Source organism: Lynx canadensis, chromosome D1 (assembly GCF_007474595.2).
Source record: "Lynx canadensis isolate LIC74 chromosome D1, mLynCan4.pri.v2, whole genome shotgun sequence".
NCBI classification, from domain to species: domain Eukaryota; kingdom Metazoa; phylum Chordata; class Mammalia; order Carnivora; family Felidae; genus Lynx; species Lynx canadensis.
Genome location: NC_044312.2, coordinates 82,504,466 through 82,576,554, shown reverse-complemented (window position 1 = coordinate 82,576,554; position 72,089 = coordinate 82,504,466). Strand labels below are relative to the sequence as shown.

Below are 72,089 nucleotides of genomic sequence, written 5' to 3'. Positions count from 1 at the left end.
GGATAAAAGGAGAAGTTTAATTCCAAGTCATGTAACAAAATTACATTAAGCTTCTATTATCTGCCAGCCATGGTGTAGGGGGTGGGGGGGAGCAGTATAGTTCATTGAGACTAGCGTTTTGCAATACTCAAACACACAGTAGACAGCAAAAAATCAATCACAGATGTATTAAGGGAGGGAGAAGAAAAGGAGGGATAAATGCAACCTTAAAATCATGAGCTTTGGAATCTGAAAATCTTGAGTTTTCATCCTTACCCTACCACTTACAAGCTGTTTGACTTTGGGAAAGTTAGTTCACCTCTTCATAACTTTGTTATAATAGTCACATTATTGAAAGGATTAAACAGAAAGATGTAGGTAATGTCCTAAACACAAGGTCTGGCTAAGATAGTCCCCAATAGATGGTAGCTATCATTTTAACTGGTCTCCCAATGTGGTTCTTGATCCTCCCCATCCCTCCCTTACATTATACATCTGCTTTTCCTCCAGTGTTCTTCACTCAGTAAATGATTTCTTCAACCATGCCATTGCTCATGCCAGAAACTTTTGTCATTCTCATTCAACATGAACCCATCACCAGGTCCTTTGATTTACCTTCCAAACAGATCTCATATCCGCCTTTCTAAGTGTAAGCCTCTAGCTGTAATTGACTCTTACCTGGACTCTATACCTAGACCCTCCTAATACGGTCTTCACAGGGCATCCAGAGTAATCATTTAAAAATACAAAGTTAATCATGTAACTTCTTCCATTTAATGGGTTCCCAAAGCCCTGAGGATAAAAATCCAAAATGTTCCATAGGCCCTGCATGGTCTAATCCACATGCTCACTTCTCCAGCCTCATCTTGTACTCTTCTCTCCCTCTTTCACTATGCCCCAGTTGCGTTGCTCTTTTTGGTGCCAAGTTAGACAGTTTAACATTTTCCCCACCTGTGGTAGTTTTAAAATACATTATAAATTTCTTTGACAATCCTCCATTTCATAGGTGAATTCCAATTTTCTTCTCTTTGCATGTAGGCCAGACGTAGTGACTCACTTCTAACACAGAGAATGCGGCAGGAGTAAAGCTATATGATTTCTGAGACTAGGTTATAAAAAGGTTGGTTTCTGCCTGCTTCTCTATTTCTTGGATTGTGGGCTCTAGGGGAAGCCAGCTGCCATATTATAAGGACATTCAAGCAGCTTCTGGGGAGGTCAATGTGGGGAGGAATTGCACCAACAAATAGCAGCAATTTTCTGTTTATGTGAATAGCTGGGAAATGGATCAACCCCCCCTGCATCTGCACCCTGTTTCTATCAAGTCTTCAGATGATTGCAGCCCTAGCTGAAATCTTGACTGCAACATCACAAGAGACCTTCCCTGTACTGCCCCCTGAGCCAGAGCCTCCCAGCTAAGTATTCCAGACTCACAGAAAATATGGATGTAATAAATGTTTATTTTCATTTTAAGCTACTAAATTTTGGCGTGATTTGTGACACAGCAGTAACTAACTAAAGCATCACCTCAGGAGCTTCACAGAGGCTACTTTTTCTTCTTGCAACACTCATTCCTCTTCTGTTCCTCAGGCTAACCCTTACAGAGGATTCAGGGGAGGGCAGAGTAGTATGAAAGTGAGGATAGGCAACCCTTTGCTGTCTTGATAGAGGGAGAGGCAGTTAGAGATAACAGCATACATATGAGCATCATATAGCTCTGAGGGGAAGCTAGAGAGAAGTGCCTCCTTCTCTTACCTGCTTCCCTGAATTATTGACCACTCACAACAGCCTGAGGCCACTTAAAGCAGTGGGCCTAGAGCAATTCCTGCCAAAGTCTGTCTAATCGAAAAGACATAGACCTGAAAATGAATTTTGACAGAAAACTAGAGTTCTGAGTTAACTCATGGTATGACTGATATTTTCCAGATAGTTCACTGGGGAATTTTCAAAGTTTCTGGAAAGTATATATTCTCTAATACCAAATGGACAAAACTACATGATTATCCACTCTAAAAGCTGTATATTTTCCTGCTGTAAAATGATGGCGTTGACTAGAGTGACGTACGAGTCCTTCCATCTCCAAGCTTCAGGTATCAGATGAAGACGTTAAGATCTCATATGCAAAGTCATGGACAACGCTTTTTCTATGAACTAAAAAAGAAAAAGAAAGAAAGAAACGAAGAAGAAAGAAAGAAAGAAAGAAAGAAAGAAAGAAAGAAAGAAAGAGGGAGGGAGGGAAGGAGGGAGGGAGGGAGGGAGAGAGAGAGATTGAGAGAAGAAAGAAAGAAAGAAGAAAGAAAGAAAGAAAGAAAGAAAGAAAGAAAGAAAGAAAGAATGTTTTCCAGGATTGATGAAGAGGAAAAAAGAAACTTAGAGGAAGAGTCCTGTGTGTTGTAACTGCTTATTTACATTTCTTTGCTGAACTGATGGAAAAAGTACCATTTTGGGGTTGAAGAGCAAGCAGAAATGTGATGTGTTACAGAAGCAGAGTCCTTGAGCCTGGGGAATGTTGGTAAAGTTCACTGTGTGCTATGAGTGCAGGACTTCCACAGGATTAATAAATGCCTGTTTTAGAATGTTCTCAATGAAGAAATAGATAAGGTCCTCCCTGTCTCTTCATTTTAGGTCTCTCACTTATTTCCTGATCAAAATCCATTGTTCACCCCTCCTTTTTTGACTACTTAAATTTTGCCAGTAGGAACACTGCTAACTGAGGGCCTTTAGAAAAGCTACAGCCATTCTTCTAGCCTTCATTCTGTGCCAGAATCTTTCTACTCTTGTTTCCATAAGGCACTCTTGTCGCATCCTATTACTTCCACTACTTTTAGAATGATATCACCTCAGTGAGGTACCATCTTTTCTCTCCTTACAAAAGAAAACAGACCTAGTTTCTTTAACCTTTCAGCAGAAGCAAATTCCCCAAATCCCTCTGTCATTCTGGTTGCCTTCTGCTATGCCTTCTCTAGTTCCAAAATATCCTATTTATAGAAAGAAACCCAGAATGAGCTCAGGACTTATAATATGACCTAACCAATCCTCTTTACATGACTAGAATAATTTTCCTGACTTCTTTTCAGTTTTGCAATGTGCCCAATATATTCCAAGCCAATTCACTTTCCTTTTATTTCAATACATATAAAAAGACTAACATTTAAACTATGGCCAATGTTATTTATAATAAGAAGTTGATGTTCATTGTGTTCAGGAACTTTCTACACCTAATGGGTTCAAGAGCAAGTTCAAGTTTGTGGTTTGTGTAACATTAGGGTTAAAAGAAGAGGTCTATTACTTGAATTATTTCTTGTTATTTGGCAATCACTTCAGTAAATAAAGTGATTAGCTAGTTTTCAACAAAGACCATAATCCAAATGATACCATGGGTTGGAGGAGTATGTGCAACGTGTGGTCCAACCCCATCACCTGGGAATTTGTTAAAAATCCCAAATCTTAGGCGCCTGGGTGGCTCAGGCAGTTGAGCGTCCAACTCTTGGTTTCAGTTCACGTCATGATCTAGTTCATGGGTTCAAGTCCCATGTCGGGCCCTACACTGGCAGCACAGAGCCTGCTTGGGATTCTTTCTCTCCCTCTCTCTCTGCTCCTCCCTGCTTGCTCTGTATCTCTCTGTCTCAAAATAAATAAATAAAACTTAAAAACAAAAACAAAAAGCCAAATCTTGGTCCTCACCCTGGATACAGAATCAAAGCTACCCAGGTCAGGTGCCTGGCTGGCCCAGTTGGTAGAGCAGGGTTGTGAGTTCAAGCTCCACAATGGAGATAGAGTTTACTGAAGAAAAGAAAGAAAGAAAGAAAGAAAGAAAGAAAGAAGAAAGAAAGAAAGAAAGAAAGAAAGAGGAAAGAAAGAAAGAAGAAAGAAAGAAAGAAAGAAAGAAAGAAGAAAACTATGCAGGAAATTCATGTGCCCATTAAACTATTTGGGGGAAAAAAAAGCAGGTTTAGCACCTGTGAAAGTGTCCCTCCAGATGTTTTAGGCAGATTAAACCTCAAACATACCCTGTTAGGCCCCACCATGATACAGAATCTATTAGTTTTCATTTGCCTTTTCATGATCCTAAGTTGTTTGACTCCTTGGGGATTTGCTCTCTCATTTTATTCAATTTCTAATATCTTACATTCAGCTAAGTATATTTTCTTACAAGCCCTGACCTGACATGTTCTTGACCTGTCTTAATCTCCTATCAGTTTTTCATATTAACAACGTCACTTCTCCCCTACTTGCCACCCATACTTCCTCTTATTCATCTCTTGTCTGTTTAGAAAAAGTCATTCAGTTCTTCCTCAATATTCCACATGGTCTTGCTTCAGTCTCATTATGGGGTTGTCTGGTTTTCCTGAAATTGAGTTAAGTCATGATCAGATCTTCTGTCTCATGCTTACTTGTCAGGCTCAAGAATGCACAGGGGTAACCGCAACTAAACCATAATGTTTCCAAGGTTTTCTCTTGCTTGATTCTTTCTGATGCTCTGATTGTTTCTTTACTAACTAAACTAGGTTTGTAACTGGAAGATTCCTTGGGTTCTTTTTAAATATGAGCTCAACATCAGGTTCTTGGCAATCATTGCCTATTCTTGTTTTCAGAAAGCTTTCCAAATTGTGCATCGTGATTCTTCGCCTCTCCTTCTATTGCCTGTGGAGAACCATTAAAGATCAGGAAGTGACTAAGGGAGCCAATCTTTCTTCCTACCTGGTCAGAATCACTTCTTATATCATAAACAGAACTCTTTTGCTGTTTTTTTCTTTTTTTTTTTTTTTGTTTTTTTTTTTTTTTTCCTCCAAGACAGCAATTATGCCACCATCTGAAGCTTCTCTATCTATGAACACTGTTCTTCATTGGTTATAACAAGTGATCCTGATGTAATGACTGGGGAAAGGCAGGGTTGGCATCTTGGCAATGATTAGCAAACACTCTTCCACTGTGTCATCTTCACCTAACTCTCCAACTCTTCATGGAATAGATCTTGGGTTTGTGAGACTCTGAGACTCTTTAGGGTGGGGAATTATTAATCTGTGGATAACCAGTCCCTATGAAGTTCCTAGCATAGGGTAAATACTGAAAGGGAAGAAGTAGAAGCAGGAGTAAGAGAGAAGAAAGGAACTAACCTATCTAACACAAGGTGAGATGGAGCACTTGGCAATTAATTACAATCAAATAGATTTGAAAAAAAAAAGTTGGAAAGAAAGAATGGAAGTATTGTCTCATCACTTCTGCCTTGATATGGGGGACAGAGGACCCAAACCATTCTTTTTAATGTGCTATGCTGAATTTCCTCCTAGAAATCAGGAGAAAAGAAGGTCTCAAGAGATATTCCAAGTGTCTGTTAATTCCTAAGAAAAAGGAATACTCTTTCATTTCTGATTGGGGAGACTCCTATTTTGTTACTCTTTTCCACTAATTCTGAGACTTATCACACATCTTTTTAATGATATTCTTCTGCCTCCTAGTCCAGATAAGTCCCTTCTTCTTAATTTTTACACTCATCTTCACAAAGGTACAGGCAGAGAATAGATTTTACAACTATGGCTTTGGCAGAAAACCACATGTGAACATGAAACAATTCACCTATAAGGAACACAATGTTCATGGTTTGAAAGCAAAAATCCTTTCTTCTGGGTTATATTAATACACTTGGCTTTAAATCTGGCTACCTTGTGAAGTAGTGATCTTTAAGGAACGAGATTTATTTACTGTTGAGTTTGAATTGCTCTTACCATTACTAAAAATGAATGGGGTCAGATGAACGTCGAGAAGTGTGATATTCATATCACAGCTGACTAGGGTTGTACAGGGAAAATGAGGTGACCTCAGGAATAAGATTAACACTGTGGCAGGTATGGTGCTTGGCATATGTCTTAACAAATGACATTACTGCCATCTTTGCTAATATTAGAAACTGGATTTTTGCAGATGGAAGAAAAAGGAAAATACGTAAGTGAGTGGAAGGAGACAAAAAGGTAGAGAGCTGATAATGCACCAAAAGAAGAGAATTCTCCATCAGATCACTGGGAAATCAAGGGAAGAAGAAAAATAGTATGTGTTAAATCTACTTCTCTTCAATCTACTCTACCATCTCTTCACTCCTCGCCCCAACTCTCTATAATAACTCACATTATATAGCAACTCTTGTTTCTCACCTTGGTCCATGACTTGTAGGTTTTAGTAATGACTCTGAGAAAGAAAGGCAATGGCCAAAAATATTCCTTGGAAAATATCTTCAGTACAATTATGTGTTGTCTAAATCACTTCAAACGACTTAATCATTCATGTTTTCAATCCCCGGGCACCCAAGCTAACAATTCAGGGTACCCTACTATAAAATACGGCATTTGTTTTCAGAATGAAGATCCATCAGGCAAATATCTGATAGTCTACAAACTACAAACTGCTGACAAAGAAGTCAAATAAATATATCACATGGATGACAATGGGAATAATTATGCTCCTATAGTGATCATCTCCTTGTGTTATTTCAAGATTTGAGCTCTGTACTAGAGTCACTGAATAGGCAGGGGAACTTAATCATAGCATTATGAATTGCATTCTCAGGAAACCAGTTTTGTCCACAAAACCTGTACCCCCAGACCTCTGAGGATGGTCTGTGCCAGCTGTTCCAGTCTTAGGGCAGCATCTGCTGGCTAATTCATGGATCGACAAAAAGTGGCAGTTTGTGGTCAATCTGAGCAGTCCTTTCAGTTGGAGGGAACTGATGCATTGATGATTGTGAGGGTGTCTGGCATCCTTTAATCATGACCTACCTCAGGTGTCCAGAAGCCTGTTAAGTCTAGAACTGTCCCTAATGAGGTCTAGCCAGCGTCTGTATGTTTGTACCTTGGCTGGAGCCTAGGATAAACTGGGTTGGCTCTGAAAGCATCTCTAGAGTGATATCAACTCAACACTGGACTTACTTATAGTAATAATAATCCGGTACCAATGGGGATTCCAATGAGCACAAGTCCATATACAGAATTAGAAATTAAAGCCTATTTTCCAAAAGGAAGGCATTTCTGGGATGGGAGGGGGAGGGGAGTAGAACCTTGAATGAAGCAGCCACTAAATGCTAATGTTCTGTTGCCTCTAATTCTATCGTGTCACTGAGGCTTTTACACATAAGAAAGCACGAATGACAGTCAAATGCAGCACTTTTGATTGGCATACAGAAAGTGGGGACTGGAAAGAGCTGGGTGGTCTGAGACTTAAGAGCCACCCACCATCTTCTGCAGCACCTCTCTTGCCTCACCCCTGCAGTCAATAGCGCCGCGGCCAGGGCCTGTGAGGCCGTTGATGGGCTCCCCTTCGTGGGAACTCTGGGTGGAAAGTAAAATCGTGGTGTTGGTGCCAAAACGACGAAACCTGAAATCCTTCTGGGGACTTCCCGGGGCACATGCGCTCCTCAGAGCGACCGACATCTCCATAACAACTGGTTTACATTCCTCCTCGGTTCTTCAGCTCTGCTGGCAGGCACCGGCTGGGGGAAGGCAAAGGGCAGCTTCAGTGGAAAGATACCTTGGGTTAGAGCCTCCCTTAGCTGGGGGACGTCGCCAAAGATCGAGTTATAGCTTGTTGCCCGAGATTTCCCGAGTTCAATCCCAGTCTTCAGAAGAGAGCGGTGCCCTGTCTCCCACCTCTCCCTTTATTTTACACCCGGTTCGGGGGGGCGGGGGTAAGGGAGTGGGAAGGTGGTTTGTTTTATTGTGCTTTTTTTTTATTTCCTCCTTTTTCTTCTCCTTGAAGTTCATCCTTTCCTTTCTAAGTTACTTTCCGCCGACACGTGACCTCTCCACTTCCCTGCCTGCGCAGCCACCGGTGAGGAAGCGCGGGTCTAAACCGCGGGGCTTCCTGGGAGAGACCCCTCCCACTGCTCGCAATCCAAGCCCAGGCTCCCCCGGCGCGCGGCTCCGCTCCCCCGCCGCGCTCACTCTAGCACCCTGCGGGCGCAGGGCCCCCCACCCCTGGATGGCGGAAGCGGCTCCGGGGAAGAAGCACCAAGCGTACGCAGAGCGCCGAGCCGCGGAGGTGGCACCCTTCTCTGCCTTTGCCCGCGGCTCCACACTCCGCTGCGCGCCATGCCGACCTAGCTGCGCACCGGGGCTCTTAACTCACATTTGAGAAGCCATAACCTATTAGAGCAAACGCAGTTATAACTTCATTCAACTCAGCCGCTCGAGAGCCCGGTTTACACAGGCTCCTGTGGGCAACTAGTGGCTCGCCCCGGTGCCTCTCGCCTAGTCATCAGTCCCTGAGAGGGAAAGGAAAAGTTGTCGGGCTGATGCGCGCTTCGACGCATGCAGTCGTTCCCAAGGACAAGTCACTCGCCCACACCTCCCGCCGCCTAGCCCCCAACCCCCCGCGTGATCATCACTCACGACCTCATCAGCTGGAGACCCTTAGTCATGATGGGGAAGGGGGAGGGGCACGAACTTTTCTAAGAAGTTTCCTTTCCACCAAGGGAGTCACAGCGAGTTGGTCACGTAAACAGCACGGATAGTCGTTGCTGCCGCCCCCTCCCCCTCCCCCTGCGCTCTTCTGGTATTATTATTAAAGCGGTAGCTTGCTGGCGCTGATAAGCAACAAGTTCCCCAGCGGTCTTCCCGCCCTAGCCTGACAAGGCGAAGGTTTTCTTACCTGGCGACCGAGAAATCTCCCGAGCCGAGCTCAGCTTTGCCAGAGCTCCAGGTGTGACCTGAGCAGTGGGCAAGGGAGCGGTGTGCAAGCTGGGTTATTTTTATGAGGGTACCCTGAAACTCCTCACTTTCCCCGGGAACTTTCTGTGCGAGGACTCAGTGACGGGCGGTTGGAAGGCAGCCCCAGGAACCACCCGATATATAGCAGGGCAGTTGGGCAGTCATTGGTAACCTCGCTCATTCATTAGAATCACGTTAGAACTCTAGAGAAAACGTGTCTCTCGGAGTGAGGGCGTTTGCGTAAATCTATAGGTTTTTCAACATCGATGCCAGTTGCTTTGTCTTCTGTAGTCGCCAAGGTGGTTGAGAGTTTAAGCTTGCGGATATTGCAAAGGGTTATTAGATTCATAAGTCACACCAAGTGGTGGGCGATCCACTGAGCAAAGCCGAACTTCTCACATGATGACTTCAAACAAGACACATTACCTTCCAGCATCTGTTGGGGAGACGGGATTTTAAGACACTTGAGTCTCCAGGACAGCAAAGGCACAATGGTGAGTAGCAATAAACCCTGCATTATAATTGAAAAATCTTGACATGTTGCTTAACAACGGGCATATCACAGCTCTTCCTGGCACTTCACACGCCAAAGAACAGCAGCTACTCAGGCCAGGAGAATCGGGTTTTTACATAGTGCAACTTTAATTGGAATCATTTGAGATTTAACACAGCAATGTGGAACTGCGTGGAACAAACTTGGAGCTGGAGGGGGGGTGTGTGTTATATTGGCCGTTCAAGGCTGATGCTTTTCTCCCAGCCTTCTTGCATTCCATTCTTTTCCTCTATGTGTGTGGTGTATGAGCGTATTCTATGATTTATACGTGGGCATGTAATTGACATTCACTAGGGGGTTAATTTTCATCTAAAAACAATAATGCTACTAGAGGTTGGGGTTAGGGGGTGGAGGGGGGTAAGGATGGGTTAGAGACTGGGAGTTTGGGTGCGGATGGGGGTGGGGTTGGTGGGGGAGAAATAAGTCAGAAGTGCATATCACCAGTAATGAAATGGGTAATCCTCTCATGGAAGAAAAGGGTCTCATCAACATGTGATCAACTATTAACAGGATGGCTTTGGCAAAGCCATCCACACGTGACAAAACGTAAGGAAGTGGAAGAAACCGTCTAGAGCAATATCAAGTATCACTGAATTAGAGATTTTTTAGCCTTTTCCTCCTGCTGCGCCGGGTGTGTAATTGGGAGAGCGGAGTCCATTCAGCACCTTGGACAGCGCCAACGGATGTGTCCGAGGTGGTGGTACCCTAGGTAGCCGTCTTAGCCCCGCAGTAAAGCCAGCTCCGTGTCGCCCTTAAGAAGCGTCTTTTCTGAGGTTCGGCTCACACCGAGATCGGCTGGAGAGAGTCAGATTTTGGAGCGGAGCGTTTGGAAAGCGAGCCCCAGTTTGGTCCCCTCATTGAGCTCGCTGAAGTTGGCTTCCTAGCGGTGTAGGCTGGAATAGACTCTTGGCAAGCTCCGGGTTGGTATACTGGGTTAACTTTGGGAAATGCAAGTGTTTATCTCCAGGATCTAGCCACCGGGGTGGTGTAAGCCGCAAAGAAGGTAAGCATCGGGGCGGGGACCCCCTGCAACCCCAATTCTTGAGCTATTTTGATACTCGATCTTCCCGAGAGGACTCGTGGTGAAGGGGAGGAGGTAGAAGGAGAGCATGAGAGGGGGGTTGTTTCCTGGTATTTGCCCAGTTTGGATTGCCCTAGGTGAGAGCCTTGGGGTAAAGCGAAAAGGAAAAAAAAAAAAAAAAAAAAGAAAAAAAAAGAAAGAGGAAGAAAGAAAGAAAAGAAAAGAAAGAAAGAAAGAAAAAATGCCCAGTCCTCCTGCGGATATAATGAGTTTAGTTAACTTAGACCTGCAAATGTCTGATTCAAATGTAAGATTTCTCTTTTTCTCCCCTTCACCTCCTTCTTTTCCGTTCTCTTTGCCGGTGTGTGTGTGTGTGTGTGTGTGTGTGTGTACAGTAGATTCATTACTAATTATGAAGCTTTTACACAACATTCGATTTCCCAAATTTTGACTATGTATCATTTAGAATCAGGCGGTGGAGGTGTTGTACTGTGAGGAAAGGGGAGGTGGAGGTTGGGAAGAGGTTAGGAGGTAACGCTAAATCTCCAACACAAAATGAATCAAGGTAATTTCAGCTCTTCTAGTGAGAAGGATTCATTCTCTATGTATCTCACCCCCCTCCCTCCCTCTCTCTCCCCCTCCCTCCCTCCTTCCCGCCCCCCCATCGTTCTACCCCGCCCCCTCCTCCTGCCTCCATCCCTCCCTCATTCTATCTCTTCCCCTCCGTCGCCCTCGCGCCTCGCTGGATGTTTCTTTCTTTTTTCTTCCCTCCCCCCTCCCTACGAGTTTCGGGCGCTGGCTTAGAGGGCTCCCGCTTTCTCAAGGGAAGGGGAGCCGCCGAGACCGCGCTCCGCTCCCCCGCCGGGCCGGATGCCTCACTGAGCCCAGGTCCGAGTCAGTCGGGGTAACTAAGGAAAGGGGGGCCTCTGCTTGGGAGGAGAAGGTCCTTTCTGGGCCGAAGAGCCAGGGAGCGGGCCGGGGGAGGGGGCCTGGGCGGCTGGAGTGGTGGAGAAGAACACTCGCGGATCCGTGCGGCGGCTGGACAGAGCCACCAATCAGCTGGGGCTGACTGCCTAACCTCCGCGAGGTTGCACCCTGAGGCGCGGGTGGAGGGCGGCCGGCTCGCCGCGGGGCTGCGGCCGCCGCCGGGGTGGGCCTGGAGGAGGGGAAGATCGACGCTGCTCAGAGCCTCCCAGCCTTCCGTTCCACCTCCCCCGCCTCCGCCCCGGGGGGACCCCGAGCGGCCAGAGCCGGCGGCAACACTGTCCTCCTGCCTCTCCTCTAGGAGTCCAGGGAGTTGCGCGCCCCTGCGCGGGGGCCACCACCCTTTCCACACTCCTACAAACCTCAACCCACCCCCTTCCTGGACCCTTTGTTCCGGCCGCGGAGCCAAACCCAATGGCAGTTTTCGCCCCAGGGCTTGGGCGTTCTGGACTCCTCCTTCCTGGATCTGCCCTTCTTAATTAAGAGTCTAGGGCTTGGGGTGGGGGCGGGGGTAGCGTAGGGGAAAACCTATTTCCGAAACTCAACACTTGACTGTTCTAGCGAACGAAAGGATCCCCACTCTGCTCAGGTGGAAGGGATGGATTCATAGGCAATGCGAGGATATTGTGGCGATTTAGAAGAAAAAAAAAAAAAAAAAAAACAGGCACTAGGATCAGATGACGGTGATAGGCTGCTCCGCACACAAAGGGAGCGTAGGGCAGGGTTTACGGAGCAAGTCTGCAGCAGCGAATGGGGCACAGATTGTTCCGAGATCCAGTCGTTTTCTCAGTCAGATCTACGCGAAAGGAGGAGAGGGGAGGGGCTGGGAGGGGAGCGAGGCGGGAGGGGCTGGTCTTGGGGGCGGGGGGATTTCTGATCAGTCTGATGCAATTCCAAGCGTGCTGCAAAGGAACTCCAAGGAGTCCGCATCACCATCGCCACCCACCCTTCCCAGATGGTGCTGTTTTAAATACGGATCTGCAGGGCTGAACGCAGAACTGGGAGATTTATTGCAAAATCCCGAGAAGGGAGGGGGGAACGGGAATGGATGGGCAGAATTTAAAGGTGCAACGCTTGCTTTTCCCCACTCAAGCGGCAACCGGTCGGATTTTTTTTTCCCCCTGTCTGCCTGTCTGGATTCTAATTCACCAAGGAAGAGGTGTAAATATTGTGACATTTTGAGGCGGCTTGATGGATGAGAAAAAAATCATCTGTCACTCTAAATTGCAGAGTTCCCTTTCCGCGAGATGTCTTGCTAGCGAATACTCACTGCTGCCTAATACAGTTGCTAGGGCTTCAGATGAAGGCATCGTTAAGGGAATATTATCCTTTTAGTCGACTTGCCAATTTATCTGACAGTCGATTCGAGAAAATTGTAGATTTCACGTCTCTGGGAGACAAGGTGGGAAAACGCTTAACAGTCTAATTCTTGTAACCTCGAGATCTTTAACCACTTAAACCTGCAAAGTGTCACGTCATCCTCTCTCACATACACATCCTGGACTTAAGAGATAGAATGGTTTCGCCTTAAGTGCCGTGGAAATGTCACTTTAAGAATGGTGCACCTGATATTCACTGTTTATGTGTATTTACATAGAGTTTCTCAGCAGGAAGGCAAGAAATTTCAGTTGTCCTGTTTGAAATCAGGCGGAAGATTAGAAGGTGATAAAGAGAGGTGAAGAAAGGAGGGGTATTTTTAACCTTAAAAATTAACAATATTCTAGCCTACTTTTGTATCCCCAGTCTTGCATATTAATATTTCTGTGTGTGAGATTTTTAGCTTGGTCTAGCTCCCCCAATGGAATATATCAGTATTGATTCAGATGAAAATATATTCATCCTGTCTGTAGCTTTTTCAGTGTCATTGATAGTAAGACCTACAACACAGCAATTTTTGCAGGATAGGGGGAAAAAAATGTCTGAAAGCGTTTTGCAAACTGGGAAGCAGACTCTCCATAAATGGGAGCTATCACTATGACATTCTTTTTGCATACAGCATTTTAATTTAATGGAACCAGGATACTAGTTATTTTCAGATAATCATCTAATCTGTATGGTCAAGGCAATAAGTGGGGGTTTTAAAAGCAAGTTTTTTGCTGGCTTACAAAATATTATTTGTTAATTGCTTATTAATGTAAATTGGAAAGGAGGCCTTTAAGCTATCTAAAATCAACCTACATAAACGTCTTCATTTATTTGCCAGACTCTTTTCCTATCAAGTCTCTAATCTAAATTTTTAATAAGAGAATCTAGTGAATTAGTTTCTTTTCTTTTCCTGGCCTGTCCTCTAGGGGAAGCATTAGTAAGAAACAACATCCCCAAATCAGGCAATGTGAGAGGCAAGGCCTGGATGACCACAAAATAGATAATCAGCCAAAACAACCAGCAAATAGAAATGAAGAAAAATCAGCAGTGAGGCATGACTTAAAAAGGATTTTTATTTTTAATTATATGACTTGGGGACCAGGCTCCAACTTGCTCAGATAACATTCACCCAATCAAATTGCCTACAATCTGTCAGAATGATGTCTAACTGAACATTTTTTTTTTATTAAATACACTTATACCAAAGGCCAGTAAAGCTATTCTTTTCTTTTAATTAGGACAAACTAATGTAACCATTTAAGTGATTCTAATGAATATGAACTGATATCATCTGATTTTAAAATTCTGCTTAAAACTAAATTTTTTTCTGAAAAGCACTGACTTGCCAGAAAAATATCTATTTTTGTGGCTTTCTTTTCACTCTATGGATAATTTAATGAGTTGCCTATTTTAATTTTACAACTGCTACCTCAGAAGTATCTCAAATTATCTTTCTTTGGCTCGTGTCTTTCTCTGCTGATCTGCTACTGCTGTGTGTGTACGTGTGTGTGCGTGCGTGCGTCTGTGTGTGTGTGTGTGTGTGTGTGTGTGTGTGCACCCGCACGCATGCGCGCGTGTGTTTGTCTCTGTTTTCTGGTGAATTTAACAAGCAATGAATTTCTTAAATTTACATGCCATAATCCATGTAAGGAACAGAGTGTGGCACTTAATAAAAATAAATATTAACATTTACTGAGAGCTTGCTATTATTGAATCCTATGGAAAAGGGGGGGGACAGTGCCTTTAAGAAGACAAAGATTAGGGGCGCCTGGGTGGCGCAGTCGGTTAAGCGTCCGACTTCAGCCAGGTCACGATCTCGCGGTCCGTGAGTTCGAGCCCCACGTCAGGCTCTGGGCTGATGGCTCAGAGCCTGGAGCCTGTTTCCGATTCTGTGTCTCCCTCTCTCTCTGCCCTTCCCCCGTTCATGCTCTGTCTCTCTCTGTCCCAAAAATAAATAAACGTTGAAAAAACAAAAAAAATTAAGAAGACAAAGATTACATTCTTAACCAATAAAAAGAAAGTTTTCTCTCCCTTTTGACTTAAGAATGGTTATACTTTCAAAAATAGGAGATATTTCTTTCTTTCTTTTTTTTTTTCACTTTGGAAGTTAAAGCTACTGCCTAAACAAGTGTGTCTTGAGGAGGACACAATGTTCCATGAAGACTAGTACTCCAAAACAGCGTGGTGCAGAGATCAGAATGTTAAATTCTTTATCCCTGTCTCCATTTTCATTTGGCAATTTTTGGAGTGTTGATTCTGAGTTTTAAAAGTTTAGGCAGGCTTTTTTTTTTTTTTTTTTTTTTTTTACTTCTTTTCTTTCTTCCTAGTATTCTAAAGGAGTCATAAATAATTCTGCTATAATGCAGACTTTATTTACATTTCCTAGTAATAGTATTTTGTATGCATATAGTGCTTTGATAGCTTTTTACAGGTTTCCTTATTTGGTCTCTTCAGCAATTGTGTAGGGTAGAAGTTATCAGTCACCTTCTTACAGATGAGGAAATTCAGATTCAGAGTTTCCCAAGACCATATTGACAGTAAGATGTGAAGACTGACTCTGTCTATTTCTTCAAATTTCAAGGATTGTGCTTGTTCCTCTCCAGATCATCCTGCCTCAAATCCCACTTAGGGACTGCATGCATTATTTCCTCCTATTTTGATTTCTTTGATTAAAAAAATTATCTACAAACAGTTTCCAAAATTCTGCTATGATCTTTTCCTAAGCCATTTCACTCTCCCACAATTGTAGGATCAAAGAAGGCAGGAATCTTCATATAGCTGACATACCATCTAAGTCCCCCCAAAACCAACACAGATAATAGGAAGAGCCAATGCCAAGAAGCACTTTACTTTTACTTGTGAGTCATACAATCTGAGGTCTGGGAATGTTCTCAGAGGTCACTTAAGCCCAGCCCATATCTGATGCATGAATTCATGCTGGCTTATTTTCTTCTAAGCCTCTAGAATTTCATCCCAGTCTTGGATTTCCTGGGATCTTGCTTGTCTTGGTAGATATTCTGATACTTATGGGAATCATGAGCTTGACTGGCCATTTCCTACCTTAGCCCAAAAGGTGTACTTTCTATAGAAACTCTAGTAATTTTATGCTATAATTTTATGCTGACAACCTATTATGTTTAAACTCTGCTGGAGTCTGGAGATTCAGCAATAAGGAAGACTAAAGGGTACCTATCTTGGTGGAGCTTATAGTTTAGAGACATGACTAGTTCTTTAATTTGCTCTAATCCCTGGAAGGGAACAAACTGCTGGATTCTTACCTTTTCCAAGAAAACACAGTGAACCAAATTAAAAGCCTGAGTTCAAGCTTCACTCCCAACTAGTTGTCAGTAGCTGAAAAAATCAACTAGTCCTTGATCTCTATTTTCTCACACATAAAACAAGGAGGATGTTCTCAGGATAAACTCTAAATTCCAATTTAGCTCCACGTTTGAGTGATCTAATGGATAACTCTTTTTTTGTGGAAGGTATGGCCTAAGTCACCCTAACATTTGGCGACTTACAATTTTGGGTGCCAACAGGTTTTTACCTTGTTTGTTAAGTACATTATGAGAAATCAAGGCAACTTATTTAAACCCAGCATAGAAAGAATCTACATATTGAACATATTATTTTCTGAGAAATGATGACTTGGAGAATTTGAACAATAATCTCAAACTCCTACAGATTGTTTTTTAAAGATAGGGGATGATGAGAGAGACTCACTATCAAATTAAATACTTTCTTTGTGCAAGAAGTTCTAATTTTTTAGGTCATTTCCTTTTAAAATCAAAGATATTACGTCCTGAAATTGTTTGGGCCTCATGAATAATGCATTCTATACACATGATAATAGATAATTAGATGGACCAGCTAGGAAAAACATGAAAGGGAGCTGGTAGCCCAAGGATTGCAGAAGGTGTGTGGGCATTTTGACATCCAGGAAATGCTATAGATCTGTCCTTAGCTAACTCAGCCTGGTGGAGATAATTAAGAAAAAATGTGGGTGTAGAAAGGCTGCAAGCCATTCCCTGGGATTGGCTAGCTTGCTGCAGTAGTTCAAAAACAATTGGCACAGCCACCCACACTGGACATGATTGCCCTTTGATGAGGCAGCTATTGACTTTTATAAAGATGCCATATTTAAAATAACTTCTGATGCACTAGGGATGACAGATATCATTCTTGAATTCTATTTTCGACAAATGGCAAAATATATTCCAAAGTATTAATTTAAAAATTAAAAAAAAAAGGAAACTTTAAAATCTAGTTTCGAAGACCCAACAGTTTAGCAACATGTGACCTCTGAATTTAACAGTTCATTCTGAAGCGAGGAGGAAACATGTGGCCTATATGAGACATTTTGGTCAGTTGTAAGCATTTTCTGGACCACCACAGGAGTTCGAAAGTACTTTGCTGATGTTTTTAACCTTTGAGTAAACGTTAAATGCACTGATTAAAAAAAAAAAAAAAATCCCCACACTGGGAAAAAGAAATCCATTCAATCGCCCTAAACAGCAGAAGAAACTGCTCTGAGATCTTTGTGCTCAGACTGCATGTTATAATGTTATGGAATCTAGAAATTCCTTCAGAATATGCCCAGTCCCATACTTACCAGCACTAAAAGGAGTTGGAATTGATTTATCTCATATACAGCTTCAAGGAAAATATCAACTCTACCTACTCCATAGGTAATAAGGTGACCGTGGGCAGAAATACCTTTATAGAAAGGCTTCATAAAGGTCTAAAGCCTTGGGACAGGACACTGCAGGTGAGTGAATAGAAAGGAGAAGCATGAAGAAAATTGAGCCAGAAGGGGAAGCCAAAACAGGATTAGTATCAAATAGGGATCTAGAAGTATCCCTCTGTGAGTGTTCTTTAAGGCCATTTGTCCAGTGAGACTGATGTCCACCATCCATGCTCATTATTCTGGTTACTTTGGTAGGAAACCATTTCTTCTGCTTTTACCTTCCTCCTTCAGGGAGGGCTTCTTTCTCCTCAGCAACTTCCATTACCAATGTTGGAAAATGGCCTTGTTATTGTTTCTCCTTAGAATATGTTGGATTAACATGAGCTTTGTAACCACTTTTGTGCCATGGACTCCACTCCTGACAGTCTGGCCAAGCCTACGTAAATAAAATTAATGTTCTAAATAAATAAAATTGCAAAAAAATATATAATATTACAAAGGAAGCCAATTACATTTAATACAGTTATAAAAATATATTAAGAAACAGTATATTGTGTGATATAGTAATGTGTTTTTTTAATGCACTAGATGAGATCTAACAGTATGTAGATGCTAAAATTTTGTAGTGATGAGCCTCATGTCTGTAGCAACTGACCAGTGAAATGGAGGTATCTGTGATTTCTTTTGGTGACAAAGTCTGCAAGCACTACTGTGTAGCATTTCACAAACATATTTGACAACACAACACTTGTTGGGGGTTGCTTATTAGGTTAGCATAGATTCAGAAATGCTAATCTAGTCTCTTGCTCTCTTACAGTATTAGCCATTAAGTTTTTCTCCTTGGCAAAAGGAAACAGGCCTTTGGGGGAAACTTTTAAAATATACTTTTGCCATTAGACAAGTTGCCAAGTGGAGGAAGAGCCAACTGATGAGATTGTTAGGGTCTAATGACACATTTCTATGGACTGAGTTTGCTATTACTCTAAAGTTCATCCTTAGTACCACTCTAGAAATCCATCCCTATATTGAAAAAGAGAAAAAGTTCAGACTCGGGTCACTAACTCAGTGAGCATTGCCTTGGACACCTGGTGTGACTTTACTAACCTCAACAAACTATAGAACTTCCATTTTTTGTCACTACCACACTATGGGAAACTACATGCAAATTATGATGGGCTGAGATAACATTTACTTTCCATTTATTCAGTGCTAAATTCTTTGCTTTGCATTTGGTGATACTATTTAACCCTCAAAGCAACTCTGAGTTGGGTTATATTCTAATGGTACAAATAAGGACAGTGGAGCTCACGGATCTTAAGTGATTCACCCAAAATTATATAGCAGATCTTAAGTGGAAAAGCTAAAATTCAAACCTAAAGTTTTCTGGTTCCAAAATCCATTGTAAAATTATGTCTCCCTACCTAATAGCTACCACCCAGATTTGATTTGGGTCTCCCATTTTCAGGTTTGCACATACATCTTGTTAAGAGATCTTCACCACATCCTTTGAGATGGCTGAGAATCTCAAAATTAGTGGCCACAAGTGCTGGTCTAGATTTTATTGAATATTTGCTAACTAATGACAGACTTTCAAACCACTCGTTGACACCTATTCTTTTTGACGCCCCGTTTTTACAATCACAAAATGGAGACAGTGATCATACTTAGAGTTTTGTGGGGATCAAATAAATTAATGCAATCGAAATTTATTTTCACTGTAGTGAGTACTCTACATTCCCATAGTTAATTGAATCCTCACAACAATCTTTCTAGGCAAAGGTTATTATTATTATTCGTATTTTAAAGGTAAGGAAACTGAGGCATCAGTTCATTAATTAGCTGTCCTAAATTAGCAGAGACAATAAGTGGCAACGCTTGACTCAAAGCCAGGTCAGTCTCATCCCAAAGTCCTTTCTTTCACTCAGTAAACTAATCTGCAAATCCCTTAGCTGTTATTATTACAATTGTTGTCATGTTTAAAACACTAGCAAGAAAGAGAATTTCCAGAAATAAGTATATAGTCACAGAAGAGAAAGAAGAGTATCTGGAACTCTTCACCTGCCTGTTCTTCCTTCCACTTACTTTAGTTTATTAACCCAGTGGATGATGTCTAACTCCTTTCTTAACTTATTCAGGGCAGCTCCAACTTAGCCGACTTGCAAGAGTTATTGAGTAAGAAATTTATAAATTGTTTAGATTAGGACTTAGCGTGTTTAGAAGCCATTTCATAAATTTGCCGTTTCGAACTATTAGTGGCTATAGCACTGCAGATGCTGTGATGAGGCATGCCCTCTCCAAAAACACAGTGGATGACAAATATCCAAAGCTAACATGTTGTTTACAGATATGGAGAAGAAAAGGATGGACAGGCACAATCCTGAGTGTAATTACAAGGCTTACAGCCCCTGTTAGGGACTAAAATGTTTATTGGCTTTCCTTGTGCAATTCAATATTCTTCCTCCAAAGGCTCCACTCCAAACTTGGAATTTCTCTGGAAATAGCATCTCATTTGGAAGAATGCCAAAAATTGGTGTCTGGGTCCTTTGTGTCTTTGCACCAACTCAGAATTCAGAACACCAGCTCTAGAAATTGGCTGGAAGGTAGTCCAAGTAAGGCAGTTATACATGTACTTGGGCATCTTCCTGATAAAATTCATTCATCTTCCTCTTGAAAAGCAACTCCTAGAAAGGTGTGGCTTTTTTTTTTAATGTTTATTTATTTTTTTTGAGAGACAGAAAGAGAGGGATGGGGGGAAGGACAGAAAGAGGGGGAGAGAGAATCCCAAGCAGGCTCCACACTGCAAATGCAGAGCCTGACTTGGGGCTCAAACTCATGAACTATGAGATCATGACCTGAGCTGAAACCAAGAGTCAGATCCTTAACCAACTGAGCCACCCAGTCACCTCGAAAGATGTGGCTTTAAATGAGGGATTGGATACGTACTGGTAAGGCTTAGCATGAGTCATTGATATCTGCAGAACTGTCAAAATTATGTAAAGAATCAAAGACGGGGAGACCTCATCCTGCCTCTACTCTGATTTATGCAAGAAAGTATGGCCTGAACTCATAATGTATTTGTTTTGTCCCTGAGCTCAGAAACCATTCCAGCAGGAAAGGATGATATTAAAGGGCATTTTAATGTGTGAAAAAGTCCACCTAAAGCCTTGTCAGAGGTAACTATATGCTATAAGAGTATGAATCCTTACCTTGGTTCAGGGCTCTAACCTGAGGGGAAATAATTAGATGAGTTTCAAGTTTAGTTTATCAAATGATATACAGTTCCTGAAAGAAGTCTGAATATAGAAGGAAAAAAAGTACCTTAAAGATCTAGTTCAGTAGTTATCTCTAGAGCACTGAAACCACCCTTTTATGCTCTTTCTGAGCTAAGGTCTGAATGTGCTGCCAGGCCTGACAGCCATGACTTACAGCCCACTGCCCTTGTTTTATTGATCAGGCAAGGGAGGTGTACCTAGTGAAGATCTCTTGCTCAACAAACGTTTCTATGAAACTTAGAGTACCCATTTGGGCTAGTGAAGTGACTTACCCAAGTTACATGGCCAGAATGTGATGAAGTTTAAACTAGGACCCAAAATCTCTTGACTATTATATGGGCCTTAAAATTATATCATGTGGCAATGATATTTCTTCTATTTTCCAATAATAAAAACATAAGAAAACAATGGATAGTCTGTGTAAAATTTTAATTACCTTGGTTTTCAAAATGAAGTGTTTCATATATAACTCAGATTAATTGCCAAAATATAAGCATAATTAACAAGATTGATAGCATGCCAATAAGTCCTTATTAATTTTAAGTGGATAGGACAAAAATAATTATTATTTTAAACTTCTTCAACACTCCACAGTTATTTTATGATTATTGAGACACTAGCTAAGACAAGATGAATGGAAAGTTCAAGCTTTCATTGATTTCTATATTATTCCCTGAGTTTTCATTACTTCATTTGGTTCTAAATTCTTATCTGAGATTTGACAACAACTTTATTTGGTTTTCAGTGACAGAATTTTTGTAGCTTTCTCCCTCTTCCCCCTAGGAAAACAAAACAAAACAAAAAATTGATTATCTCCCTTAAGTGATCAAAAATAAGAGGGGACTTCTAATATTAATTGTATTTATCAAAATCCTTAATCTTAAAAATGTTAGGAAATGTTTACTAATTTAAATTTTATATTTTTAACCCACATCATTTTCCAAAGAAATAATCTTTGTTGTTGTTGTTGTTGTTGTTTTTGGTAAGCGCTATGCCCAACATGGGGCTTGAACTCATGACCCTGAGATCAAGATTTGCATGCTCCATTGAATAAGACAGCCAGGCACCCCTTAAATAAATACTCTTTAAGGCTGTTTCTTTGTTCTTCATATGACATCCATATACATAATTCCACTTTTGTGATTAATTTCTATTATTAAGTACTGTTCTGCAGTTGTGTTCTTATAAAAATTAATTAATTGAAGGGTAAATTAGATATTTATAAATTCTTCCTAAAATGAAAAATGCAATTACATAAATAACAATAATATGAATTATCAAAAACACAATAACAAAAAGTAATATTAAAAACGCTAATTAGTCAAGCAAATAGTCAAGAATATGTCAAACTTCTATATATTTTTTGAGACAAATTGGCATCATGTAGGTTAGCATGATTCTTTTTTATGGAATTCAACTTATTTTTACTCACTTTAATTAGTTTTTGTGTGCAGATAAAATGGAAGGCAATGGAAATTTGGCTTGCAAAGTAGTTCTAAGATGATCTACATCCACAATCTGGTTGTAATGCCATAAGAATATGTTTATTATGTGAGAATGGTAATTCAAATTAGCATTCAGTATAGACATAAAGCAATGAGCAATGCAAGCTAACTTCAGTTATTTATCCTGGGAACTTTTTCTTTTTTTAAATTAAAAAGGTCAGAATATATAATAGTATTGGCTCATTCTTCCCAAGTACTCCAGGAAAACATGTCTATGAAATAAAAGATCCTCAATGCTACACATTTTACTGCATTTGGGAGAGGCATGGAATTTGGTATTAAAGTTCTGGGTCTTCATTTTTCTAATTCAGCAGAGAGGCTATCTTGAGGAAAGCTGACTGTGGTCTGAATTTGCATCCCAGAAGTATATTTAATTTGTATCATGGAATCAATGTCTGACTTCCACAATTGTATATATAGCCATATACTCCCTTACATCACATACACTACCCACTTTTCCCAGGTCATAACTACCATCCAGGCAGAGAAAAATGGGTTTCTTTGAGCGTACATATAGCAATGACTGACGAAAAAAAAATCAATTAAGGCATCTTGGAATTTAAATGTGTGCCTCTACTTTCCCCCCATTCTTTCCCCATTCTATTCCATCTCCCTGTACTCAACGTTTATGAAACATTATATTTGTCCTGTCCATCTGCATCATCACCCTTTCTTAGATCCAACTAGACTTATCACTTCTTGGTGCCCTGCAATGATAGACCAAGGCTTAAGAAGTGCCTACTTACAGCAAACATTCTTAGCAGTCTTCATTTGGTCACAGAGTCCCTTAACAACTTCTCAAAATTATATTATGAAGGGGAAATAAATGTTCTCCTCTCCCCTTCAGTTTCTTTTTCGAGTGTTGACTTCATCCCATGTCTGCCCTAATTTCTTCTTGGGACTACTAGATTGATGTTGTAGTCACCATTGAATGCCCTAAGCATGACCTAAAGAGACAGCCATGAGTAGTGGGAATGGTATTTCTGCTGATCCCATGCTCTTCATTTGATCTATAAAGAATGAGAAGGCCCAAAATATTTGGTCACACTGAATTGTGAGATCATAACAGAGATAGAAACGACAAGTGAATAATCAGTTAAACTTTATTCTAGGTGTCATGTAGGTTAACATGATTCTTTTTTATGGACTTCAATTTCGTTTTACTCTATTCTAATTAGGCTTTATATACAGACAAAATGAAAAGATATGGTTCAAATTAGGAGAAAGTTGAAGCTTTAAAAGTAGTGTAGTGTTTCATAGTCCTTACCCTTTGAGAGAAATTTTATCAAAATAAACATTTGAGAGTATGCAAGCACTATCCCACTTTAACAGATAAAGGCCCATAACGTGGGGGTATTAAGTGGAGTACAGAAAAATCACTTGTTCTTAAACAATTTTGTTGAGAAGAAAAGAAGTAAAAACTAAAGGCCCGGTTCAAGATCTGTTTCTTTTGAGAAGTGCTTCATCTGAAAATGAAGGATAGAAGATACAGCTTTGACATGAAGGCTCATCTTTTTATGAAACACACCACTTCTATCTCTAAGTTGCAAGGGAAGGATTTGTCAATCTAATTGAATCTCCCCTTTAGTTTTTTCCCAACAGCTGTGTTCAGATAATTCATGACTCCCATGTTTCCTGAGCCCTGGATAATTTCACACACATGTCTAGTTTGGGGCTCCACATTTTCAGAAGAATATGGAGATCTTGGAGGAGGTCCAGGGTAGACCGAGGGAAATGATTAATGGATTGGAAGTTGGAGTTTATGAAGAAAGGTTGTGAGATCTGATTTCTTGCTATGAGAAAAGTCTGAGTGGTGACTTAATAACACAAGGAGGTTAGTAAGCAGCTGTTCTCCATCTTCACTAAGGTTGGATGAAATGAAATAAGATATAAATTGCAACAAGAACCGTAATGTGTTATAAATGGGGACTTCCAAGCACTAGAATTTTTGGATCCTTAGAAAGGTCCTCAGAAGAGAGATGTGGAATCTCCTTTATTGGTCTGTAATGGTAGGCCTATGAGCAGTGAGGAAGACAAGATAGTCTCTTAAGATCCCTTCTGTGTCTATCTTTTGATAAATCTGCCTAATCATATTTAGAAAAATTATTTGCCTGAACTATGCCTCATTTCCTTCCTACCACTACTTACATCCATGACCCCTTACCCTTTTTCTACCGTTTGTAAAATGCTGCCAACCAAGAGTAGATAGGGCACCGATCAATCATGGTGGGTCCTCCCCAGCTGCTAGGTGCCCTTCCAGTTTTGGGAACAAGTTTCTTGTCCATCACTACTATCACCTGGCCACTGGCAGCCTGCTGATGTCATCTTTCCATACACCAAACCCATGACAAGGGAAAACAAAACCAAACATAATTTCCTACCCTTAACTAATTCTCAAGTGACCCAATGGATTAAAAGACAAAGCTTATATTCCAGAATTTGAGCATCTTAAAGAGCTGAAATATGTTTTATTCATCTTCCTTTAACATAGTTCATAGAGTTGGGGCACCTGACTGTCTCAGTCAGTGGAACATGTGACTCTTGAACTCACGTGGTGAGTTTGAGCCCCATGTTGGATGTAGAGATTACTGAAAAAAATAAAATCTTAAAACAAAACAAAACATAGTCCATACAGCAATGTCTGGCAGTAGGTATTCAGCAAGTTTTCATCAACTGAATGAATGTAACCATGATGTGAAGATAATAAACTGAAGATGAACTAAAAGTTGAGAAAAGTCAAGAGTTTCTTAGGTTTCCAAATGATTCTGTATGCTAGACAAATCAAAAGCCTAACCCTTGGTTGCCACATGTGTAGCCCTGAGGATTGTATTCTTACCATGCCTACACTATGCTGGAGGATTTTGACAAAAGAGCCACTTGCACATCCTGCTTTGGTCCTTTGTCAAAGAGACCATTCAAGATAGGCACTGTGTAGACTCAGAATCACACAAAAACAGGCCAAATTCTTAGTGTGATTTTTTTTTATGTGACTTTAGGAAGTTCAGTGATTTTTTTTTTTAAATTATCTTTTTGTATATGTTTCTGACTTTCTCCATGAAGAATATGAAATTTAGCAGTAGAAAATCTCTCACCCCCATCATCTCACACAGCCTAAATAGTTAGGTGTCCAAAATAAGGTAATCTGTTTCTTACAATTTGATTCAACGTCCTGAAACCCTTTGGTTTAAATTTGCTAATTCTTCTCATGGCACTTCTCCCAATAAAACTAACAAAATACCACAGGCAGCTCACTGTCAGTTCTAACTTGTTCTAAGTCTACAATCGCATCCTTTTTGACCATGCTTACAGAAACGTTACAATGAGCAAACCGATTTATTCTTCACTACTCAGTTTTAAATGTTCTCCAGGAAAATATGGTAACTCATAGGGTTACGAGTTGATGACTCTCATATGTTTAGGGGTCAGTCTCAGTTATTTCATAATGGTTTTGGTGCCGTTTTTCTTGATCCAACTAAATATTATTCCCAGATGGGATTGGTTTTTGACCTTCTTGCTCTATTCTCCTAATTTTTGCCCTTCTAACATTTTCACACTGTGGTTCCTTTCTTTTGTTTGTTTGCCACTAACGGCCATGCCTGGTTACATAATTCTTTTAACAGGTGTCGGCCAATTTGGACACATCTGTTCATAAAAAGCTTACAGAGAAGAAGTATACCTCATATAAAGGTACCATCTAATGAACAGGGATATTATTTCTTCTGCAAGATTTTTCTCAGGACAGGTCTTACTCAATAATTTGTAGGATTATTTGTGACATAGTTCAATGCTGGATTGGGCCTTTGAAAGTCATGCAGCATGACTTTGAAAATACCTTTGCCACTCTGCTAAGCAGGAGAGTTTTCTGTTTACTTATTATTTTCCCTATGCTAATTACTAAGATTTTCAGCAGTTTTTGAGGTCAATTCATTTGATTCTAGACAACTATTTTTTTTTTTCGCAAGGAGGATTGAAGGCAGGAGTAACTAGGAAACTTAAATAAACATAATTAAACATAAAATGCTTGTAATGATCGTGGAATTGACCTCAGCCAATTAAAATTATTAATAGAAAAAATATGTTGATGTCAAATCTGAGCCTACTGCCTCTGTTCCCACTTGAGTAATGAGGATTAGTTTATATTTCCTGACAAGAGTAGATGGGAATTCACATTTCTTCCTGACCTTTGTCTTTCTAGAACATTGGGTTAGAATAGAATTAGTCCATAACCAAAAATAAATATTTTAACTAATTCAAAATTAATTTTGAAGTTCCCCCCCCCCAATTAAATAAGGAGCATTTTCTTTTCAAGCTCTAGTTTTTCCTCCTTTGGGTGATTGAGAAAATGTTCAGCTCATAAACTTGGGAACTTTGTTTCTAACCTATCAATCATGTGAGAGACTAACGCTCTATATTCTCAGCATCGTCCCTGATCACAATAGGGAAATAATTTTGTAAAAAGTTTGGTCTTAGACTTCTAATACTGTCTCCATATGCTACCTGAACTAAACAAATAAAAAAATTATTCAGAATTCCATGCAACGTACCAGTACAACTTTAGTTTATCTTAGCTTCATTGTTTCTGAATGTAAGGTGTATCTTTAAGGCAAATAAGCTAGTATCATAAGTCTGATCTTTTACTTTTTCTGTAATACTGTAATCACAAATCAGAAAGTTTCAAAATGCTCAGAAATGTCAAGAGGTCTGATTCATCAAAGGGTTTATCTGAATTGGCATTTGATCTTCTTCTATTTTGAAATATTCCTGCCATTGCCATTTCTGACTCCTCTGCCTTTTCCTCAGTAAAACTGCACCACACACTGGAAAGGAGAGATACAAACATTTATTTATTCAAGGGAGAGTAGAAATAAGAAGACTGGCCACAGACACAATCAGAGTCTGTCTCGTAAAGGAGAACACTTTTTCCTTCAGCAAAATGCTGATTTGGCAATGTGAATTTAGCAGGTAGAAGATTTGCCATAATCTCTGAGCACCACTGAGAATGGTAAGATTCTTGACTCTCACTTGGTAGGTATTTTTCCCCCCGAAGGAAGCAATTTACGATTGAGCTTTAAAAGCTAAGGAAATAACTCATTTTTGAGCAAATTTACAGTTGGAAACAAAGCATGGGTTTGAAGTTAGCATAAAGCTATTTAGAAAAAAAAAAGTTTAGAGTAGAGCTCTTCCAGTGCTTTATAAAATAGTACAAGGTTTCGTTTGTATGTTTTTAAATTTATAAATCTAGCCTCTGAAATGGTTTTGCAGTATTAAAAGAAATTTTATCTGCGTTCAGACTACACCCCTGGGTTATCAATACAGAGGTACTTTGAGGTGGCCAAGCCCAGCTTCATGCCCTGGGTCCTTTATTGCTGCGGGCTAGCCTGCATGTTTCAAATGCATTAAATATTCCACAATAAACTTCATCCTCTGTGCTCTAGGGTAGTTTACATCGGTCTTGTGTTCTGTCAGGTTGATAGAAGTGCAAGCTAAATGTGTGACACTCAAAGAATATGCACATTTTTGAACAATTTGACTATTCAGCCCAGCAATTTGCAAAATACTTCCGGATAACACTTCCAAAGAACAGATAGCTTTATTTATATTGAGGTGGGGGGAGGCAGGGATATTTCTACCTAGAGTTCCTGAGTTCATTCAAGTTTTGTCTTTGGCATTTAGCTGTGTGAATTTGGGCGAATTATTTCGTGGCACTGAGTCTCAGGTTCTTTATATATAAAATAATAATCGTTTCTGTCACTAGTCTTTACAAGCTCTAAAACAGCTAATGTAAGTGAACTCATTTTGTTAACTCTAAACCCTTAGATAAACTGAACCGAGTATATAACTCAGTTCAACCAGCACATTCTTGATAACCACAAGAGGGTCCAGGAAAGGAAACTGTTTATAAATCTTTCCCTTTCCCCAAATTAATGTTGGAGTGTTTAAGGAAATTCTTACAGCAATGAGTCTTAGCAATTATTAGGTCAACCCCTATGAGATTACAGAAAAATGTACATACACATAAAACTGCCCACCAAATTTGTTGGGGGGGGGGGCTGATGGGAGATTCCTCTGACACCCATTTATGCAGCCCTTAAGAAAGTGTTTCTCAGAGTGTGACCTCAGATTTTCTGCATCCGAATTGCCTGAGGGGCTTGTTAAAATGCTAATCCCTGGACCCTGCCCCACCCCTACTAAATCACAAATTCCGGAGGAGAAATCTGCTTTTTAGTAGGCACCCAAGATGATATTTGTACACTTGCGGGAAGTCCAAGGCTTACAAATTAGGTACTGCTGTCTTGTTCCTTATTCTGTATTTTAAGGTCTTTCCCAGTAGCGTAAGAATCGTTTGAACTAATGGGAAGAAAAATCAGCTTTAAAGCAGGAACCTAGGTAGACGGTTAACAGCGTTCTTCCAATGGCAAATTGAAAATAGTCCTCAGGACCCTACCCACTTCGGTTCTCTCCAAGGGTCTTGGCTACCCGCGCCCGAAAGTCTGTTTGCTCTTCGCTGGGTGGGGGAGGGGCGCGAGGAGAGGATTAACTGAGCCAATTGCCCCCTCACCCCCACCCCCACACGTAGGTAAAAAACAGAAGGCTTTTTATTTATCTTTGCTGCCCAGGTTCATTATTAAAAGGATTGGTTTATGTGTGAAGTTTGCTAGGGAGGGAAGTGAAAACATCTGCAAAACCATGCAATGCCCTGGAACGGAACTCTTCTAATAAAAGATGTATCATTTTAAATGCGCTGAATTTTGATTCTGGTAATTCGTGCACTAGAGTGTCTATTTCGAGGCAGCGGAGGTATCATATGACACCGCACGTCAAGGCACCGTGGAGCCCTCTCGTGGACTCCCACCCACTTTCCCATTCACCGCGGAGAGGGCTGCTCGCGCTGCCGCTCCCCCTGGCGAGCTAGCATGAAATCTCCCTGCCCCTGCCGAGATCAAATGGAGCTCCTCGCTCAGGGGGTGCGAGTATTACCTCCGCCATGCAATTTCCACTATCAATAATTTAACTTCTTTGCTGCAGAACAGAAGGAGTACATACCGGGCACCAAAGACTCGCACCCCCCACTTCTTTTTAACCAAAGGGAACGTGAAAAAAATAATAGAGTCTGGGAGTTTTGGGGCCGAAGTCTTCCCCAGAGCAGCTGCCTTGATGTTTACTTTGACAAGTAGTGACTGAAAAGGTGGGTTTCTTTTCTTTCTTTCTCTTTCCGTTTTTCTCTGTTTGGTCGGCTGGAAAGCGTGTGGCTTTAGTGAGGTCTGTCATTGCCTCGGCTTCCTGGCTGGAGCAAGTAACTTGGTGTAACGTTATCTGGGGGCGTTCATTAATAAAAAATGCCGTTATTATCTTGATTGAATTCCTATTAGGCAAACTCTGGAGAGGTCAGTGCACGAACTCTGTTTAAGCCGGAGTGTTTAAGACAGCGGAGTAAACCAATAGCCCCCATGCTCCGTGCGATTTCATTGTGTGCTCGCGTTTGCAGCTCCGTCGTGCGGGAAGGTGCGGGAAGGTGTGTCTTGTGGCCGGGGAAACGCACGCCCTCTCCTGCAGAACTTGGGTGCTGGGATGGGGCGGAGGGAGTTGCCAGGGAGGGGAGCAAGACCCCGGGGACGCCCGATTTCCACTGGCTCCTTCCCGCCCCGGCGCGGATAGCCGGGGTTTCCGCGGAGGGCGCGGACGCGGGGTTCCCCCGGGCGGGGGTAGGTCGCCCCTCGAAGCGGCGGGCGCGGCGCGTGCGTCCTGCCCAGGCGACCCGGACGGGCGCGAGGTTCGCGGGGCCACGTCGCGGGACCGCAGGGACTGGGAGCGAGGGGCGCGCGGGCCCCGGGAGTCCCGGGAGTCCCGGGGGCTGAGCGGAGTGAGGAAAAGGCGCGGCGTTCCCTTTAAGCGGCCGCCCCGCACGGGTATCGGTGGCGCGGGCGAGCCGGGGGAGGGGGGCGGGGGGCGGCGCCGTTTGACCAATCGAAGCTCAACCGAAGAGCTAAATAATGTCTGACCCGAGCTCGAGGCGCAGGCTGGAGCTCCCGGTCCCCGCCGCCGCTGCCGCCGCCGCGCCCGGGCGCACCCGCCCGCTCGCCGTCCCGCGTCCCCCGTCGCGCCGCGGGCTCCCGGGCGGGGCCGAGGAGCCGGCCCGGCGCGCCCCCCGCCTCCTCCTCCTCGGGAAGCTTTGATGAGACGCTTGAATTGCAGTTGCCACCGCTGCTGTGGGGCCGGCGGCCAGCGGCTCCGCGACGGGGATCGGGGCTGGGCACAGGGGCCAGGAGCGACATAACGATGTGACTCCTCCGCAAGGGACCCGTGAGCTTTGTGTGGACCCGGAGGTAGGCGAGCAGCAGGCGTGGGGCTTGGCGCGGGAGCCGCCCGTCCGCGGGGGAAAGTTGGCTGGGGGGGCCCCGAAGTTGTGGGAAGAGGTCGAAACGCCTTTCCTCCCCTCCTGGAGAAGGGGGACTTGGAGTTGCCCTGGCGGAGCTTTCTCCTCGCATCCCTTGGTCCAGAGGGCAGCCAGGACCTCCGAGGGAGAGGGACCCTGGGCAGCCCTTAAGTGGGGGAGAAAAAGCCTAGAGGAGACGCGGAGCTGCGCGGTGGGAACGGAGACGGCGCCCTGGCGATCCCCCGAAACCCTCCCCTAGCAGAGGCGGGGTCGTGGGAGAGATTTAGGGCGCCAGCTGTCGGGGGCCCTGACTGCGGTGCCTGTATCCGAGCTGGGATAGGAATCTTTCCTCTGAGCTGGGCGGTCCCCGCGCAGATTTGGGGCGGGGGGGGGGGGGGCTCTTGCTCCTTCAGCCCACACCACCGCACCCCCGGGGCTCCAGCCGGGCTGCACTCGGTCACCTGCGGACTCAACACAGGTCCAGTGCCAATATATCTTGGAAAGCTTGAGACACTCCTGCAGCTCGGACCTGAAAGGGGCTGCAGGACTCCGGAGCTAGCTGCGCCCACACGTCTCCCCATCCCGCGCCCCTCCCTTGGGGCACCTTCTAGGGAAGTACAGAAGTTTTAACTTTCGGGGGCAGCGTGGGGTGTCCTGACTCGCGTGGGTCTCTGGGGATGCAAAGCCGGGGGAAAAAGAATGGGTGAGCTGTGCCTGGAAAGAAAGAGTTGAGGCTTGGGGGTTTATGCCCGACGGGCTGATTAGGGAAATTGCAGAGTGGGGGCACCCCCAGGGGAGATAAGCCTCGGGGCTGCTGGAGTAAACTGGAGTCGCGGTCGGAGAATGCAGTGTTTATGTGGGGGTGGAGCGGGGTGGAAGGCCAGGGGTTGGGGGCGAGGAGGAGTGGGGCAGGGAGATTGGTGCTAGGGAAGGTAGAGGGTGCCCTCTGCCGGCCCAGATACCCAGAGCAGCTGCTGGGGCCGAGAGGCTGGGGGTGGGGAAGTGGTAAGGGATGGCTTTTCGGGATCCCTTCGGGAGCTGGTAGGAGGGACTTGTTGACTTGTTGAATGATGCTCAGACTCCCGATTCGGATGTATTTTGACTGGTTGCCTCTCTTTGGCTCCAGTGCAAGTTTTCCTCGCGCTGGGGGAGTTATGATGGGCTACGGTTGGTGTGTTAATGCTTCCTCGATCTAATTTTAGGGTCCTTCAGGTATCTTAACACTCTTCAGTGTCAGCAGTAGCTAGTGAATATTTTTTGACAAGAATGCAAGAATGTTCTTGGCCAGAAGCAAAGAAAATCATATTTCTGACTGTCTATTAATTCCAGTACAGTTATCTTTTAAAGCAAACTAGTATCTAATTGGGACTTTTTAAAAAAAACTATATAAAACGTGTTATGCTATTAAATAAGACTTTCAAACTGGTTCGACTTCCTGGAATATATCTCTTCTCTATTTTTATCCAAAAATATGTTTGTATATGTGTTTATAATGTCAAAAGTCATTTTAGTCTTAAAATTGTATACATTTTTTACACTTTTATTTATTGACGTGTAGTTACGGATTTAATTCTTCTATACACAGGAATCCTCAGTGTTTACTTCCTGCAATATTATCATTTTTAAGATGAAGTTTCTGAGCATGTAGTGCTCCATGTTGTCACATGTAATAGATCACATCACACATTGCACTTAGAGATTGCAAAATTTTGGCCCTGGGACCAGGCTCCCTTTAAAACAGTCACTAACTCCTGTTGCCTGATTTTGCAGACACCTTGCTTAACATTCTTTTGTAAGTTTACCTCTGGACTACCAGCAGAGGTAAGAGAAAGGAAGGAGACACTTGTTGAAATGTAACCGTAACTTTTACTGGAATTTAAAACACGTGGGTCACCATTACTGGAATTCCGGGGCCATAAAGTCATTATCTTTTTTCTTCTACCTTATTTTGCAAAATGTGATACATGTTGGTAAATACAGACCGGTAATAAGTATCTTGAAAGGAGAATTGTTATCTAGGTAGGGCTATTTTAAGTTATTACAGAACGTTTTCTATTTATAAATGATATGAGCAGAAAGAAATGATTTCCAGATAAACAAGACTTACGTACATGTTTTGAAGCATTAGAACATTGCATACACACTTAGACATCACATTTTTTAAAAAGCAAAATAGCAGCATAATTTTTCACATACCTTTGGAGCCATTCATAGCCCATTCAGGACTGAATTAGTAACTGGAAATCTTGTTTATTTTAAGGTGATATTTAAGGTCATTTAAGGTATAAATTAGGTCAACATTTGAGTATCCACAAAATAAAGCACCAGGGAAATCTGTTTTAGGATGTCTTCTCAGTAAGTGTAACTTTTAGTTTCGATCAAGAGGAACCAAGAAAATGATCATTTGCCTAAAAAGCAAATGATTCATTTGTACTAGGTGAATTAATAGTCTAAATCTCACAATGGCCAAAGTGGGGTGGGGAGATGCTGTAATATTGCTGGCTCATTTTGAATGACCAGGAGGGGGGAAATCCTGTAAATGCAAATTTCTGAAATCCTGGCTTAAAGTCTTTTCGGTTTCCTTTTTAATAGGGGCACCATGAGAATATAAACTATTCCCTTCTTCCAGGAATCTTACTCTTCAGTAGTCAAAATGCAGATGATTGATAATCTCATTTCTTTCAAACATAAATAGCTCTGGTTTGTAGCTCAGCACACACAGCAAGCTGGGTACGCCTACCTGATAATAGCAAAGAGCTCTGTTACATTTTTTTTAACCTTTGTCTTTAAAACATTCTGTAAATATCCACCCCCACTCGCATCCCACCCCCCACCCCCTTTCACAAGCACAGAGCACACAGAGCTCTATATTCTATATCCAGGTAGTGAACTTGTGGAATGTAACAGCCAGCAGCTTTGGGTCTCAATCATGGACTTAATCTTCTACTAAGCTTCAAGAATATTGAAGATGTACACAATGGAAAGGTCATACGCATGCAGTTCATTAACATTTTAAGATTTAGGAAGTTAGTCCCATAGTAGAACAATTTTAGACTTTGTGAATGGAAACAGAGAGCATGGGAAGTGTATGATAGCTAAACTCTGAATATCTTCTAAAATGAAAGGCACTCTCATTTCGATGTCCATAATACCGAATTTATTTTAATGGTTGAAACAATTTTCAACTGGCATCTCCTTGTATGGAAGATTGTAATTTGTGCGAGGGGGCCAGCCCAGCCAAATGCAAGTGAATATGTCTCTTTAATAGGGTAATTGCTAACTTTTCTCAACTTGTTTTCAAACGATTGTTATGGAGCACTCAGTTTCCACTAATTGCAAAATTGCTGCTTAATTGAAGGACTCTCAGCCTTCTGGAGCAGCCATTCAGCCCCTGGCAGGCACTGTAATCTCAAGCTGTGAATTGCATTTTAAAGAGGAATGGAGAAGAGAATTCAGGGGAATTTTAGGTTTAAATGCTGGCTGTTCAGTGGAGGAAGAAATCATTTGAACAAGAATCACATTAAGTTGGGTTGTGATAAATTTTCTCTACTAGGGTAAATAACATACCCAGATGGGCTTCAAAGGTGATTGAGCAAACTTACTGGTTACCCTCTGCGTGCGTTCACTCTCTTCAGTGTGGAGTAATGTTAAGCAATAAATGATGTTGGCAAATGAAATCCGTATGTCATTTGTATGTGGGGTTTAACCCTAGGAAACAGAGGAAAGCTTTGGTATTTTTAAGCTTAGGCATATGTGTCCTCATAGTCCCTTTAAACTTCCACATAAGGTGTAGAATTGTTCAGTCCTAAACAATTTTATACTTAAACGCACCTCTGGTTTTCCAGAACACTTAAACTAAAGCTTTAGAAAAGTCATGGACCCAATTATATAATATACGGAATCATTCTTGATGACAGACATGCAACAATGAAGCTCGCTAATATATTGACTTTGAAAAACTTTTTGAGGTACGGGAATGGTAAATGGGTGTGTTCCCTAAGTGGAACAGGAAGGTGTTCTTATTTCCATAGAAAAGCCTGTGCATGTGGTCCGCCAAGAAGCGTGGAAGCTTTCATTTAAATGCACGTACTCAAATTCAAGTTCAAACTCTGGGACACTTATGCTCTTGGTGAAACAAATCTAACCAAATAGGCTTGTTGCCCTGATGTCTCATTCATACATTGTCTGAAGTTTGAGGATGGGTTCCATTAAATGAATTGAGGGGCCGGGTATGGGACCAGGAGAGTGGCTAGGCGGAAGCAGAGTAAATTTACAAGCTTCAGTGACAGCCATAATAAAGCACAAGTTTATTTCCAGAGCCCAGAGAGTAACAAATGTTATGCAGTTTTCCCCAAAGGTTCACTTGAAAGAACTTTTCATTGGTTGTCATGGTAGTAATGTCCTGATTTTGAAAGCTCGCAGAACCTAGTAGCTCTTAAATGTGCTTTCATCTTCATTCCTTTGGTCTGACTGAAGCTTTATGACCACCTTCTGTGTTTTTGACATGCCTTTGCGTATTTAGAGGGAGGAGGGCCGGCAAAGGAGGATTCCTTAATTCCAAGACAATATAACTAGGAAATATAAAATTCTATGATAAAAAGCCACTTAACTTCAAACTGACTTATTAAAATAAAACTAGAAGACAACCTGTCGTTTAATTACAACTAGTGTGTGATAAAATTAAGATTTATATAATGGAAATTAAAAAAAAACGTATTTTCAAGAAACTTAAGCAACTCATCAAAAATTGAAGTAATAGTGCCACCTAGAGAACAAAATCACCAGCTTTACCAAGCCAAATGGCTTATTTGCCATATGAGTCATTTCTTTCAAGGCTACAGTTACTAGGATTTCCTTGCCACCCTATTCAGATTTGGTGAGTGTGGGGGCTGGGGGCAGGATGTGTAGGGGGGTTATTAGGCAATTGGGATTGGAAGTGAGGTTTTAAAACTGGAAGATCCACAACTCAACACAGACACGAAGTCATTTTAGCATTTTAATATAGTGGCCAAATGTAGACTAGCCTGCCAAGAATAAAGACTGGCGCTTTTTTTTTTTTTTCCAACTATTATTTTCAAGATTATGTATTAAAACATTGGGTACAAAGGTTCTGATTTTATTCATTTGCTACAGGCCATTCATTGCACTTTCTGAGATACAGTAACACCAAATAAATTGAATGGAGAGATCTTAAGAATGTCTTTGATCCAAGATCCAATTTTAACTTTAATGATTTGAGAAGAATTAAGAATAAAATAAAGGGTCATATATGTACCAAGACTTTAAACACCAAAAAAGTAAGGGGGAGAAATAGACAAGGAGAAGGAAATTAAAAGAACTGCTTCAGCCTTAGAATAGATAAAAGTCTACATCTGAGCCAGCTCCAAAAAAATAGTAACGGAGCCAGAAACCAATAATTACAAATTAGGTTAAAATTCTTTGATGACAAAATCTGTGTTCAGTTCATTTTTGCATGCTCCCACAAGAGCATCCAAAACAGTGCTGGTAGCAGAGGACGCACTTTGACAAATAATGTTGAATTAACAAATAGATTCATTAATAGTTGCTTCACATTCTGCCGAGGCATGTAGACAATGAAGATACTTTATAATTACAGAAAAATGCTTGTTTTGTTGGCAGAGAAGCAGAAGTTGGAAGAAATGAGTGTAATGCTACTTTTTTTCTAGGACCTATCATTGATGTCTTTTAGTTGGCTTAGTTTTGAAATTTCTTATGCACAATTTGATTCAGTCATAAAATTATCATGTTTGGAATGTACAAAATATTAAGAGTCGATTTAGATGGTACCAACTATAAACTTAACTGGTGGATTTTTGTTTAAATGTTTTCCAAGTTTTGGATGGCAGTTATTGTGCTTCAGGGGTGGAAAATAATATATTGTTTGGTGTTTTCTTTTGCTTTTTTTGGGGGGGGGGCAGCACATGTTAAGTTAGTGTCAATTTCTGGTAAGCAGATAACCCAAGAAGTCATTACATTGCCTGTACTTTGTGTCATCCATAGGAACAATCTGGCGCAGAAAACTTTATTTTTCAGGAAATAAAAAAAGTACTAAAGAAAGAGACAGGAGGAGGAAAAAGGAAACTCACTGAATACAATTTTTGCCACATGAGATTTAGTCTAATCAGTTGGTTTTAGAGCTGCTGGCTTCAGCATTGCCGCCTTTTCTGATGTTCTTTCTGCCTTCCTGTGTTTTTGAAAACTGAAGCTATGCCCAAATTGAAACAAGTTTCTCTCTCTTTTCACATGTTTCTTTCTTGAATTATGGGGAGTGTTTTCAAACACAGATAAATTTCTTTTTACATCATGCAGAATCTGAAGGTCAAGAAATTTGCTTCACGCTGCTGGAAGGGATGCTTGGCAGAGTCCCAGGCCACATTCCTAGACCAGACTGTCAAAGGTGTTCCCTCTTATGCAACACTGGGAAAGTACATCCAGCATTAACATGTTGGCTGATAATGTATCTAAAGGCACAGATGATATGTTTATCATATTGAAACATAAAGCCAGCAGACATTCTGTTGAATCATAGAATCTGGATCATTTACATTTACTTAGATGTGAACTAGTATGATTCGGTTAAAATCAATTGTATAAAAATGTTAGAATAGGGAGTTATGAAAGGTTTTGGGGGATGACTTACCAGACAGTAGAAAGGAAACCTAGATGTTTTAAGTAACCACAGGTTCAGTGTGAGCCAGTACTGTGACTACAGGCAGTGAACATAGCTACTGAAATTTTGGTCTGCACTCGTACAAGTGTAATACCAAATGGGGAAGCTAATAATTGTCCACTTTTTCGATAGACTATATATAGAATATTATCTTCAAGGAACTGAAATTGCTTATTTATTTATTTATTTATTTATTTATTTAGAACTTATTTATTTTGAGAGAGTGAGAGAGAGAGAGTGCAGGAGCACGCAAGTATGCACAAGCAGGGGAGGGACCGAGAGAGGGAAAGAGAGAGAATCCCAAGGAGGCTCTGAAGTGTCAGTGCAGAGCTCAAAGTGGAGCTCGATCCCACGAACCGTGAGATCATGACCTGAACCGAAATCAAGAGTCAGACGCTTAACCTACTGAACCACCCAGGAGCCCCCTGAAATTGCTTTAGTATGTTGAAATCATTTTGATACAGATACACAGGGCATTTGAAATCCTTCCATGTGAGGGATGGTTGAGGGTATTTGGAATGGGTGGCTGGGGACAGAAAAACTTAGGCCAGAATGGCAAATGGTTTTTGGTCTCTCCTAGCAACTCCCATCACATGATTCCAGCTACCTGCAATGCTGGCTTAAGAGGAATTCTGAAGCCATCCAGGCTCTAAGAGGAGGAATGTTCTAACCGCTAATGCCCGCCATGGCTGGGGGATTGGTGGCGGCACGTGTGATAATGTTTTTGCCATCCTCATTTACAGGGCAGTCTTCACATGTGGAGCAGGGAGTGGGTTTGTTTTGTGTTGCCCCAGAGCAGATCTAGGACCAGTGATACAAATGTTGGAACCATATGTGGTATCTAGAAGTATTTTCAGTTCTATTTAATTTAGCAAATATTGAATGCTGACTGCATACCAAGCACTTCATCAGGGAGACTTACAATCTAACAAAAGAAGAGGCTTTTTATGGATGTGGTCGGTTTCCTGTTACAGATGTTTAAGCAGAGGCTGAAAACCTTTTAGAAAGGATGCCTGGTAATGTGGGAGGTTGGAGTTGGGTATATGGGATCTGAAGTACCTTTGTGCTCCGAAGTTTTTCGGATACATTGATTGTATCATGAAGTGCGGTTCCCTATTTTTGGTTTACATACAATCCTAATAATGACAATTATATATCTTTGTGTTTGAGTCCTCTGCCTTTGCAGCTTTGTAAATTGAGTATCAGAAGTGCTGCACTTCTACTTTTTCCATACTTACATATGGATTCCCAAAAGTAGTTACTTTCCTTTGGATCCGACTCAGCAGAATGTTTCTAAAAAGAGGCCTGATCAGATTCAGATACCCAAAATGCTTAAGAAATTAACTTCTAACGTTTGATTTTCTAGAGAGTTTAGCAGCTGAACTAAAAAACCCTTCTCAGCATTCACCTTCCCCTTCTGGAAACCATGAGATCTTCAGATATGACAGTTACCAGAGTTTCTCTTTTTAAATGTGAAGTGTTGAAGAAATGGACCGCTTCCTCAACCCCATCAGGTTTCCACGTAAATTACTTTTTTATTTTTCATTATTAACTTATTTTGCTCTTGTGTAGAGTAATTGGAGATTAACCAACATGGATATGTCATTATAATGCAAGTTTGGACCATGGGGGTACACAGCCCACTCCAGTACTCGTGAATATTTATTTATTTTTATTTTTATTTTTATTAAAAACAAATTTTTGGGGCGCCTGGGTGGCGCAGTCGGTTAAGCGTCCGACTTCAGCCAGGTCACGATCTTGCAGTCTGTGAGTTCAAGCCCCGCGTCAGGCTCTGGGCTGATGGCTCAGAGCCTGGAACCTGTTTCCGATTCTGTGTCTCCCTCTCTCTCTGCCCCTCCCCCGTTCATGCTCTGTCTCTCTCTGTCCCAAAAATAAATAAACGTTGAAAAAAAAAATTAAAAAAAAAATGTAAAAACAAATTTTTAATGTTTATTTTTGAGAGAGAGAGAGAGAGACAGAGCACAAGTGGGGGAGGGGCAGAGAGAGAGGGAGACACAGAATCTGAAGCAGCCTCCAGGCTCCGAGCTGTCAGCACAGAGCCCAATGTGGGGCTTGAACCCATAAACCATGAGATCATGAGCTGAGTAGAAGTCAGACGCTTAACCAACTGAGCCACCCAGGTGCCCTGTGAATATTTATTTTTATGACTGAGCTCTCAGACTGCTTTCAAGTATTCATATTGTCAGTGTATCAGACAGTTTACTATTTACATCCCCTTTAGGATATCACGTATTTTATGGTTTATGTTGCTGCATGTATGTCTTCTGTTTCAAAGCTCTTCTTTGAAAGAAGAAAAATGTGTTATATACAGGGAATGATTATTTTCCTCATTAATTCACCAAGCGTTATTGAGTGCCTGGTGGGTGCGAGGCACTGGGCTAGATAGGGTTTCTTTTCCCTGTATGGATCCATCTATCTTTAGGTACTACCTGAGAGGGAACTCCATTGATTTTCCCATGTGAGCCTTCCATCACCTCTTCATATACTTGCTTCCAAAGAGGCCTGGCCTTTAGAAAGAAAAAATTTGTTGGGCAACTTCTCTGATTTTCTGTCTGTACTGTATTTTCAGCCATGGCTGTAACATGTTGCACGGACTTATTTCTCTTTTTAAGAGTTGATCATTTTGGGGGCGCCTGGGTGGCTCAATCGGTTAAGCATCTCACTCTTGATCTTGGCTCAGGTCATGATCTCATGGGTCGTGAGTTCGAGCCCTGCATCAGGTTGGGCTCTGCCCTGGCAGGGAGGAGAGTGCTTGGAATTCTCTCTCCCTCTCTCCCTGCCCCTACCCCACTAGTGTGCTCGCTTGCTATCAGTAAATATATACACTTAAAAAATTTTTTTTTAATAATTGGTCTTTTTTATTACTGGATTTTTTTTAGGTGTCATTTTGTATCCAAATATAAAAATGTTTGTACATATTGTCTGAAACATTTTGCTGTTTGAGGGTATTTCACGAGGAGCTCTTTGTGCTTGATGCTAGTAGAAGCCACAGTGGAAGAACTTCTGAACCGAAGATGTGGGTTCATTTCCACTGACTTTATGACGGATTTTTTCCCCTTACATATGAGGACATGTTTGGGCCTCTTCGTATTCAGGAATGTGTCTTTCATTTGACAGTGTTTATAAATGCTGTGTGTTTTCCCCCTGAAGAAACTTCAGTTTTTGAGAATGCTTCCATTTACTAGAAGCTGGTTTCATGATTATGCTGAGCAAGGAAAAGACAGAAAAATGAGTTTAGTGAACACGATCTTGCCTTTAAACATTAGTCAGTAACAAATTTAGTAATGTCTCTCTTTAGAGTTTACTAAAAACCACTTTTTAATCCATTGGATCTCCTTTCCTGGTGGAGTTACAAGTGTTTTTGCTCAAATGTGTGGTGTTCGTGGATCATGGAAATATGCCAATATAACTAAGAGCAGTGTGGCGTCATCAACTCAGAAAGAAATGTTTTTAACCTCTTGATAGATAACAGGGAGGCAAATTTTCACATAGTTCTTCTGTGACTCTCATTAAAATTAGGAAATGGATCAAAAAGTGGTAGTAGGTCTCATTTGCTTGGAGTATCAAAGGTATAGCCACGTCCCCAGCCTTCTTTTTCACTCCTGAGGAGGGCAGGGAGAATAAGCAGTGAACAAATATTGCCAGAGCACACTCCGTTCTTTGTGTTTTGAGACAAACTCAGAGAGATAGGCACATGCCACTAACCTCAAAATTTGTGGTATAAACATAAATAAGTAAATTGTAGGACTGGTTTTCCCCCCTAACAAAATCATATACAGAACCCAAACATATAAAACAAAAACCAGTAGGGCTGTTCTAGTTGAACATCCTGTAGGAGCATCAGTGTCATGTCCTTTTGACCTCAGTTTTGTCCCTTGCAAGAGGTCCCTTGACACTCTGCTCTGCAAAGCCCAGTTAGAAAATTATGGGCTTTTTTTTTCTCAATAAAAGTCAACAAGTAGAAATGCCAAAGTCCTAAACCTTCCTTCTTCATGAAAATGACTGCCCTCTTTCTCATCCCTCAGCCATTCTTTTGCGTTGCCAGTTTTATTCACCTGCTGGTTCCGAGTATTCACAAATGAAATTTGGTAAAGGAGATACTTCTACATGAGATTTTTCCTATTGCATAATTTTTAGAAATAATCATAGGTGTATAACAGGTGAGAAGCAATGAGGGATGACCTTAACTTAAACATTTTAGTAGTCATTAGAATTTATCATTTTATAATTAAAAAAATTTTTTATGTTTATTTTTGAGAGAGAGAGAGGCAGGGTGTAAGCAGGGGAGGGGCAGAGAGAGAGGGAGGCACAGAATCTGAAGCAGGCACCAGGCTCTGAGCTGTCAGCACAGAGCCTGACGTGGGGCTCAAACCCATGAACCATGAGATCATGACCTGGGCTGAAGTCAGATGCTTAACCAACTGAGCCACCCAAGTGACCCTAGAATTTATCGTTATTAACAAAATTTATTTTAAACTGCTTTTCCTATAAAATTCCAATGTAATTTTTGCTGATTTTCACATTCCTGACGATGACTTTCTTAAAACTTGGAAGGCTCTCTTATTCCAGAGCCTCTGATCGTTTCTTCAGAGTCAGTCTCATGTAAAAATCTAGGGGAACCCTCACCATCACTATTCCAAGTAGTATCGGAGGCTATGAAAACTTGCCCTAGAGCTGTAAGCACTGGTACTAGAACCAAAATTCTGTTGGTTTGTCATCACTAACGTTCCTACATGATTTTCTTGGCTAAAGTCATAGGTAGACAAGGCTGCACACTTCACTGATAATCTGGTCCAAAATCTTGTTTCATGCTTTAAAAATGAGCTCACATATCTCATTCCATTTGATCCTACAAATAACCCTTTGAAAAAGATTGAGCAGATATTATTCCCATATAACAGTTGAGGAAACTGAAGCTCAGAGTAGCTAAATAACTTTGATCCAAGATGCACAGCTATAGAACCAGAGCATGGATTACAGCTCTGTGACTTCTCCTAACCTAGCCCTCTTACTATCACTGGCTGTTCACAACCATAACCTACAGTATTCAGGTAAGAAGCCATATTTCACCCTTGACATATTAATATGAATGTCTGGCACAGGTGTAGGCCAATATTGTCACCCTGGCCTGGTGTCCACTCTCTACAGAGCAGAGATTGGTGACCCTCTGTGTGCCAAGTAGGAAAATGGTGATGGGAAGATTAAAAAATGTTTATTTTAAAGAGTTTTTAAATTCAGTTGCCTTTTTTTTTAAAGAAAAAAAAAAAACTCTTAAAAAGAGAGAAACGGAATATATGATTTTTGATGTCTTGTTCTTTGAGCTTGTTCGTTAAAATTTTACTTAAAGCTGAGGTTCCTGGTAAGTGAACCATTGGAGAACATAATGTACAGCCAGCTTCCCAAACATGGTGATCATCAAAATTACCTTTGAAACTGGAAAAAAGCAAACAACAACAACAACAACAACAACAACAAAAAACAGATATCAGGTGCTAGTACCTGAGATTTGTAGGTTTGGAACAGAACCCAGACATATATTATGTTTAGAAACTCCCACAGGTGGTTCCTATGTGCAGGAAAGTTTAAGAATTGCTGAACTAAAAGGCAAATAAATTGAATATCCTGTGATTTAGAGAGACTTATCATTTACTTCGTTGTCCAAATACGTGGATTAGTCCATGGTTAGAAGGGATTTGAGGCCTTGTAAATAATCAGAAGTTCAGAGGCTTTGAGATGGGAGGCCTGTTGAAGATATTTTCTGACTCGAAAGATATTTTCTCAGAAACGTCCATATGAGAGCAGAAGACCTGGAACAGTATTCCCCAGCTCAATGATCAAGTTGGATTCCACTTACTAGAAGTGTGACCTTGTACTCATTATTTCAGCTGCCTGTGCCTCAGCCTCTTAACAGGGTAGTGGTAGGGATTAAATGTGTTAACACTCGTAAAGTGCTTAGAACAGTGTTTGGCATAGTAAGTGCTTAATGAATTTCAGTCACTGTGTTACTGTTGGCACTTTCCAACCCTAAATAGCACCGTTGATGACTTATTTAAAACCTTGTTAACACGCTTCCTGCCTAAATTTGCTTCACTTTGTACCAAACTTGATGAGACCAAGACTGTTTTGCTGTAATCTTTGGAGTCTAATTTGTTTATTCATGACTCTCTTCCATCTAAATCTTACTCATTCTTCAAGACGTAGCTTGAGAGATGGAGTTGGATTCCAGGTCCACCACTGACTAGAGCTATGATCGTAGACAAGTGGCTTAAATTCTTCATGCCTTGAGTAATATTGAGGGAGATACTTTGCCTCACTCTGTGATTCCACAAGCGTGTCTGCTTTCTAAAATGCACAAGAGAAGGGTTCAGATCGGAGGATCATTCTGGGTCCTACTCTTGTCCCCTTACTTGCTCCTTTCTGTGAGAAGCAATTAATCTGATTGATGGTACCTTACTGAATCTGTTCTCTACTGGAGTGTCTCCAGTGTATAAACCAAAGCAATGGACTGCTGCAGTGAAATTGAGCCCACTGCTCCCTTGTGGGACCTCCTGCTCCTCTGTGGGTCCACCACATCCGAATTTGTAGGTTCTTGGGGTTCTAGCCGTCATGCAGTAAGCAATATTTGGAAGGCTGGCTTCTTGCAGGCCCTACCCAAACCTCTGCACTCTCGGTTCTCATTTTCCTGCCTTTATTTGAGATAATAGGAAATAGACCCCACCATGTTTTCTAACCCAGCTTTGCTAACCTGACTCTGTATTTTGATTCCCACTTGGCAGCGTGTTTCTATTCTGTTCTCAATTCAGAATCCCAAAGGGAGGACATATGATTACCCCGAATATGAACTGATAAGTTAAGAAGTTGGATAAATGGTAATGTTTTTCAGAGTTGAATGAGATAGGGTCCTTTTCCCAAAACAGCTGTCTTGTAAGTTAGATTTTTTTCCCTCATGTATTTTAGTCTTTAAAAATTTTTATTTTAATTCTGGTTAGTTAATTCTACAGTTAAAATTGTAAACCCTTTGAAAGCAAAAACTGTGTGTCCTACATTGTCTTAGTTCCCACAGCACATGGCTGATTGATGGGCATAAACATTGTAGGTGGCGCCAGAGGCACTTACTAAGTAAGTCAACATTTCTTTCCCACATGGAAAAGATAAAGCCTTCGCCATTGTCATGTTCAGCTAGGCAAGCACTGGGAATGGGAAATCATTTCTAGGTAAGTAGCCATAAATGAGTCTTGATTTCCAGCTTACATGCTCCAAAAGCTCACCACCATTGAACTCTTCTTGGGTACTTTTCTTGCTTTGTGGCTTGTAGGTAATAAGTTAAGCAGATCAGATAACGTAATCTTTTTGTTCTACACGATATGGTCTATAATGAACAAAAACCTGGGCCAATAGCCTCCTCTTCTCTGTCCCTCTCCCCCCCCCCCCTTTGTTCATTCCCTCTTTCGGGACTGCCCTTGGGCTTATGGCAATGACAGCATATTCTACATTGAACTATAGTTGTTGATTTAATATGGGTCTAGTCTATTCCCCATTCCCTCTCTAACAGTGAAGTCCCCAAAGGCAAGGATTCTATCTCATTCATCTTGGTGTCCCTGGTGTCTGTGCTCAGAGACTGTTAGGTAACAAAAGGTTAAAAAGCAAATTTTAGGAGAAGGCTAAGTCACAGTTTTCCTAAGCTGTGAGTTTGACACGTTGACCCCATGAAAGGCTTTCAAGGATAACCCAACCACAGAAGGGAGGATGACCTTGGTGGCTCTGAAGGGAGAAAAGGCAGACATGGAGCTTTAAAAATATTTGTGGGGTTTTTTCCTCATGGAATAATCATGGTCTACCACTGAGTTTTCTTCACGTGAGGGATGACAGAAACGCAGCTGGTTATGACCTTTCACTTCAATGATATGACCAGAGCTCAGCGGATGAAATGTGAGCTTGAATCCCTGACCCTGAATGTGTACCTTGGAGGTGTCAGCTCATTAACATTTTTTAAGAACTGTTTTTGATCTTGTGAACCTCTAAGTGATTAACTGTGTGAAATTGACCAGTTGGGGTAACACTGAAACACTTCCTTGAAAGCTACTGACCGCTGAGAGTGCACCCACCTCTGGTCCATAGATCTCTGATTTTCTTGTTTTACATAAAAGTCAGTGAGTTTAAAGTTAGCATTCAGTCACTTGAAGACTCCATTAAGAGTTACCAAGTTGCGGGGCTCCTGGCTGGCTCAGTGAGTAGAGCATTTGACTCTTGATCTTGAGGTCATGAGTTCAAGCCCTACATTGGGCGTAGAGCTTACTTACAAAAAAGTTAAGAGTTGCTAAATTGATCATTTCCACTTTACATGAAGCAGCCTTGAAAATTATTTTCCTTAAGCAAAATATGTCTAAAGTCAGTGAGTTTTTAATAACCTTTGCCGAATAAATAAATGAATCATTAAAATGTATATAATGTATTCTTACTCAGAGATAGTTTAAGGTTCTTATGCAAGAAGAGACTCTGACTTGAAATAATATAGGTTAGTAAGCCTACTAGAGAAATTTCTCTAAAGAATCATGGACTGCTGTGAAACGAAGCTGGAGGTGGAAGGACATTGTATTCGACTCAAAGAGGCATTGCAACTCCTCAGAATGGCCTAAAGTTGAGATCCATTTCATTAAGAGGTGGTCCCAGAATGCATTGCACCATTTAAACTACTAAGACCCAGCTGGAGCCAGGCATCCTGCACAGGGTCTGCCTTAACCAAAAATAGAAAAGAATTCTTTACTTTCTTCTTTCTGAGTTCCACATAGCCTTCTGGTGTTTCACCATGTCTCTAGGTAGCTGTACCAAGTACAGCACCTCCAGTGAACTTCCTGTGGTTATTTCCTGCCTCTAGGAATGTTGCACTTCAGGAGGGTGTGGAAAGCCACCCTTGGATTTTCCTGATTAGTTTAGCATTGTGATGCAGCTTTGACCATCCGTTTAATGGGAGATCTGCTTTCCAGATGACTGCACATATGGAGATGAGAAGCTTTTTTTTTTTGTCCTTTTTTTTTTTTTTTTTTTTTTTTTTTGCCTTTATAAAGCATGGTTTTTCATTCAGTTTCTAAATTTGGGGTAAAAGGTCTCTTAGGGAGTATTTTCAGAAGTGTTTGAAGTTTGCATCTGATTTTGGAAGAAAGTTAGAGGCCTAATTTCACCTGTGGTGACAGGCACCTGTCTCCAACAACTATACTGATCACTATGGATAAGGGCCATCCTTTTGGATCATTCATTCAACATTGATCTGTCATTCATATATTCAAGCCTGTATCCTTAAAGTTTGCCCTCAGATATGTCATGTCTCCCTAATTTCCCTGTTAGGTTTATGGAATTTGCAGTATATGTATTTGCAGATGACCACATATGGAGTCATTTAACCACATGCCTTCATCTTCAAGTCTGTCTTTGTCAGCCTGCTCTTGTTTTCTGTTTACATCTTGAGACTTTTTTTGGAGATTTCCTCTCCCTTCCACCATCTCAGTGTCTCAGAGACTCTTGGCAATGGGTCTTGTTCCCCTCCTATGTTTGTCTATGGTCACCCCTCCGGCTGGTGGTGTGTTTAACAACATTTCTTTGTACAATTGCTCTTTACGGTTTATAAAACTCTTTTCCTTGTGTTGATGATCCTTGGCATGACGCTGTGAGTCAGGCAGGGTGAGATTCCTTATCCTCCTCGTTAACCACAGAGCTGAGGCAACAGGGTCCTTCAGGGTTCATGGGAATTCAGGGACCTTCAAGGTCCATGAAGATTTCCCCATGAATTAGCCCAATTTGTTGGTTAAAGAGTGGCCAATTATCAGTCATTTCATGGGGTCAACTTAATAACAGGTGGGAAGGCAGGCCCAGAACTCAGGTCTTCATTCCTTAGCCCTAGAGACTATCCTCTATAACTAACTGTCCCATCTTGTACTGGTTTCTTCCAGGAAATGTCCCAGAAATTGAGATGGCATTTAACGGACTTCTTGATTTTAGTCACTGCTGGGACATAGCAAAGGAACTTGTGTAAATTTCTTGAGTGTCTATTGCACCCAGGCAGTGTAGGAGAGTCATTTGTGTCAAAAGTGAAGACTAGGTTAAACTTTTTTAAAAATTTGGTTAGTTTTAATTTTATTTTAAAAAAATGTTTGTCTATGTATTTTGAGAGAGAGAGAGAAAGCATGCGGGAGAAGGGCAGAGAGAGAAAGAGAGGGAGAAAATACCAGGTAGACTCCATGCCACCTGCACGGAGTCCAACGTCCCAGAAACTGTGAAATCATGACCTGAGCTGAAATCAAGAGTTGGTCACTCAACTGACCGAAATGCCCAGGTGCCCCAAATTTGATTTTTTGATAGTTAATTTACTTACATGATTCAAAATCAAACTAATATTAAATAAGTCTACATTGAAGTGTCTTGTTCACCTCAGGTTCCTCATCCAACACATACCATCTATAGATGAGCATTTGTACTGGTCTCAGGTGAATTCTTCATAGTATGTTTTATGGAAATATAAGTAAATATGAATGTATTGTTATTTCCCCCCATTTTTTTAAGTATTTAAGTAATTTCTACATCCTATTTGGGGGACTCAAACTCATGACCCCAAGGTCGAGAGTCACATGCTCTTCTGACTGAGCCAGCCAGGTGCCCCTATTTTCCCTCATTTTTTGAACAAAAAGTAGTATGCCATATGTACACTGTTCTGCACCTTGCTTTTATCACTTATCAATATATTTCACAGAGCTTTATATTTCAGTATGTAGGCAGCTAACTTGTTCTTTACAGTTGTGTGGATTCTCTTATAAGTATCCAGTATAGTTTATCTGTTTTTCTGTAACTGGAAATTTCTCAACGTCTCGTATTTTTGCTATTATATGCCTTTTTGCAGTTACCAACCTTGGCTATTCATTTTGTACATGTGCACCTACCTGTATATGTACGTTTATTCTCAGAAATGAAATTGCTGGATCAGCAGGAAAATCCATTTATAATTTTGATAGATAACGCCTAAGTGCCCTGCAAAGGGCTTGAACTTTTTCTATTCCCACCATCAATGTATGAGAATGGCTGTTTCTTTATAGCCTCACCGGCAGAGTGTGTTTCAATCTGAAAGATGCAAAATGGAATGTGAACTTCTAAGTGAGGTCTCTGCCTCTGACCTTGCCCCTGGTTTGTGGCGGGAATATTGCACAGTTCCAAGATGTGGTGCAGACAGTGGAAATAACACTTCACCATGGCCATGGGCTTCTGCCAGCTCTGGTGGCACACACACACAGAACTGACCCACATTGCCACCAGCAGAAATTCTTGCAATGGAATTTTGAGCACGTGGTCATTATTCACCTAACTGGCAATGGTAGATCTAAAGACCACAACAGTGTTTACTGGAACAGAAAAGGAGATTGTTCCAACACAACACACTGCACCAGGCTTTCCATGCTCATTTTGCAGCTGTTAGCCTTATCTCAAGGTACGGAGTTCCAGAGGTACATCCCAAATCACAGACAGTCTTGCTGAACCTGGAACTTTCACACCCAAGGGGATGCACTTTTGAGTAATGATTTTGCACTTTCCTGAAGATTTATAATTGAGTAATTAGTACTCTATAAGATAAATTAAAACTGGTGGAGTACAATGTACACGTTGAACTATGACACAGCATTGCTAGACTTAATGTAAAGTGAAGTTTCCAGGCAGTTTCCTGCATCATACAAATAGGGCATCATGTGAAAACACAGGCTTTATAACTTAGATAACATCTCCACATTCCAGGTCATGTTCACATGACTCTACCATTCTCATTGGAAACACTGATTCTTAGTCTTCTTTTTCTCGGCGGACAGTGTGCTATATTTAGAAAAAGAAAATTCCCGTTAGTTCCACTGCACAAAAATGTGTGGTAAAAGGAGCCTGGCAGAATGGTTAGTCCATTCAAACAGGTATTCTGCTTTTTCATAGAATTTTTTGGGGGATACTTTCAAAGGGAAAGCCACTCCTCTTCCTCTCTCTGGCCTAGTTGCACTTGGAGAGTTGCAGGGATGACTCTATCTGGCCTACCCAAGACACCTTTTCTGGGCACAAGGGGGGCGTGCCAGAAGCTAGCTGACACACCACTGACAAATACACGTTTTCTGTTGTTAATACCCAAAAGCTTCCACAAGAAGCATTTCCAGTTTTGTTCTCAGGCTCCTTGCAGCTGCTTCTCTAGAAGCCTGTTCTCATCCAGGGGCTGACTACGGTCAGAAGCATCTTCTGTTTTATTGTGCCATCATCATCCACCCTGCCACACACACTCGGGATGTCATCTTAGGCGTATGTTTTCTGTCAACTCCGTGTGGCTCTTGGGTCCACTTTGCCATTGTTGTTGATGCCAAGGGCCCCTGGGCACTATTTGGAGGCAAGGAACTTGTGTGGGTTCTCCACCCCATGACCTTTGTTCCTTTGGCCGTTTTGACCTGATTGCTCTTGTGGGTACACTCTCAGAGGCTGCTGCTCTGTCCATGTTGGACCATCTGTTCTGTTGTCTTTTTGGCCATAACTCGTATGAACTACTTGACAATAAATTTGAGATTGTCCTGCCATACCTTTTTTTCACTCCCATCTCAGACCCTCAGCTCTGTTCTTGAGTATCATGGTCTTGAGGACCAGGGCATGAGTCACAAGTAGGGTGGCCTAAGGAATGAGGCTTCTAGACTTTGAGGGGATTAGGTTGGGGTACTAAAAAGAAAGATTTTATGTCACAAGGGGTTTTTTTTTGTTTTTATTTTAGAGAGAGTAAGAGAGCATGAGAGGGGAAGAAGCGCAGAGAGAGAGAGGGAGAGAGAGACAGAGACAGAGAATCCTAAGCTGGCTCCATGCTCAGCATGGAACCCAATGCGGGGCCAGATCCCACAACTTTGAGATCACGACCTGAGCCAAAATCAAGAGTCAGACACGTAACCAACTGAGCCACCAGGCGCCCCTGTTTTTTGTTTTAAGACACATTGGCACTTAAGTCTTGATTGAAATCATTTTTACTCAATGAAGTTGACCCAGGAGTGTTTGGCAGTGGCAGTTACTGATCTGCAAAGCGTGTGGTTCTGTTCCAGGCCCAGTGAGATCTTCTCAGGGGGAAATGTTCTGACATTTCAAACAAATTACCTCTGTGCATAGTATTGACCCTGTGCCCTATAAATGATGCATGTATGGTTGACACCTGAGGAAATTATTCAATATGGGAAAGAGATAGGAAAGAAGAAACATTAGAGTTAGAGTCAACGTTTGTGGAATCAGTGTGTGAATAAACTGCTTATCAGGAATGATCATAGAGGGTTTTGCTTAAATAAATGAGAAATTGATGCTTCAGGTCTGCAGGCCAACTCTGCCAAATAGACCTCCCTCAAAATATAAGACACCACATCCACATCTGACCCCATATGGAAAGAAGCATGCAAGCCAGTTCTGGTTCACATTCCATTTCTACCACATGCTGGGCATGTGGCTTTAGGCAATTTATTGAACTTCTCTGAGACTCCGTTTTCTTAGCTGTAAGCTATGGATAACTCAGTTATCTACCTTGCAGCTCGTAAATGTTAGCTATTATTTTTAATCATTTTTATACAAAGAGAAGATTGATATTACTTATTCATCTGCCCACAGCTTCTTCCAAAATCCCCTCCCTCTCTCCATACGCACCAGTACCACCAATATTGTGTTTACATATATATATAGTACATATATATATATGATATGTATGTATGTATATAATACATACATATAATATACAATACTGTGTTTACATATATATAGTACATATATATTATATGTATGTATATATATTATACATATTATAAATATATATAATATATATAATTTATATATATAATATATATGATTTTATTTATTTATTTATTTATTTGAGAGAGGGAGAGACAGAGTGTGAGCAGGGTAGGGGCAGAGAGAGAGGGAGACACGGAATCTGAAGCAGGATCCAGGCTCTGAGCCTTCAGCACAGAGCCTGACGCAGGGCTTGAACTCATGAACCTCGAGATCATGACCTGAGCCAAAGTAGGATGCTTAACCGACTGAGCCACCCAGGCGCTCCAGTGTTTACTTATAGATACGATGTAAAAACACATCCCTCGTCCTCTTGCTTAGATTAAATATATTGGTGTCTGAGTTTGCATGTATTCTGTTGGAATCAATGTTTAGTGAAAAGGAATGGAGACAAACAGATGTTCTCACAGTCCTGATGCTCATGGAACAGAATTGAATGTTTCCATATAGGTACACTCTATTGGCTTAAGCAATGTGGATATTTTCTGACCAGCCATATGGATCTTTTGTCATCTGAGATGTTAATATTTTCCTTGTATTTTATAGTAGCTCTGGAACATGGCCAGTTTCTTGAATAGGGTCCACATGGCTCATTATGCGCAGGACCCAGAAACTGGCTTGCTTGTGCAATTCAAATGAACAGGGACACTTAGAAGAGTTGGGGGCTGGGGTAGGGCAGTGGGCAGGGGAACGTACACAATAATTTTTGCTCCTGCATTAACCTACAAATAATGAGCATTTTCTTGTGCTTTACAATAAGTAATTAAAAGAAATTGTAGAGTTAGATGCAAAAATAACCTGAAGGACAGCTGAATGTGTGGACCCACCAGTTTTCTCCTCGTGTGCAAAAGGTTAATCCTTGTTAATGCTTGGAACGTTGAGTTTCTACAGAAAGGGCTGCGTGTCCACACATGTTTTGGCATCTGCCCACACACTTCTGTATGGTATGACTCAGCAACCTAGAAGAAGGGCTGCGGTGTGTACATTTGCGCTTCAGTGGAATTTAACAAACTGATTCCTGAAAATGGTCTCATAAAGGTGAGCAACAGAGAGCTAATGGCGTTCTCTTGCTAATTTCATCTTTCCCCTAGGATCTCCTGATAGTGGTTTTAAAGGGAATGCTATCCTTTTGTTCTAGGGGCACCTTATCTGTCCAGTTTCTTCCTCCACCTATTTTTCACCTCTTGCTTTTTAAAAATTAATGTTCTCTGTCGTAGCTCAGAGGATAGGATCTAATCTAGAGTGAGAGGCTCTTCATCAGGTGAGACTCATCTGTCCTGTTCCCATTTTACCCCTTCTGAAGTAATGACATTGAAGGCTTCCAGTTTGGACCTAAGATGGCTCTAATTATGAACAGATATTCTGTGATGGAATTCACTCAGATAACTAATTAACCACAGGAATACATTGGCTGTGGAAAATTTCAGGAGCACCATCTGTGGAAAAACTGAGAAGGGCATGCCTTTACCACAGCTCTGGGGTCCATTACGAGTGTGTGTGTGTCTAGTGGGCGTTGGCTCACAGCTGTCAAAATCGCCATAACGTCTCATTGTAGGAACTCCACAAAGTGTCCAGCAGCACCTTACAAGCAACCTGTTGATTTGAAGTTTCCAATACTGGGGAAAGAGACTGAAATAGAACAGACTGGTCTTAACTTTCTTTCTCTCTCTCTCTCTTTCTTTTTTTTTTTTAATTGTAATTGTTCTGGCTTGTGCTCAATTTCCACATTATGGCACATTTCTTTCTTTAAAAAAAATTTTTTTTTTAATGTTTATTTATTTTTGAGACAGAGGGAGACAGCGTGAGTTGGGAAGGGGGAGAGAGAGAGGGAGACACAGAATCCGAAGCAGGCTCCAGGCTCTGAGCTGTCAGCACATAGCCCGATGCAGGGCTCCATCCCACGAACCATGAGATCATGACCTGAGCCGAAGTCGGATGCTTAACTGACTGAGCCACCCAGGCGTCCCTGGCACACTTCTTTCTTAAAAGGGGATTCCTTTTATCCTCTGGCTTGAGAGCATGACCACTGCATGCTCTCCCCTTAGGGACAAAGACTACCATTACATCACCCTTGCACTTTCTTTAAGCCCAGGGCATGTTTATTCCTGGGTCCAGGAACTTAGAAGACAGTGCTCTGCTGTGCTTTCACAACATCCCCTGTTAGCAGGTGCACCATGTTTGTAATTTGGAGGAGGCTGTCCCTCAGCTGTGTTCACATCTGTACTGTGTGGGGCTCAAGATGGAACCCAATAATACTTAGGATTCTGCCTGGGAAAAGAGGGTTCTGTGACATCTCAGCCCCACTCAGCATCAGATGATTTAACAGCAACACTATCAGCATTCCCAGTATGAGTCATGTGTGTCCGTACTGGTGACTTGGTGACTTGGTGTTTGGGAACTAGCTGTCTTTGCAATCCTTTGTAAAAAACCTAAACAGTGAAGCTGTCTCCAGTTCTATTTATGAAACCACCCTATCAACTCCCTGATGGTGATGTCCTTGTAACTCAAAAAAATGTTTATACTTTTCTTTAGAAAGCTAACTTTTTGTTTTGTTTTCTTTTCTTTTCTTTTTGGTCATTTTGGCTCCTTTAGTCTTGAGGCAAATGATCCCAATTGTTGGAACCCAACTGAGAAATTGAGTTGCCTGCTGGGTACCTTACTGAGGTAGAGATGGATTAGGGTTGAACAGGGGTTTGGATGCTTGATACAATCATATGTTTTAAGGTTTTGTTGTTGCTGCCACTGCTGCTGTTTTTTTTGTGTGTGGGGAGATTTATTTAGGAGTTAGGTGGTAGGAGTTAGCTAGATCTGTTAGCTTTAGGACAGGCCTAGAAATAAATCTTCATTGAGTGAGTGAATCAGTTTTCCCTGCCTCTGTCTCTGTTTCACCATCAGAAACCTGGATGAAAGGAATATTAATGTGTGTTGAAATCTATCACCTGCTAGTGCTGTTTGTATCATTTCCAGTTTGATTCTGATTGAGTGAGTGATGTTAGCCTTTGTAAGTGATCAGGGAGGCCAATTATGCTTGTACTTGCTTTGTAGCATTGAGATAAAAATTAGTGATTGAGTGGGAGTTCAGATTTAGATCGGTAGTACAATATAAATTCTCATTCAGTCAATCATGTTTATAGGTATCCTGTGCTTTATTGTACAAACACAATAGTGGAAAAGCAAGTTGACATGAAGGGAACCCAGATTTATTTAATACCATTACAAAAGCAAAAATATTTTCCTACATAATAAATGTTCCAATAAAACAAGTTGAGCCAAGGAGGAGAGATGGTGAGTAAGCCCATGGCATGCTCAGAATGTGCCACAATACTTAAGTTGACTTTAACCCTTTCATTTCCTTATCATAAGTAGCTTCCTCTCTCTTTATCAGAGTCCAGTGTTTCTCAACTTTAATGAACCGCCTTGAAGTATATGAATCTTGTCAATGTGCATATTCTGTTTTAGTCAACAGGGTGGAAGGGATGGAGGAAGGGAAGCTGAGATTCTTCATTTCTTTGAAGTGCCTTGGTGATGCTAATGCTACTGGCCCATCCATCTCACTTTGAGAAGCAAGGTTTCGTTTAATTTTTTCATGTCCTTCCTTGCAAAGTGGGTCACTGAAACTTAGCAGAACCTGTTAGATAATATCATAATGAACATTACTGTCTACCATGTATGGGAATTTGATAATGTGTTATTTTTCGCAGTTTAATAGTTAGAAGAATATTATTCAGAGAAAGACAAAAGCATATGATTTCACTCATGTGGAATTTAAGAAACAGAACAAATAAAGGGAAAAAAAAAGGAGAGAGAGACAAATCAAGGAACAGACTCTTAATTACAGAAAACAAACTGACAGTCACCAGAGGGGAGAGAGGTAGGGGGATGGGTTAAATAAGTGATGGGGATTAAGGAGTGCACTTGTCGTGGTGAGCACTGGGTGAGGTATGGAATTGTTGAACTACTATGTTGTACACTTGAAACTAATACAACACTGTATGTTAACTAACTGGCATTAAAATAAAAAATTTAAAAAGCAAAAAATAATAGTTAGAATATTGTTAAATCTGAACTTCAGTTTATTATAAACAAATCTCACCTGAAAATCTAAAGAAAACAATCCTGGGGCGCTTGGGTGGCTCAGTCAGTTGAGTGTCCGACCTCAGCTCAGGTCATGATCTCAGGGTTTGTGAGTTCAAGCCCTGCCTCAGGCTTTCACTGACAGCGGTGGGGCCTATTCAGATTCTCTTGTCTCGCTCTCTTCTGCCCCTCCGCCAAAGATACATATTTTTTTTTTTCTTAATTTCTTTTTTAGAGAGAGAGTGAGAGTGTGAGTAGGGGAGGAGGCAGAGGGAGACAGGATCCCAAGCAGGCTCCATGCTCAGTGTGAAGCCCCACGCAGGGCTCGATCCCACAAACCATGAGATCATGACCTGAGCCAAATCAAGAGTCCAGTGCTCAACCAACTGAGCCACCCAGGTGCCCCAAAATGAACATTTGAAGGAAGGAAGGAAGGAAGGAAGGAAGGAAGGAAGGAAGGAAAGGAGGAGGGAGGGGAGAAGGATTAAAGAGGTTAGGCTTTTTAATTGAATGTTGCCTGCCATTTTGTTCTTATAATTTAAAAAACAGTTTGAAAACATATTTTAAAAAGCAAAATTTTTTGGGGCGCCTGGGTGGCGCAGTCGGTTGAGCGTCCGACTTCAGCCAGGTCACGATCTCACGGTCCGTGAGTTCGAGCCCCGCGTCAGGCTCTGGGCTGATGGCTCGGAGCCTGGAGCCTGTTTCCGATTCTGTGTCTCCCTCTCTCTCTGCCCCTCCCCCGTTCATGCTCTGTCTCTCTCTGTCCCAAAAATAAATAAAAAACGTTAAAAAAAAAAAATTTAAAAAGCAAAATTTTTGGCCATCTATTCATTTGATAGGCAAGTGGCTTGTGTATGTTTGAGACTTTATTATAGAGATGTGCACTGTGTGGGCGATATTACTCTGTGGCGGTGAAGGAAGAGGGCAGGCATGGATTGGACTGCCAGCTGTGGGTGGCTCTGGCTTTCAGGGAGTCTTCCTTGGTTACAGTCGAACAGTAGGTTTCTTGGGGCAGCAGTGTTGGAGGCACTTAAAAACCTTTGGATCGTGGGCGCCTGGGTGTCTCAGTCGGTTAAGCGTCCTGCTTTGGCTCAGGTCATGATCTCGCAGCCAGTGAGTTTGGGTCCCGCATCGGGCTCTGTGCTGACAGCTCAGAGCCTGGAGCCTGCTTCGGATTCTGTGTCTCCCTCTCTCTCTGCTCCTCTCTCTCTCTCTCTCTCTCTCTCTCTCTCTCAAAGATGAATAAATGTTAAAAAAGCAAAACAAAACAAAAAAACAAAAACCTTTGGATCGTGGTGGCAGCTGTGCCTGGGACTGGAACGGCAAGTGGGGTGTTTTCTGCCCAGACCTGGTCCTTGTTCTATCCCTTATTCCAAAATTCATTCCAGCTCATTTTAAGACTTACTGTTCTTACTTTAATTTCACCTCCCTAAATACTATGCAAATATTACCAGCACAAAGGGAATAGAGTCATTCAGCATGTGTGGGAACCTAGTTGGTACAAGGTCTTGTACAAATTGTGGTAATTCGGAGGAGAATACCCATCCCTATCCTTCCTAATGGAGAATATGGTCTAGTTTTACTCCTGGGTGAAGGAGATCTCTGACCAGTAGAAGTGTGTTTGCTTTTTCAAGGATAGGGTATGGAATAGAGGAGGTTAATAGAGGACCAGAGATATTTTGCTTTGTATCAAAGATGTATATAAATTTATCTATCAAGTTAATAATTCGGAGGAATATACTTTTTGTCATGATAATTACATGTATTGTATTTTTCTGGGTCTCTAAGAACCAGCAATTTCTCTGGTGCCTAACACCAGGTTCAGTCCCATGAACCATGAGATCATGACCTGAGCCAAAATCAGAGTCTGACATTTAACCAGCTGAGCCACCCAGGAGCCCCAAAACCTACATTTTTTTAATAAAAAAATTTTTAATGTTTATTTTTTTATATAGAGAGACAGAAGAGTGTGAGCGGGGAGGGGCAGAGAGAGAGAAAGAGAACCAGAATCCGAAGCAGGCTCCAGACTCTGAGCTGTCAGCACAGAGCCTGACGCGGGGCTTGAACCCACAAACCACAAGATCATGACCTGAGCCAAAGTTGGACGCTTAACTGACTGAGCTCCCCCCACCCAAGACCTAAGGCAGTTCCTTCAAAGCTTAGGAAAATCTGCATTATCAGATTTCATTTACTAAAATATTTATTAGTTTCAGTTGATTGGTCTTTCAGGCAAGTAGGTGAGCATCTGTCATGATCATTAGCCCCAGCCCCCATCCTTATTTTATTTATGGATTCCAACTGCCAATTATTTTCCTTGAGGAATGTGAAGTTTTATTGTTGTTGTTTGTTTGTTTATTTGTTTTTAATTCTTCTCAGCTAAGCAGTGTATACCTAATGGGAAAATAATGCAGAGGGATGAAAGAAACTAGTTTCTGTAGTTGAAGGCCTAGTTTTCCTTTGGAATCTGAGGTTCTAACCTTGTTCTATCAGGGGAACCACAGTGAGTGGATGAGTTGATTAAAAACTCTGGTCCTCTTTCCTCCTGTACGAAAGGTGGATAATTATAGTTACCTGTACCTCTAGGGTCCTATGAGTCTTAATTAGTTAACATTCGCAAAGTGTTTGGAGATCTTTGAATTAAAAGTGCTGAGCAGTGGAATCCAAGTTCAGTGTAATTATAATTGGAATGAGTTTCGATTCCCGCCTTCTCTCCACCTTCTTCCATGGTGTTCTTTCAGCCAAACCAGACATGACCCCATGGTTAGCACTCATTTCTGCACACTTCTCTCTAACCCCTTCTTTTGTAACTCCCTTCAGCCTAAAAATAAATAAATAGAAAATAGAAATAAATGAATTAAGTTAAAAGATATACCCAAGCCCTTAACCCCAATCTCACACTTAAGTAACTACTCAGTATTTATTTTTAAAGCTCAATGGCCACTAAGAAAATCAATGAATTGTCTCTTCCAGTCTATCGTTCTTTTAGGCCCTCCTGTATCTAGTGATAAACGGGGCTTCTGGAAGCACTTCCCTGCTCAGAAACTCTCACTGGCTCTTTCATGCCTATAAGGCAGGGTCCGAACTCTCTAGCATCACCCTCAGAGCTTTCTGGAATCTGAGAGTCACTCACTCTTCTTTCTCACTATTCCTTTCCAGGGCTCTTCTCTCCAGAAATGTACTCTGTGCCTTTAACCAAGACTCCATCCATCCATTGGTGTCTTTTCTGAACACGTCTAAATCTTCCCTATCCTTTGCCTTCCTCTTCACAAAGCATACTTCCTTCTCTAACTGGAAGTAACCTCTTTCTCTTTATAGAATTTTTTCTTTTCCTGGGTTGTTTCTACTTTTCTGTTTTAGTTACTTACATACATATCCTACTTTTCTCCTAGACTATAAGATTTGAAAGTAGATTCCATGTGTGATGAATGAACAAAGGCTAATAAATGCATGTAGTGAAACTGGATACAAATTGAAGATTATTTATATTGATTTGAAAGATTGCATTAAGGTGGTCTCTTAATAGGTTTGCATCATATATGTTAGGAATTAAATATTAATTGATAATTTCTTCAACATTACCATCATCCTTGTTGCTTATACGACTAAGATGAGCAACCATATCTTTAAACTATTTTCTTTGATTACATGTCATAGACATAACCCTAAGGGACTGGGGAATAGGGAACACTTTGCATTTTTTTCTCCTCTGTGCCTGAATTACCCATATTACTGTTTGGTTTTCCTTCTTAACTTTGGCCATAGAAACATCATTCTATCATGCCTATATTTTTGCATAGCTTTCCTTTAGAGGAAGACCATGTTGTCTGATATTTCATCTACTGAAATAATCAGGCCTTAAAGTTGAAGGGACTTTTAGGTCATGATTAGTCCAGAACTGCAAAGTAGTATCTCACTGGTGCTGCCTTTAGAAAGCTGGGCTCCAGGATACACACAGCTACAGAAAATTATGGCTGTGTTGTATAAGCTGCTTCTTTGACCACCCTTTGTAGCATAGCCTGTCTTCTCCCTGCAGTTAAATATCCTAAAACTGGCAGCACGTCCTGATAGTAAAAACTTGGGTGAAGAGGTAACCTGTTAACCTCTCTGAACCATAGTGGTCTCATCTGTGAAATGTGAATAATAATACCTGTCTTATCTCCTTGTAACAATCAAATTAGATCATGCTTGTGAATGCTCTATCGTCTTTCAGACAAATGTTAAGTTATTACTACAGCATGCTGTCATGGATATTCATCTAGTTGAATGTTTAAGACTCATGAGTCATACTTAAAACTAGACTTTACTTCTATTTTGTCAATTTTCTTTTTAGCCCTGTGTACTATATTTAATTTTTTGAGAATGGAGCTACAAACAATCCTTCCTAGCATTTTATAGATGTGATTGGGCTGATTGTTGTGAGCCTTGGAGCAGAATTAGACAGCACCAGTGAATTTATTATGTAGAAACAGATATATAGACTAACAATCTACTTAGGAGTATTACACAGCCTCTTTATCTTTTGTGTAATAAAGACACATCCGAAGGGCTAAAATGTTAGGAATTGTCATGGAAGCTCTTACTTATTGTTACGATTTCCTAATATAGTATATAAAATTACTCATTGAAGAGGTTAACAGCCAAAAAGGCAGTTGAAATACTAAAAATCCAAGTTTCACTGTGATTATTATTATCACTGGCTACTTTTCTAAGTCTTCTGTTAGGAACAGGGCTACACAAGTGACAGGAGGAATTTGTATGATATAGTGTTATTTTCTTTTTAGAAATTAGTCAAGTAAGGCTTTACCCTGTTAGAGAAGCTAAAGAGATTCTTCATGACTGATAATTGCCATTTATCAGATCCCTTCGAGCTTTTAATTTGGGTTTAGCATGGCCTGCACTTGACCAAATAATTCCAATGAGTTCACTTGTGCTTTCCAAATGGAAAGCCTTCCCATGAAAGGTTAATACTGCCTTTTCTAATGGTTTAGTAAGTCCATCAGTAAGTTTTTACTGAGAACTATTATATTATTCTATGTTGACCATTAATTGCAGGGGTGAGGTAGTCAGACATGATTCATTCCCTCAGAGAGCCTATCATCTAACTGAAGGCTGACCATGGTTAGCAAACACTGTTAGTTAACAAGCAAGTAGGGATATGAAAATACTCAATGAGCTATAAGATGCAAATTTTAGAAGAGAAGGAGGACATTCGAGAAGGTGGCATGTATGTATGCTTGAACTGTGCTATGAAGGATGATAAGTGAGATTTAATCAGACAGAAAAAAGTTTGCCAGAAGAATGGAACAGGTCACTTCCAGGCAATAATGTATATACAGCTTCAAGGATTCTGGCCTGATCAGAGTAGAGGTGAGTAACGGTGAGGCCAGATTTTGAAGGGTGTGATACCAGGTAAAAGAAGTTGTTAGATGGTATCTAATGGAATGAAAATGCTATTGCAAGTTTTTGAGAGAGAAAGATAAGGTGAGTGGTTGGTCAGGCAGTGATCATCATAGTTGAATGGAGCAGAAAGGACGTAAAGTGCATCAGGGGGACATTGAGATGGTGAGAGCTGAACCAAGATGGCGGCAGCAGGACGGAGGAAAGGGATGGACAGGAGAAATGTTGTAAAGGAAAAATGAGCAGGACTTCTTCACTGATTGGATTTGAAGACCATACCCAAAATGTATGGTCAAACTTGATTCCAAGATTCCTAGCCTCCACCCTGGGTGGTCCAAAGTATTAAGAAATCACTGTCAGAAACAGACAAGTTAGGAAGTAATATTGTTTCCACAAAAGGTATTGAGTTTGGTGCTGGATGCACTTACAAGGCGTTGGGAGTAGGCAGTGAGCATCCTAGAAGTGTCACTGGGGTCAGGGCTGGCAAAGGGGGCTGGGCTTTAGCACCAGATACTTAATTTAACTGAATCTGTGCAGATGTTCCGCTTTGAGGGATGCCACTGTTTGGGCTTCAGGATGAAAGCCAAGTTATATTTACTCAGATACCATTTCGTCCTCTGAAATATTTGTTTATGGAACTGCTAATAAAATGATACATAAAGTACCACTTTTGGAACCTAAAAGTTACTAACATATAAAGAGGAGACCAGTGAAAGGCAGGGTAAACTTCTCTAAGCCAAGTATAGAAAAAGGTATATCATTAAAAGCCTCTTATCTGTGGTAGTGATAATAAAACAATTTCCCAACTCTGTAGTTGAAGATGCCTCAGTACCTTGGGCCATTTTAAGCGGTTCATGTGGGCATTTAGTAAATATTTATGAAACTTACTCCATTTCATTAATTCTAGAATCACAGTTTGTCATTCATATTTGTAATATCTCTGAAGTTGTGTCTTATAGCCGATGTTGTTGTATTGTTATTGTTGCCATGTAGGAGTCATCGTATAGTTGTCATCGCCTTAACCAATTTAGTTTGCTTACTTTTGTTACATATGCAGAAAAATTGTATATGATAAAATGTGTCTGAATAAGTCTAAAAGAACTCTTCAGTAAGTGTACAATAATATTTCCAAGTGATAAAGAAAGCAATGGTTTAATTGGCTGCATTTTTTATTTCTTAGTGGTACGTAAAATGATGTGTTTTATAATGCTGGTATCTTAGACTTGATGAAATATGGCATTAAAAGATTGCTGATCACAGCAAATCTCTATCAGAGTGATACGGATGACTGGAGTAAAATATTCTATATTTGCATTCTTTCATCGACCTACATTTGAGGTGCCCCTTGGGTTGTTTTAACTTGGACTGGGAACATCAGGAGAAAAGGTTTTCATTCAATGGTGTAAATACTGCCTGCCAGGAATAGAAACCTCCTTAGAGGATACATTTCTTTGATGGTGCAGAATCCAGAACATTCGCAAAAAGTTCAGGTGTTAGCAGAATAGATATCTGTGGTTTATTCAAACCAGTGTGTGCTTCTGACTCTGGCCATTGTGCGCTCCAAACGGCTCTGAGCGTGCTTGCTATTTGTATATAGTGAGAGTGAATCCACAAAGAAATTTGTGGGTGTTTGGGGATGGTAATAGCCCCTTAGTGGTAGAAAATGTGATCTCTTATGAAAGTGGAGAAGAGAAACATTTGCTTTTCAATGCCAGAATTTTTAGCCATTTCTGAAGTATGACCTATTAACTGGAGGTAGGTTGTCTTCCTGTTCAGTGACACTTCATATGGACAGAAAAACAGTCCTTTTCCCTACTGGTTAGACACATGTGTGTCTTTTTGTAAGTCCTTGCTCCAGGACTGAGAAGTAGGAATAGTTAGAGTGTCGGAGCCCAGGGATGCTTCTCTTTCTTGCTAAGAGACCCAGTGCTTCAGGTAAGTGATTCTGAAGTCCTTCACCATCTGACGGTAACCTTGGGTCGGTCTATAGGTATGTTTTCATTTTGTTTGTTCTTCCATTCTAATTGGCTTCCCAGAGCCTGCTTATAGATGTAGAGCCAGATTTAGAGTATAGCAACCCTCTGGCAAACAGGAAAAGATTAATTTTGTGGTGTGCTGTTAAGGGACTTCCCAGAAAACTTCAAAAGCACAGAAAGAAGTGCTCGCTGCCTATTCCACAATGTGCAAGACGCCACTCAGCCTTTTAAAGTTATGATAAACTCTGAGCTCTCTCACATACACGTACTCACAGGACCACATTTCTTTTTAAAAAAAATTTTTTTTTCAACGTTTATTTATTTTTGGGACAGAGAGAGACAGCATGAACAGGGGAGGGGCAGAGAGAGAGGGAGACACAGAATCGGAAACAGGCTCCAGGCTCCGAGCCATCAGCCCAGAGCCTGACGCGGGGCTCGAACTCCCGGACCGCGAGATCGTGACCTGGCTGAAGTCGGACGCTTAACCGACTGCGCCACCCAGGCGCCCCCACAGGACCACATTTCTAATAAAAGGAGAAGCTGAGCTTGCTTGGATGGCTCTGTACATGAGCCAGAAAAGTCAAAGGGGTGAGGGGCTCAGAGTTAGTGGAGATAAACGTGGATCCGCATATGGGAGGCATTTGACATTGACTTCATTGCCTTTTTAATGCTGACTTTTTCAGTGCTCTTTTAAGCAGACACATTGTTTTCATGACATCAGACCCAGGTATAGACACACCATTAAAATCAACGTGTAGAAAATGATTTGTGTTTGGAAATAAGCAGAACATTTTCAGTAGTGACCACCCAGGTGTACTAGGAAAACATTGAAGCTAAAGTTGGGAGCCCCGAGTTCTAATGTAAACTTTCTTCAGGACATAAACTTTCTTCAGGATGGGAAGCAAGTCCTCGGTGGCCTTGCGGATGGCTTGATGAGACTATCTTTATGCTTTGTCCTAATAGATTATGGGAGGGGAAAAAAAAGTCCATGTAAAAGTCTCCTTACAGCTCCCCGACTTCTGTTTTACGGTGCTCTTCATACCTAGATATCACACAGCCGGAAAGGCCCCCACAGACCCCTCAGGCCACTGCTGTTCCTGTCACACAGCTCCCGCAATAGGACCATGTTGCTAACTTGAAAAAAAAATTACTATTACACTTGGAGTTGTTGCCTAGTAACATTTCTGATTTTGTGTTTCTTGTGACAGCCTGAGCAGAGATCATTAAAAATTAAACTTACAAAGCTGGTAAGGGAGAACTTGCAGCCACAGTTTTTTGCACTTATGTAGAAGCCATCTAACCTTGGGTGTAAACGCCACACAGAGCACACGACTGACGCTAACGTGTGTCTGATGCAACTAGAGTTCATCACCAGTGCATAAAATCCTTGCCCCCGCAGAATGGCCTGGAATCACAGTCCGATGGCCGCAGCGCATCCCTGCGAAAGAAAGTGCTAACCGGCTCTGTGTCCTGTTTCTGTTTTTTCCCTGCAGCTCCACCAGGTGAGAAGAGTGATGACCATCCTTTTCCTTACTATGGTTATTTCATACTTCGGTTGCATGAAGGCTGCCCCCATGAAAGAAGCCAACGGCCGAGGACAAGGCAGCTTGGCCTACCCAGGTGTGCGGACCCATGGGACTCTGGAGAGCGTGAACGGGCCCAAGGCAGGGTCGAGAGGCCTGACATCCTTGGCTGACACTTTTGAACACGTGATAGAAGAGCTGTTGGACGAGGACCAGAAAGGTCGACCCAATGAAGAAAACAGTAAGGACGCGGACTTATACACTTCCAGGGTGATGCTCAGTAGTCAAGTGCCTTTGGAGCCTCCTCTCCTCTTTCTGCTTGAGGAATACAAAAATTACCTGGATGCTGCAAACATGTCTATGAGGGTCCGGCGCCACTCTGACCCTGCCCGCCGCGGGGAGCTGAGCGTGTGCGACAGCATTAGCGAGTGGGTGACAGCGGCAGATAAAAAGACTGCAGTGGACATGTCGGGCGGGACGGTCACCGTCCTTGAAAAAGTCCCTGTATCGAAAGGCCAACTGAAGCAGTACTTCTACGAGACCAAGTGCAATCCCATGGGTTACACAAAGGAGGGCTGCAGGGGCATAGACAAAAGGCATTGGAACTCCCAGTGCCGAACTACCCAGTCGTACGTGCGGGCCCTCACCATGGATAGCAAAAAGAGAATTGGCTGGCGATTCATAAGGATAGACACTTCCTGTGTATGTACATTGACCATTAAAAGAGGAAGATAGTGGATTGATGTTGTATAGATTATATTGAGACAAAAATTATCTATTTGTATATATACATAACAGGGTAAATTATTCAGTTAAGAAAAAATAATTTTATGAACTGCATGTATAAATGAAGTTTATACAGTACAGTGGTTCTACAATCTATTTATTGGACATATCCATGACCAGAAGGGAAACAGTCATTTTGCGCACAACTTTAAAAAGTCTGCATTTCATTCCTCGATAATGTTGTGGTTTGTTGCCGTTGCCAAGAATTGAAAACGTAAAAAGTTTAAAAAAAAAATAATAAATTGCATGCTGCTTTAATTGTGAATTGATAATAAACTGTCCTCTTTCAGAAAACAGACAAAAAAAAAAAAACCAACAAAAATTTGAACCAAAACATTCCGTTTACATTTTAGACAGTAAGTATCTTCGTTCTTGTTAGTACTATTATCTGTTTTACTGCTTTTAACTTCTGATAGCGTTGGAATTAAAACAATGTCAAGGTGCTGTTGTCATTGCTTTACTGGCTTAGGGAATGGGTGGATGGGAGGGGTATATTTTTGTTTGTTTTGTGTTTTTTTTGTTTGTTTTGTTGTTTTGTTTTCTTTCTTTCTTTCTTTCTTTCTTTCTTTCTTTCTTTCTTTCTTTCTTTCAAGTTCCCACAGGGAGTAGGGATGGGGAAAGAATTCCTTCAGTATATATTCTGGTTGATAAAAGATTTATTTGTATGTTGTAAAGATGTTGGCAATATCAATCAGATGATTGGAAACTGAATAAAAAGGCAACTGAATGAAGTGCTCACTCCACTTCCCATGATGCACCTTCTGGGCTCCCACTCACCCTTTGGGCCTTGGTCAGCAGAAGCTTCTTTTGCTGGAAAGATCTACATTTTCTTAGAGCACATTCTTTCCCTCCCTCCCCCTTTGGTCCCCTCTTTATTTTGTTTTCTCTTAAAGGAAGAAAAATCAGTTGGGTGCTCTGAAATAATTTACCACTGCTGTGAACGAGTGGACAAATTTTGTCATATTGTGGCACTCATTCATAAGCATGGAGAACAGTGGTTTCTTTCTTTTCTTTTTTCTTTCTTTCTTTCTTTCTTTCTTTCTTTCTTTCTTTCTTTCTTTTAGAAGAGAAAAAGAACAACAACAAAAAACTCAAAGATTCTTTTTTATGAGGGGTAAACACTTGGGTAAATCATTTGTAAGGCTTAACAAAATCATGGTAAGGCTTAAAACCGTCTTGCAAGCAAAAGGTGGAGTTCTGTATGGACCCAGAAATGCCTAGATCAGAGCAGGAGTCCACACTGCCAGTGACGTGAGACTGAACCAGCCATATGGAGGCTGTGTGGAGCTGACACGTCATTTCCGGGTGGTGCAGGAGGAATTTCTGCGTGGCCATCCTGATGTCTAGGTGGGGGTGGGGAATGGTACTTGAGACATTCCAAGAGGGAGACCTTTGAAGGACCTTTCAGAGGTGGCTCTGGAATGACTGTGTCAAGTTGCTTGGACCTCGCGCTTTAAGTGCCTACATTATCTAACTGTGCTAAGAGGTTCTCGCTGGAGGACCCCACTTGAGCTGACTTACATTCTCGACCCTGGGTAATTTGTCCTACAGCTGGATTAGCCTGGGGCAGGTTCAGAACCAAATGTGACATTGTCATCATGAAACTGATACAATGAGATGGAAAATGCTTGCGACATGAACACTTTCTGCTTTGAAATTAGACTTGAGGAAAACCAGGGTTTTGTCTTCTGAGAACTTTCGGTAAGGGGGAAGGGACAGGAAAAGGCCCCAAAAACTCAGGTTGGATGACCAAGGCTACCAAGAGAAAATCTTGTCCCAAGACAAGACTTCAGGAAGGTGTCTGCATGTCTAGGACACGAAAGGCTTGAAGGTGCCTTGCTCAATGGAAGAGGCCAGGACAGAGCTGATAAAGTTTTGCTCCCCAGTGAAGGCCTCAGCAACCTCCTGCCCATCCTGTCTGTTCATGGAGAGGGTCCCTGCCTCACCTCTGCCATCTTGGGTTTGGAGAAATAAAGGTGGGAGCCTGGAATAGCATGGTCCTGGGAAAAATGAATCCCAGGGAAAATTAGTGCTAAACCCACTCACCCATTCAGCCCGTTATCCAAATCTGAAAATGTCCTTGACCAGTGTCCTTGAATATCAGAAAGCCTCGAGAAGTTGCCGCATCTTAGTAGAGTGAGGGCTAAGCAAAAGAGGTTGTCCACCATGACCCAGGGAATGAAGATACCATCAGCAAATAATTTCTATTTGTTCAGTCTTTCACTTAGAACGAGCCTAGCCTATCCTTTACGATACCATCCGAACACCTGTCTTTCAAAGAGGGAAGACTTTAGGTTTGTTTTGTGTTGTTTGAAAATACTGTCTTTGTAATTATTTTTGACATGTAATGAAAATCTGCTGTATATTAACTTTTCGCAGCTTCCTTCTGAGGGACGAAATTATCAAAGAAGTGCCCATCACAGTCTCAAAAGTCCTGCTAAGGCCAGATGTATTAAGTGGTTGAACAGGAGACATTCGGCAATTGTGTGGTCACTGGCTCTCTCTTACCCGATAGGATACATCACGGTCACATGCTTGGTGGTTTACGTTGATCTAAGATTTATTTTGTTAAAATCTTTCTCTGTTGCTGTTCATTTTTGTTCTGTTCTGTTCAGTTTTGTTTTGTTTTGTTTTGTTTTAAAGTCTTGCTGTGGTCTCTTTGTGGCAGAAGTGTTTGGTGCATGCCGGCAGGCCTGTTGCTTTTTTATGGTGATTTCCATTGAAAATGTAAGTAAATGTCTGTGGCCTTGTTTTCTCTATGGTAAAGATATTATTCACCATGTAAAACAAAAAAAATATTTATTGTATTTTAGTATATTTATATAATTATGTTATTGAAAAAAATTGGCATTAAAACTTAACCGCATCAGAAGCCTATTGTAAATACAAGTTCTATTTAAGTGTACTAATTAACATATAATATATGTTTTAAATATAGAATTTTTAATGTTTTTAAATATATTTTCAAAGTACATAAAATCTGGGGGTTCTGGGTTTTTTCTCTTCACTGTGAAACAAACATGAAAACGTGTTTCATTATAAATACGTGTGTTCCTTGCTTTAAGACCAACCTGACTAGTTTTAGCAATTGCACAGTCCCCCCTCCCCTCCCTGGAGGGGATGCTTATTTCAAAGCATGGGAAGCCAATCCTGCAGTCTGTGAGCTTCCAAGAAGCTCTTGGATTGGGCCCGTCTTCCACAGTGGAAGACAGGAGTGTCATATTCTAGGACACTTGAAAGTTTTCTCCTTTGAAGTGATATACTTTCATCAAGTACCAAGCCATGTATCCTAGCAACATCAGGATCCACGAATCAGGGCTGGCTGGCTCTGTTTGATTATAAAATAACTGTTAAAAAAAAAAAATAAAAGCAGGTTTACTTAGGAATAATGAGAATAAATTGGCCCAAATTTAGAAAGTCAATGACTGAAGGAAAACATAGAAAGTCAATATTTAGAGGCAGGTCATGTACCCTCAGTTTGGAAATGGTGCCATTTGCATTATGTATTTGTATCCATTGCACTGATTTAATTTTTGAATGTGGAGCATGCAGATTTTATATCATAGTACCCATGATCTAACAGATTGCTAGGATTTCTAAAAAGATTTGCCTCTGTGATGGCTGCCAAGCCGCTGGGTAATTTAGTTAAAGTGTTTAAAGTTATCACTAAATCTTAGGGAAATAAATGGAAGGATTTTAAATTAGAGAAAGTGCCATTAAGGAAAAAAAGCATCTGTTCCTACTCTTCAGACTCCCCATTTGAACACTGACAACCCATCGCATAACGTGGTGAACTATATCTGTGCAGTGTATCATTTCTATTTCAAACATACACACATGGTTTCCTCTTGTATTGTCTTATAAATAAGGATCAAGAAAGTCATAACAAACATTGACTTGTCTTGTGTATATGGAAGAACAGATCAAATGAGATGAATTGCTCGATCCTAATCTGTCCAGGGAGCTTGCAAAGTACGCTAAACTCTAAGAGAACCCCTTGACTGCCAGTCGAGGCATGAACCCAGCCCTGGAATAAGAATTTTGGTAAACGTCAGATTTAACCAATTTTCATAGTCAGAGAAGACTAAGACATTTTTGAAAGGGTTATGTAAAAAGTAGGGAGAATTAAGTGTGGCATTCAAATTACTTGTAGTTAAAGGAATCTGGTTAACAGGACTGAGAGCTTTCATCCGAAGATGAGGTCAGAGACACAAAAAATGAAGGCATCCACTAAATTAACCAACTTGGACTTAAATGGGAGTAGTAGTCAATTTGTATTCTGTTCTTTGGGTACAAGCAGTTAAATCTGCTCCATCACTGAGATGCCTAGAAATAGCCCAGATCATTGCTTTCTTTGATCTATTGGGTTTTTTTTTTTTTTTTCCACCATATTGAGAGGCCTCTGTGGTTATTGGCAGCGTCTATGAAGCTGTACTAATTCCATGAATACTACCCCAGTTGTGATATTGTGAGCGAAGTATTAGAACGGATCAATGCTAAATCTTCTCTTATTCATTTAAGTGATTACTGGACTCTGGATAAAATGTCAAACACCTTATGAACTGCAACCAAAGCCTTCCAGCCTGGCCTCAGTTCAACCAGCACTGAGGCAGCATCAGGGCTTAAGCCTAATACAAAAAATACATATCTTGTCTGCGTTCGCACATCAAGCCTGTTCTACAAGTCAGTTAAAGTTAAGACAGCTGCATATTTTGGTAAGCTATTGTTAAGGAATGTTAACAACACAAGAAATAATATATGTTCGTAAATGTAGGTAGATAAAGTATTTAGCCTGGAGAAATTCATCCATGGATTTTATCCATCCTCAAAATGTTGGACAGTGAAATTAGTGATGGAATCTGGGCCCTTTGGGGCACTTTGTAATTTAACAAAATTAAAAAAAAATATTTTTGGTTTTTGGTTTGGTTTTGGTTTTAGCTGTGGGGTGTTTTAACTGTAGTTTTAAAGGTTAGGTGGTTGGTGATTTGGGCGGAAGGAGGGTTGGGAATCTGATTCTTGTCGGTTACATTAAGCTAACTGATGGGTTGGTTCTGTGAATCCCCACCCAAGAGCCAACATGAGTGACTAAAGTAGGTGCTACCACTCCAAACCAGCCAGTGTTTATGCATAGTGCAGCTGATAAATGCCTGCCGCCACCACCTCTGTCCCCAGACTTGAGTATCTTCATCCACTCTCCAATGCTAGCCACCTTTTAATTCTTTATAGAAAGGCAAAAAGACCACCTCCTCCTCTTTTGGTAAGTAATTAGATGCAGTAAGTTGCCTGAAGAATGTTTAAATATTAACAGAAAAATATTGTGATCTTACACATCATTATATTCCTCATTAAGAAAGAGCTCTTTATGTGGTACACTGCCTGTTGGATTTTCATAGTCCCTTACCTCAGCCCCTCTGATTATTTGCTAGGCACAAAACACCAGATCAGGGGCTCCCTGACCTAGCATTTGCTGGTCTGAATAACAATAGCATATTCTCAATATCCTGGAATTGTAAGTGCTGTTCTTCCAATTAATTTTCACCACACACACACACACACACGCACCAAACAGGACCTTTGTAGTCATTATATATTTGTGGGAACCACTAATTTTTTATATCTGGCGAAACAAAATTATTTTTCCTTTGGAAAAATGGGCCTTTCCTTCTGTCCTAAAATATCTCACACAAAACACTGCAGTTTAATGACAGGGCTTGTCGTAAGCCTGTAAATGACCAAGAATTGTTGATTGGACAACTGGCTTGAAGGGTATGTTCCACATTTAGAAATCATCATAAGGATGCTTCAGCAGCACGGCGCTTCGGGGTTGTATTCTGTTCAAATGGTTCCTTAGAAACCAGGAGCTGGTCTGCACAGAATGACTGAACCCAGGGGAAATATTTTTGTCTAGCTTAAGTGCTCACATTTTGGAAAAATCCATATCAAGTATTGCAGTACATATTCAAATTAATTTAGTTGAGCTACATTCTCCATTGAACCCTAACATTAAAACAAAAAAAAATTTCTAGACTGAAACTTGGTGCATATCAAGTGGGGAAAGAGGAAAAGACAGAACAAAACAAATTCCCTAAACAGGAGACCTCTGACAGGTACCAGACAGCACTTACTTGGAGTTAGTGGTCCCCATACTCTGGTGTAATTGGACTAACAGTGGTTCTGGATGGGCTCTCCAATCTGCAGCAGCTTCTCCAGGAACTTGTTAGAAATGCAGATTCTCAGGCCCCACCCTAGACATGCTGAATCAAAAGCTTTGCGGGTGGAGCCAGCAAACCTGTGTTTTTAACAGGTCCTCCGGGAGATTCTCATGCCCACACAAGTTTGGGAATCACTGGACTAAGGGAAGTAGACAACCGGCCCACCCTGTGTTTTAGATCACTGGAAGATAGCCGCCCAAGAAATTGGAACCGTGAGTTTGAATCCCAGCCATGCCGCTACCTCTTTCCAGGGCCCTGAAAGCTTCATTCAAACCATCTAGCTTTTCATTTCCTAAAAGCCACAAGAGCAGTGGCTGTTCCAGGCAGAATACTGCTCAGCATTGGAAGAAGGCACTGACGATTTAAAAGCGAGCACGTACATGTGTGCAGGGAAAGCTCACCATAGTTTATAGTCAACAATTCTTTTCTTTCCTTTCAAAACTATAGCAGTCGTGGATTCAGGACCCAGAGCATGTAGTCGTTTGTAACACATTTGGAATGACTGGGAGAAATGAGAAACAACATGCAGCAAATTAATAAGGAAAAGATTATTCCATCTGTGGAGCTGGGCTCTGCACCTGCTAGCACGTCCCTCTCTCTGTGAAACAGAGCTATATTGGTCACAAATTAAATAAGCTTCCTGAATTAATCAGCTATTAACATCCAGCTGAGAAGTCCTAGGTTCAACCCCTCCAGAATGACCAGATTGTAAACACAAAGGGCTTCTCCAGTGTTTGTGGCAAACCTTTCCCTGACTGTTGGAACTGTTTCTGGAAACGGGGACTGGAGAGTAATCTATTCCCACCCCCACCCCATCTCTGTGTGTATGTGTATGTCTGTGTGTGTGCACATTTCTGCACATGTTAGACTCCGCAAACAGCGTTTGAAGATTTTCTGTTTGTGGGCTGGGGTGGAGGTGTCCAAATATGTTAACCATCTATTGGGCAACGTGGAGACCTGAATTCTGGCAAGGCTGCCTTAGGAGCCAGGAGTCCTCGTAGCTCAGTTAACTAAGTGAAGCCTTTTTCTGGGTCCTGAACTTTAAAGCCCTCATCTGTCAGGAAGTGACTCAACTGGACCGTCTTGGAGGCAAATTCCAGCTCCAAGAGTCTGTCATCCCGTTCTTCCTACTAAATCACTTGTGGTACAAAGAGATTAAAG

At 41.3% G+C, this 72,089-nt stretch overlaps 1 protein-coding gene across 1 annotated transcript; it reads left to right on the top strand.

The window, feature by feature from the left end:
- The first annotated feature begins 30,050 nt into the window (after positions 1–30,050).
- Positions 30,051–65,028, top strand: BDNF (brain derived neurotrophic factor). The gene is given in 4 exon segments (XM_030333208.1): positions 30,051–30,077; positions 30,079–30,250; positions 30,253–30,383; positions 63,901–65,028. Coding segments are annotated over 4 exon segments (1,095 nt in total). The 3' UTR covers positions 64,666–65,028.
- The last annotated feature ends 7,061 nt before the right edge of the window (positions 65,029–72,089 follow it).